This window comes from Salmo salar, chromosome ssa03, assembly GCF_905237065.1.
Source record: "Salmo salar chromosome ssa03, Ssal_v3.1, whole genome shotgun sequence".
Lineage (NCBI taxonomy): Eukaryota > Metazoa > Chordata > Actinopteri > Salmoniformes > Salmonidae > Salmo > Salmo salar.
In genome coordinates, this window is record NC_059444.1 from 25276167 (window position 1) to 25348255 (window position 72089).

General features: G+C 42.5%; 3 protein-coding genes, 1 long non-coding RNA gene and 1 pseudogene across 4 annotated transcripts; 3 read left to right on the plus strand and 2 right to left on the minus strand.

The window, feature by feature from the left end:
- Positions 1-18062: 18062 nt before the first annotated feature.
- On the minus strand, positions 18063-19707 carry LOC106599606 (transmembrane protein 53). The gene is made up of 3 exons (XM_014190900.2): positions 19408-19707; positions 19034-19137; positions 18063-18929 (listed from the first exon to the last, which is right to left on the minus strand). The coding sequence occupies exons 1-3, from the start codon at positions 19523-19525 to the stop codon at positions 18231-18233; spliced, it is 921 nt and encodes a 306-aa protein (XP_014046375.1). The 5' UTR covers positions 19526-19707; the 3' UTR covers positions 18063-18230.
- A 928-nt stretch (positions 19708-20635) lies between these two features.
- On the plus strand, positions 20636-43111 carry LOC106599373 (dual specificity testis-specific protein kinase 2). The gene is made up of 11 exons (XM_014190572.2): positions 20636-21143; positions 23204-23514; positions 28427-28548; positions 30237-30285; positions 34824-34970; positions 35311-35393; positions 39498-39582; positions 39725-39808; positions 40021-40107; positions 40277-40415; positions 41661-43111. Exons 2-11 carry the CDS (start codon positions 23287-23289, stop codon positions 42614-42616), a joined length of 1980 nt encoding a protein of 659 aa, XP_014046047.1. The 5' UTR covers positions 20636-21143; positions 23204-23286; the 3' UTR covers positions 42617-43111.
- A 2340-nt stretch (positions 43112-45451) lies between these two features.
- LOC106599369 (target of EGR1 protein 1) lies at positions 45452-49806 on the minus strand. Its single transcript, XM_014190568.2, has 7 exons — positions 49360-49806; positions 49165-49205; positions 48949-49045; positions 48710-48868; positions 48293-48552; positions 46462-46624; positions 45452-46293 (listed from the first exon to the last, which is right to left on the minus strand). Exons 1-7 carry the CDS (start codon positions 49471-49473, stop codon positions 45595-45597), a joined length of 1533 nt encoding a protein of 510 aa, XP_014046043.2. The 5' UTR covers positions 49474-49806; the 3' UTR covers positions 45452-45594.
- Positions 49807-51095: 1289 nt separating this feature from the next.
- On the plus strand, positions 51096-56004 carry LOC106599370 (selenoprotein Pb-like; annotated as a pseudogene).
- A 307-nt stretch (positions 56005-56311) lies between these two features.
- Positions 56312-59202, plus strand: LOC106599368 (uncharacterized). Its single transcript, XR_001327432.2, has 3 exons — positions 56312-56699; positions 57356-57422; positions 58857-59202. It is a non-coding gene; the product is annotated as an uncharacterized lncRNA (long non-coding RNA).
- The last annotated feature ends 12887 nt before the right edge of the window (positions 59203-72089 follow it).

The window sequence follows — 72089 nt, forward strand, 5'->3', positions numbered from 1 at the left end:
TTGTACAATTACTAATCAGGGGAGAATATGGAGACCAGGTGTGCGTAATGACACAGTTCAGTTCCTAGAGGCCGGTGACGTAGACCTCCGATACTGGTGCACGGAATGATCAACAGTACCGGAGGGATCCGTGACAATCAAGCTAATGTTTTTAAGAGCAGAACCCTGAAAACGTTTATACAAGGCTAAGATACACATCATTTTGTGTGGATCTCTTCTATAAAAATACCAGAGAAAAGGCTCTGTGGTAACTGACTCCCAGACCCCGAGAGCTTTCTGAATATGACTAATAATGTCTGACTGGAATATTTCCAACCATTCATCATGAGTGTTGTTAGAGAGATGTTACAGAGAATCAGAAAGGATAGACCTTCAACAAACATCAAATTCATACTGGAGAGAGACTGTCTCAGATTTAAGAAGCAAAATGTCAAGCTCGATATGGCCATGATCTTGGGGCAGATGTCAAGGCAGGAACTAATAATGGGCTTGTCATTTGAAATGTTGAGCCATCATCCAGCAGCTCATGACCTTTTGCTTTCATAGATACCGTATGTCAGATATCCTTGGCTCCAGTTCCACTGTATGTCAGATATCCTTGGCCCCAGTTCCACCGTATGTCAGACATCCTTGGCCCCAGTTCCACTGTATGTCAGATATCCTTGGCCCCAGTTCCACTGTATGTCAGATACCCTTGGCCCCAGTTCCACTGTATGTCAGATATCCTTGGCCCCAGTTCCACTGTATGTCAGATGTCCTTGGCCCCAGTCCCACTGTATGTCAGATATCCTTGGCCCCAGTTCCACCGTATGTCAGACATCCTTGGCCCCAGTTCCACCGTATGTCAGATATCCTTGGCCCCAGTTCCACTGTATGTCAGATATCCTTGGCCCCAGTTCCACCGTATGTCAGATATCCTTGGCCCCAGTTCCACTGTATGTCAGATATCCTTGGCCCCAGTTCCACTGTATGTCAGACATCCTTGGCCCCAGTTCCACTGTATGTCAGACATCCTTGGCCCCAGTTCCACCGTATGTCAGATATCCTTGGCCCCAGTTCCACTGTATATCAGATATCCTTGGCCCCAGTTCCACCGTATGTCAGATATCCTTGGCCCCAGTTCCACCGTATGTCAGATATCCTTGGCCCCAGTTCCACTGTATGTCAGATATCCTTGGCCCCAGTTCCACCGTATGTCAGATATCCTTGGCCCCAGTTCCACCGTATGTCAGATATCCTTGGCCCCAGTTCCACCGTATGTCAGATATCCTTGGCCCCAGTTCCACCGTATGTCAGATATCCTTGGCCCCAGTCCCACTGTATGTCAGATATCCTTGGCCCCAGTCCCACTGTATGTCAGATACCCTTGGCCCCAGTTCCACTGTATGTCAGATATCCTTGGCCCCAGTTCCACCGTATGTCAGATATCCTTGGCCCCAGTTCCACTGTATGTCAGATATCCTTGGCCCCAGTTGCACTGTATGTCAGATATCCTTGGCCCCAGTTCCACTGTATGTCAGATACCCTTGGCCCCAGTTCCACTGTATGTCAGATATCCTTGGCCCCAGTTCCACTGTATATCAGATATCCTTGGCCCCAGTTGCACAGTTCCCGCTCTGAGGAAGCACAGTTCCCGCTCAGCCCAGTCAAAACTGTTCGCTGCTCTGGCACCCCAATGGTGGAACAAGCTCCCTCACGACGCCAGGACAGCGGAGTCAATCACCACCTTCCGGAGACACCTGAAACCCCACCTCTTCAAGGAATACCTGGGATAGGATAAAGTAATCCTTCTAACCCCCCCCTTAAAAGATTTAGATGCACTATTGTAAAGTGGTTGTTCCACTGGATATTATAAGGTGAATGCACCAATTTGTAAGTCGCTCTGGATAAGAGCGTCTGCTAAATGACTAAAATGTAAATGTAAATGTTGCACTGTATGTCAGATATCCTTGGCCCCAGTTCCACTGTATGTCAGATACCCTTGGCCCCAGTTCCACTGTATGTCAGATATCCTTGGCCCCAGTTCCACTGTATGTCAGATATCCTTGGCCCCAGTTCCACCGTATGTCAGATATCCTTGGCCCCAGTTCCACTGTATGTCAGATATCCTTGGCCCCAGTTCCACTGTATGTCAGATATCCTTGGCCCCAGTTCCACTGTATGTCAGATATCCTTGGCCCCAGTTCCACTGTATGTCAGATATCCTTGGCCCCAGTTCCACTGTATATCAGATATCCTTGGCCCCAGTTCCACTGTATATCAGATATCCTTGGCCCCAGTTCCACTGTATGTCAGATATCCTTGGCCCCAGTTCCACTGTATGTCAGATATCCTTGGCCCCAGTTCCACTGTATGTCAGATATCCTTGGCCCCCAGTTCCACTTTATGCCACTAATGGACAACTGGATTACTGTCTTATTGGTGATATCATACTTTCTCTTGCTACCTATAGGATGGGGGAAAAGATAGAATGCATCTCAGACCTGCAGACATAGGTTAAGTCCCAAATGGCACCGTGTGCCTTATGCCCAGTACTAGTCAAAATTAGTGCACTATATAGGGAATTGGGTGCCATTTGGGACACAACCATATATATATGTTTTTTTAACTCAATTAACCCTAAATGTTCACTGTGGAGAATGTCCTGTACTGGATTAAGATTCCCGAAAATCTCTGTTGTTCCATCAATGGATAGTTTGTGCAATACTGTATATAAAAAAATACAAGTATCATACAAGTACATAGACACAGTTAGTCAACTAATGTTGAAATATGTTTAACATATAAGACATAGCAGCAAAGTAACACTTCTAACAGTCCAGAGTCTTAACAAAGAAAAAGTTGAATCATGGCCAAGAATGTAATTTCCAAAAAACCTCCTTTTGAAAGTGGGAGCATGCTTGTATTCAAGCAGATAGATTTATGAGCTGCACAACAGAACTTGTTATGAAAGGTCACATCAAAGCTTAATCCACTTTGTCCTTCATATCACCATGGTACTGGAGATATAAAAAGCCACATCTTTCTAATCTCTTTCCCTACGTTGTCCTCAAATGTTACCATGAAATAGAGAGGCTCTTTAACCCCCCCACCCCCACCCCCCGCCACCACACACACACACACACACACACACACACACACACACACACACACACACACACACACACACACACACACACACACACACACACACACACACACACTGTAGTCCAACATGGTCCTGAAAACAGTCCAAATGGAATTATTCATGTCTGTTTTGTCTAAATGGGAAAGCAAAGTTTTCTAATAGATTCATATGTCATCTGTACTAAAAGCCTCTCCTGGAGAACAATTAAAGATAACAAATGAATATTGCCTATTATTTCAAACAGATTTCATAGCCTATGCAGCATCCATAATTCTAAACCAATTGCAAAATTACTTCTAACGAAAGTGCTGCACCATGTACTGCAATGTTTCGGACTAAAACCATTTATTTCATTAATCAGACGTTAATGACAATGAAGTTAGAGTTGATGTGATGGTAGACCTGTGTACTCAGACTTGGGGCACTCAACTTTTAGAAAGCAAATGATGCTATACTATAGGATGGATAGGGACTGTAGGGAGATAAAACAAATGATGCTATACTATAGGATGGATAGGGACTGTAGGGAGATAAAGCAAATGATGCTATACTATAAGATGGATAGGGACTGTAGGGAGATAAAGCAAATGTTTAGAAAGGGTGTAAAATACTATTTTACAATCTGAAAAGCAAGCCTTAAAGTATTCATTAATGCTAACTCTATTCGTTACTAGGCTCAATGACTACTGCATAATCCCCCACTTAAGCATACATCATAAACAAGGCATTTTTGTGTTGCATCATTAAACATTTTAAGTGCATATAGTGCCCATGTGTAAACATGTTCTCTCTCAAAATCAAACTGCAGTACTAGTAATTACTTGTTAATTTACAATATCTAACAAAGGTTTCAGAAGAAAATAGAGAACAGTAGCTCCACAATATTCTCTTTCCACCAGTCCTTTGTTATGCTGCTGTAGGTGGAAATGCCTGATGAGAGATTCATATAATTATTGAAATGTTATTATGTGGTTTCCCTCAAATTGTAAGGGTTACGTTTCTCTCCTCCTGAGATAACTTGTAGGTTCAGAGAGGAAGTGGAGATAGTGTCAAAGTCCCCTGAATCGACTATTGGAGCCCGGGATTAAACTCCAGAAGAAAAGGTGTCACATATATTTCTATACACAAGACTGCAATCCAAACATTTAAGTAGGGTTGCAAAGCTACCAATAATTTATCAACGTTACCTGAATCTTCTGTAATTTTGGTAATTGACATGTAATCTATGGCAATCTATGGTAAGTTTGGTCATTTATACTTGAATTTATTTTTATTCATATACAGTCAAATCAAATCAAACTTTATTTGCCTCATGCACCGAATACAACAAGTGTAGACTTTACCGTGAAATGCTTACTTACAAGCCCTTAACCAACAGTGCAGTTCAAGAAGAAGAAAATATTTACCAAGTAGACAAAAATAAAAAGTAATAATAAAAAGTAACACAATAACAATAACGAGGCTATGTACAGGGGGCACCGGTACTGAGTCAGTGTGCAGGGGTACAGGCTAGTTGAGGTAATCTGTACATGTAGGTGGGGGCGAAGTGACTATGCATAGGTAACAAACAAACAGCGAGGAGCAGCAGTGTACAAGAGGGGGGGTAGAAGCCTTTTATGAATTGTTCAGCAGTCTCATGGCTTGGGGGTAGAAGCTGTTGAGGAGCCTTTTGGTCCTAGACTTGGCGCTCCGGTACTGCTTGCCGTGCGGTACCGAAGTAGCCTAATTAATGAAAAAAGGCTTTATTTCCAATTAACTCTGCAACTCTTCAAATTCATTGTACTTTTTCACAACTACAATGAGTTTGGCTTCAAAACTTTCACAACAAAGACGTATTGACATAGTCTAATAAATAAAAGTTTATAAAAATATATAAAGGATATTTCGTGCTGAAACCCTCATATTAAACATCCATTGGTATTCACTAAATTTATGGTTTGTATTTAAGATAATGTTTTGCAGCTTTGTCATTGTATTTTACAATGACATGTGATAAGGATGCACAGAGGGCCAGAGATCATTGTAGACACCTGTGATAATCTGAAGTGCCCAAAAACACACTAGATGTCATCTGATAATATTCCATATATTCCTTGAAAGTTACCAAAAAGTTGGTAGTTTACTGGTAAACCTTGAAATTGGCCAGTAATAAAACCCCCCTTCACAGTAATAAACCCCCCCTGCGCTTAAGTAAGGCCTTGTTGGATCCATAGAAATAGAGTCACTAGAACGGGAATCCCCATTCAAGTCAATGTGTCCGTAATGGGTGGACCAGCTAATTCTAACATTGGATCATGAACTGTAAGGTCCAGCAATGGCAATAGCAACACAGACTCTACTACAGTGTAGAGGGGTTGGCCAGGGATCAGGTAATGGAGCTGTAATATTTTCCAGATAAGATTTATATTATTTAAATGACATTGTAGCAGGAAGGAAGGAACCATGCTGGCCTAGCTGGCACGCACACAGCGGATAGTGAATAGGGAGGAACAATATGATTTAATGTAATGGGGAGAATAAAGCATCATTAGCGCAAATTAACTTTTGTCAGCTGAGCTGATCCTGTTGGGTGCTAATGCCACTGGCAACCGTGGAGATAGCAGTTTATGCTCGGGGGATAGGGTGAAGTGAAGTGCACTCCATGATGCATTTAGCCCTCAATGGCAGCCGTGGTCACCCGCATTCCACACTGTTTTGTCTCCCTGAGTTTGCGGTGCCAAGATGAAGGATGCACCATGTTTAATTCAAACCGTTGGTGTTTCATTCGGAGCCAGGAATGGGCCCTAGTCCATTAATTAGTACCAAACGACCATTCAAAACAAGATCTGCCTTGTATAGGTCGGCCATTTTGCAGGTTTGCAGCGCTTTAGTGTTGCCTTGCTCATTTGGCTGGAGTGGAGTGGACATCCAAGGCTCAGAGCAGGAGTCCTGCTGACTGCATGCCCGCTGTAGCTGGAATATGTCACATTACACTTTCAGATAGCTGCCTAAATTATGCATTGCAGCTGTAATTTATGAGAAAGCACTTATCTGAACAGTGTCATCATTAAAATTATTGAGCTGCAAATTCTGTTATGTAAGATTATGATTGTTTGATATTATCATGGTACAATAAGATGTCCTGTGCACTTGTGATTTGTCTCTTGGCTGCTGTGTAGCTACACCTGAGTATTTGCCTTACAAATGTTTCATTGGCTTTAGTTGATTCATTATTATAGTATTGTTCAAAAGGAACAACTGAAAATACTTAATAAAAGGCACTGACGATACAGGAATATAAGAAAGTAATGATGCTTAGAAAACTGCATGACATCATGGTTTTCTGTCCATTTTAAAGTGGTAGTTCACAGAAGAGGAAAAACTACCATAATCCACCTCTATTATCACTCATTTTGTAAGGTTCAATAATTGTAATGAACTTATTACAATTAAAAAGACAAAAGAACAGTGTTGACTAATTCAGATGGGCCCTTGTGACAGGATTCTCCTTTCCTGGGGAACAAAGCCAAATTGATCCACCCACAGTGCAATTTCCTCCCCAAAGATAGAGTACATATTTTTGTTCTGTATTTTTTCTCACCATCTCTTCATGCCAAGAACCCAGTTATTACTGTAAAGGCTGCAGACAACACCACCTATCTCCCTTCTGCAGTTTCTCTGTGTTACAATTCATTGTTCAATGTTATTTATTTGGCTGTGTTGCTATATTTTTTCTTAACCTGCATTTTCTCCATTCAATTATAATGATGAAAACATTAAAAATCTTTCTTCTATTTTATGTTGAGCTTTTTTTTCCAGAAAACAACGTCCTGTTTCAAAGGGAACTATATTACAATGTAATGAAAAAGAAAACATTCTACTTGTCAGGTCTATACGGGGAATACCAATGAACCGTATTAAATGTATTAGTAGTTACATTTAAGGATTCTTACAACCGGAAAAGAGGAGAGCAGCGGAGATTTAAAGCATGATCGGAATCCTTGGCGGAGTAACTGAGAGACTAGGAGGACCATGTTAGACGAAAGATAGATAAAGCCTTGTATGTTAATCAAGCCATGATGTATAGGTCATGCTCACACAAACACAGGCACATCAAGAGTCCCCTGTGCATTTTCCACACAACTGGTACAGGGGACGAGGAGAGAGAATTAATTATATGAAGTGAGCTTGTACTGTATGCAGATAAGTGGTGTGTGTCAGGGGAAATTGTGGGGGTGGGGGAAAGTTAAGTTCATGTACTGCACTTCAGAGGTGGGGCTATCATCGCCGTGTCATTTCTAAATCTGCTTAGTTAGTGGGGTCTAGCTAACGGATTATCAGCCACATTTGAGTAATAGACTCCTCATTTAGCTTTAATGTGTTTTGCATAGAGAGCAACCTCCCCTCATCACTCTTAAAGATGAATCGGCTTCTAGGCAAAATTCTAAAGATATTAGTCTGCCGGCAACTGCATAAATCATAACATTTTACTAATGAGAGCAAAGTTAAACACTCCTCCCACCTCCTAAAGCACATGGAGGATTATGATGATGTTGCCATGGACGTTGGTTCTCCAAGGAAAGCAAAGGTCCTCTTTATTTACACGGGCTGTATGCATCCCAAATGGCATCCTATCCCCTTTATAGTGCATTACTTTTGCCCAGAGCTCAATTGCCCCTGGTCAAAAGTAGTGCACAACAAAGGGAATAGGGTGCCATTTGGGACGCATGTATGGAGTTCCACCCAGCCCACAGGGAAACTGGCTTTACATAAGCATGAAGCCATTTATCATTGATATTTATTTCCATTAACTACTGCATTATCATAGTGTAATTTATAATGTTTGCTTCTGCATAGGACGAATACTAATGGTAGAGTGTTGACCTACCGTGTGTTTACCTCTCATGAGAAGATTATATAATAAGATAGAGAGAATAGTGTAAGTGCAAATGAGGTTTATTAAGATGACTATTCAAATAAACTTGAATGGGTTATATGATATGATTCTCAATTATTTTATTAACCTACAAATACTCTATGAAACTGCATGAAATTCCCATAGGGACTCAAATACCTCAGATTGTATTCATACTCTACAAAATAGAGGTTCATTACTCACCGGTGATAATTATCACATTCATTTAACAATGAGAATAACTGTATTTTGTGCCCCTGTATTTTAAAACGTATGAAACCTATAACCTAGAGGTTGCATGGAATAAAACAAAAACACACAAAGACAGTCCATGTCGACAGGAGGCTGGACGCCAAGGAGTGAGGCAGTATCAAAAGGCTGCTAGCTTGTGCCTGGGCCTGTGTGGCTTGTGGCTTTTGAGAGTCCCACACTGGTTGGCTGTCAGACACAGGCACTGCTCTCCCCCTCATTAGACACGCTTCCCCAGTGCCACTCCCCGTGTGCCTCTCTCCCGCTCCGAGCCAAATTAAACACACAAGCACACACACGTAAGTGTGAGCACACACACACATGGCCCAGTACACCGTCACCACCATCACACCAGCGACGCCTAGCTGACACACAGTTTGTTTTGTACATCTAATTTGACAGTGCTTTAACTAGAGAGCCTGCTGCTTGTCAAATGCGGCAGCAGCACACAGCTGAACTGGAGGTGTTCAGTTGAAGGGCATCTGTGAAGCAGCAGAGTCCCTTTGAACAGGCCGCGCTGGCTTCTGCTCACCCTGTGTGCTGGGAGGTGCTGCGCACACGCTGAGGGCTTCCGTGTCTGTCTCTTTCTTTATTTCCCTTCTTAAGTGGAGGGCTGATGGGAGATGGGGATTCTGATGATGACAGTTGGTTCCATGTCTAGTCCAGCTCACACACCCCCCTCCCCACTCTCTCTCTCTCCTCTCTCTCTCTCTCTCTCTCTCTACCCCTCTTCATTCTTCAATCCAAGCACCAGGGAAACCTTTTAAAGTGTCTCAAAGCAGAGCTGACTTTGGTCCCTATAGCTCCCTGGCTTTGAAACCGAGGGAGGGTGCCGTGCTGTCACCAGCATGTTCCACGGGACACTTTGCTCATTAGGGAAGAGGGGACTGGTTCGTGGTTCCCTGCTCAATTTCATAACAAGTCAGTCAGCCAAAACAGCTGCAGAGGAAAGGGTAGGACTAGGAAGTAGGAACAACCCTTAGTGTGTTTTCAGTAAACGTCAGTGTTCTGTGCCAGAGCAGTGTGAGGGCAGTAGAGACGGAAGGACAAACCAGGGATGATGTCTGGTGTCTGTTTCCTGACTCCAGACAGTCAAGGCTGGAAAACAAAAGCCTACGCGCTTACAAGAGCCAGATGGAAGAGGGAAAAGGTGACCAAACATATCTGTTCACATTCAACCTTTAAAACTGAATGTAGCGAGTTGAATAGGGAGGTTGGCCCTAAATGTGGGTAGAGGAGCAGTATTACTAAACTACCTTTATTATAACACTTTGCTGTATGCATGGTGTTGTTGTTATTTTGTTTGAAAAGAAGGAACTTGATTTGGTCAGAATTACAACGTATTTAACCTACTGAATGTTGAATAGAAATCAAATTCAGTGAACCTAAATCATGACTTCAATAATAAATCTAAATGTTATATTTTGCCTCATCATTTTTGCACGCATCATCTGAGGAGAACAGACATACGTGAACGATTCGATCTACATCATCCACTGATATAAAATTGGTTTATAGCAGTACTTGGGCAATGCATTGGCATACAGCTTGCAAAATGTAATAAATCAAAATACAGTGTTCCACCTCAAAAAGCCTCTGCTTAAATCAGACATATAGCCTGACATTAAACTCAGAGCAAAAGCAGCCTCTGAGAGACATAACTCTGGTGAAAGAGAGACCATTCTCTCTTGTAGGTTTAGTGCTACTGTACACGGTTGATGGTCTACACAGCAGGCAGTGTACAGGTCACACATCCATCTGTATTTAAGACGGCCATTGTACTGAGTCCTCCAACAAACTTTGGAAAACCCATTCGCTCCTGTGTCCAGCATTGATTCACATCATCCAATCTCATGTTGTTGAGCCAGCACAACACCCTGAAGAGCAAGACAAGAAATGCTTGAGACATATGGAAATGCTCGAGACCCCCTGAAACAATAATTTCAAGGGTGATGCCTATCTGTAATCCATTGCAGAAAATTCCCTGCATGCAACAGAAGAGATGTTCACGGTCACAAAAGAGGTCTTCAGCTTGCTTGGAACAGGTCGTCCTCCCCAACTCCTGATCCAACAAAACCTAGACAAGCTCTTGTTGACGCGACGATGGCTATATTCTCCACAGCAGGCGAATTCAGTTAAGTTTGATATATAGATGTTTAACAAGACTTTCTAGGAAGGTAAGTAAGATAAGCAACAGTTTTATTTGCTAAAAGCAATTTGTATCTTCACAGATTTAGAAGTTCCAGCTCAACAGATAGTGTCCATCTATCTTCTCCTCCTCACATCTCGAGCAACATCATGAGTCCGAGTGACCTGAATGTCAAATGAGCCACAAAATGATTAAATGGACAGCACATTAAAGAATTCAACTAAACAGTGACTCTTTAAAAGATTGACATGTGGTTTCTTTGACGTTCACATATTAAAGTAAGTGTTTGATGCAATGCAAACTAACATAGGCTCAAATGCAATGGCTGTAGTAAAACTTAGTTTTCAAATATACTGCTCAAAAAAATAAAGGGAACACTTAAACAACACATCCTAGATCTGAATGAAAGAAATAATCTTATTAAATACTTTTTTCTTTACATAGTTGAATGTGCTGACAACAAAATCACACAAAAATAATCAATGGAAATCCAATTTATCAACCCATGGAAGTCTGGATTTGGAGTCACACTCAAAATTAAAGTGGAAAACCACACTACAGGCTCATCCAACTTTGATGTAATGTCCTTAAAACAAGTAAAAATGAGGCTCAGTAGTGTGTGTGGCCTCCACGTGCCTGTATGACCTCCCTACAACGCCTGGGCATGCTGCTGATGAGGTGGCGGATGGTCTCCTGAGGGATCTCCTCCCAGACCTGGACTAAAGCATCCGCCAACTCCTGGACAGTCTGTGGTGCAACGTGGCGTTGGTGGATGGAGCGAGACATGATGTCCCAGATGTGCTCAATTGGATTCAGATCTGGGGAACGGGCGGGCCAGTCCATAGCATCAATGCCTTCCTCTTGCAGGAACTGCTGACACACTCCAGCCACATGAGGTCTAGCATTGTCTTGCATTAGGAGGAACCCAGGGCCAACCGCACCAGCATATGGTCTCACAAAGGGTCTGAGGATCTCATCTCGGTACCTAATGGCAGTCAGGCTACCTCTGGCGAGCACATGGAGGGCTGTGCGGCCCCCCAAAGAAATGCCACCCCACACCATGACTTACCCATCGCCAAACCGGTCATGCTGGAGGATGTTGCAGGCAGCAGAACGTTCTCCACGGCGTCTCCAGACTCTGTCACGTCTGTCACATGTGCTCAGTGTGAACCTGCTTCATCTGTGAAGAGCACAGGGCGCCAGTGGCGAATTTGCTCATCTTGGTGTTCTCTGGCAAATGCCAAACGTCCTGCACGGTGTTGGGCTGTAAGCACAACCCCCACCTGTGGATGTCGGGCCCTCATACCACCCTCATGGAGTCTGTTTCTGACCATTTGAGCAGACACATGCACATTTGTGGCCTGCTGGAGGTCATTTTGCAGGGATCTGGCAGTGCTCCTCCTGCTCCTCCTTGCACAAAGGCGGAGGTAGCGGTCCTGCTGCTGGGTTGTTGCCCTCCTACGGCCTCCTCCACGTCTCCTGATGTACTGGCCTGTCTCCTGGTAGCGCCTCCATGCTCTGGACACTACGCTGACAGACACAGCAAACCTTCTTGCCACAGCTCGCATTGATGTGCCATCCTGGATGAGCTGCACTACCTGAGCCACTCGTGTGGGTTGTAGACTCCGTCTCATGCTACCACTAGAGTGAAAGCACCACCAGCATTCAAAAGTGACCAAAACATCAGCCAGGAAGCATAAGAACTGAGAAGTGGTCTGTGGTCACCACCTGCCGAACCACTCCTTTATTGGGGGTGTCTTGCTAATTGCCTATAATTTCCACCTGTTGTCTATTCCATTTGCACAACAGCATGTGAAATTTATTGTCAATCAGTTTGACTTTGGTTAATTCATTGTTATATTATTGTTCAAAAGGAACAACGGGAACTAATTTTAGGTTTAGTTCTACTGTACATGGTTGATGGTCGAGACATACAGTACCAGTCAAAGGTTTGGACACACCTAGTCATTCAAGGGTTTTTCTTTATTTTTACTATTTTCTACATTGTAGAATAATAGTGACTACATCAAAACTATCAAATAACACATACGGAATCATGTGGTGACCAAAAAAGTGCTAAACAAATGAAAATATATTTTATATTTGAGATTCTTCAAAGTAAACATCCTTTGCCTTGATGACAGCTTTACACACCATTGGCATTCTCTCAACCAGCGTCATGAGGAATGCTTTACCAACAGTCTTGAAAGAGTTCCCACATATGCTGAGCACTTGTTGGCTGCTTTTTCTTCACTCTGCAGTCCAACTCATCCCAAACCATCTCAATTGGGTTGAGGTTGGGTGATTGTGGAGGCTAGGTCATCGGATGCAGCACCATCACTCTCCTTCTTGGTCAAATAGCCCTTACACAGCCTGGAGGTGTGTTGGGTCATTGTCCTGTTGAAAAACAAGCTCAAATCACAAACCAGATGGGATGGCGTATCGCTGCAGAATGCAGTGGTAGCCATGAAGGTTAAGTGTGCCTTGAATTCTAAATACATCACAGACAGTGTCATCAGCAAAGCACCTCCACACCATCACACCTCCTCCTACATGCTTCACGGTGGGAACCACACATGTGGAGATCATCCGTTCACTTTACTCTGCATCTCACAAAGACACGGCGGTTGGAACCAAAAATCTCAAATTTGGACTCATCAGACCAAAGGACAGATTTCCACCTCTCTAATGTCCATTGCTCGTGTTTCTTGGCCCAAGCAAGTCTCTTCTCCTTATTGGTGTCCTTTAGTAGTGATTTCTTTGCAATAATTTGACCATGAAGGCCTGACTCACGCAGTCTCCTCTGAACAGTGCATGTTGAGATGTGTCTGTTACTTGAACTCTGTGAAGCATTTATTTGGGCTCCAATCTGAAGCTGGTAACTCTAACTTATCCTCTGCACCAGAGGTAAGTCTGGGTCTTCCTTCCCTGTGGCGGTCCTCATGAGAACCAGTTTCATCATAGCGCTTCATGGTTTTTGCGACTGCACTTAAAAGAAACTTTGAAAGTTCTTGAAATATTCCATATTGACTGACCTTCATGTCTAAAAGTAATGATGGACTGTCATTTTTCTTTGCTTATTTGAGCTGTACTTGCAATAATATGGACTTGGTCTTTCACCAAGTAGGGCTATCTTCTGTATACCACCCTTAACTTGTCACAACACAACTGGTTGGTTCAAATGCATTAAGAACGACAGAAATTCCACAAATTGTGTCTAAACTTTTGACTGGTACTGTATATGAGACTAAACTGAGAAAATGTTGCTTTATTGCCCAATTCTACCACTTAGCACCATTCATCTTGGTGCTTGCCTTGCTTGCTGTAAGAACGCTGAGCATCTGCTAATGTAAGGAGCTTGACAGTGGCCATTTTCCATGGAATAAGAGGCTAAAGAGGCCCATTGACCCCTCTTCACCACAATTTTCACTCATTGTGACGAGAGACTTCATTAACTTCCGGGTCATTTTCAGTGCATTTTCAGATCAGAGCAACCTCCTTAGAGCTTCGACTGTCAGTAACAGCCTGACTAGTGTTACCTCAATGAAAGTCTATCATAAACGCTCTGTGGTTCTTTGAAGGCCATTGGATGGTAAAATTGTGTAAAATAATATACTGTAAAATACACAACTAAATGTGAACAATTGCCTTTTCTATATTTCAATAGTAATGACAAAGATTACAGTAATTATACACACTTAAATAAAAAATTATATGTTGTGTAGTCTTTGTATATATTGTGGTGAGATGCTGAATAAATACTGTTGTTGAAAATAATGGTTAAATGCTGCCCTCCACAGGCATGTTACTGTGGTTCAGTGTGGCCACAAAACAGCTCAACAACTACTATAGGCCTATGTGAACACATTGATTTGCCCTGCCTAGTTTTCCAGAATTTGACTCACAACAATGCTGCCATTATAGTGTCTATAGACCTTGCCTGTTAGTGAACAGATTGAATAGATTTATACTTGGATGAGTATATGAATAATTGTTTGATAGTTTTTGGGAGGTTTGTAACAGGTTTTTGTAAGATATTTGCCCATTTATTTTTGCTCATAGACAAATGTTGGTGAATCACCAAAATAGAATATTGACCAACAGAGAATCTCTGAGTAGTCCCTTTCATGTACTGCTAAAATCACAGAACAACGTCTTTGGTTATTGTTTACTCTTTTTTAAGTTAACAAAATAATGAATAAACTAGAAACAAAACACCAGATGAGGAGGGTTTCAATTACTGATGACTAGTGTATTTGTGACGACTTCAGCTGACATTTCAATTGTCACCTGACATTTTTTTTCTCCAATTTCAACCAATCCTACACTGTATCTCTATTTCAACTTTTTTTAAAGTGTCAACTTTACCTCATTCGTGTCAGCTGATTGAGGCTATATGCAAAACCATTTTAACAAAGCATGTCATCAACATTTTTTGGTGTAATTAGAACAAATCCCCCCATTTATGCCCCATATCAACATTTTGAGAAAATAAGGCAGGAATATTAAGGTCGTCCAAGTTAAAGATAATAAATGTATACAAAATGAATGAAACACACACACACACACACACACACACACACACACACACACACACACACAGACTTTCATTAATTGGGAACACAATCCAAATGGTTATTCATGCTTGCTCTTCATCTCATTATTTTCATCCAGACATGTTGTCCAGCATTCTAACAGTACATTTACATTTTTCTATCTGTTGAATGAAAAGTTCAAACCTTAGAGTCAGTTAGGTTTAAATCAGGTCAGCAGGAAGTGTCTGCATCACTGTCAAACATTTCCAAAACAACCATTTGGCAACAGCCATGCAGCCACCCAACCCAAGCCAAGGGAACAAAAAGGATAGGATGCACTCCAATAAGCGATGTTCATCTGTCTCTGCAGATATATAAACTTTTCCCTTCTCATTTTCCTTCGAGTGGCTCTAAATGATGTATGAAGTGCGAGGGTGAGCCTTCTGGAGAGACAAATGCCAATGACTCGCTCCAAAATGTCAAACATGACAGTCAGAGACATTCAATAATCATATCTGCCTGACCAACTCAGAGCCCTGCTCTTCAAACTATTGCTGATGTCTGGTGAGGCAAAAGCTGAGTATATCTGCCTTGAGGTAACATATCTCTCTTTAGACAAGGCCAAAGGTAGCCACGCACAATCTGCAGTGCTAGGTTGAGTGGAAGAGGATATAAATATAAAAATTAAAGTCAGAAATAATACCTACAAATGACCTTTTGTGTGATGCAAAATGTACTATTTCAGCATAAAGTAAATATGAATGCTACACTGCATTAGCACAACTGAGACATGTTATTTAATTGTAATCAAGTGTTTAAAGCGGCAATCAGCAGTTGAAACAATAACAAAGCGCCTCTCCACCCATTTTGATAAAAAGCAGAAGGATGAGGCTGGAAAAATGTAACCACTATCAAACTCATAGACAGAGCTAAGGATGCAAGGACTGACAATCCATGATGAACATAGTTTCAACCATGTTTTGAGGCTATACAGTTTTTTTGCATTTACTTTGTTTACAAACATTGGAGTAAAACAAGCTTACATTTTGGGTTCTGATGGGGTATGACAGTTCTTGAGTTCACAAGCTCATGAGGCATTTATAAGTTATATTCTTCAAGAATCAATAGGTGCATATCATTCATTTATAATTTGAAAAACAGATGTAGCAACTACTGATTTCCCCTTTAAACCTATCATTAAATAACAAAACAAAAAAATCATGTAAGGGCCAGGGCAAACTTTAATAGTCAATTTTCCAAAGTAATCTACGGTTCCACATTTTTAACCATGTTTAATACGCACATTCATTCGTAGTCAATCACATTCTCTTGAAAACATCAACAAGTGGATTAAAGATTTAAGATTCACAATAGTACCAATCAAACTTTCCCATGCTCGCAATTTGGTTATCACCTGTATAATTTTGATTTGTTGTCTTCAACTCCTAAAACTTAAGCATTTGAAATAAGGTGTCAAGTGGAGCTGCAGATTTCCTAGTACAGATTTATACACTACCGTTCAAAAGTTTGGGGGAACTTAGAAATGTCATTGTTTCTGAAAGAAAAGCACATTTTTTTGTCCAATAAAATATAAAATAGATCAGAAATATAGTGTAGACATTGTTAATGTTCTAAATGACTATTGTTGCTTGAAACGGCTTATTTTTAAAAACACAAACAGTGTAGCTATTCCCTCCACAAGGCAATCAAACAAGCTAAGCGTCAGTATAGAGACAAAGTAGTCGCAATTCAACGGCTCAGACACGAGAGGTATGTGGCAGGGTCTACAGTCAATCACGGACTACAAAAAGAAAACCAGCCCCGTCGCAGAACCCGATGTCTTGCTCCCAGACAAACTAAACAACTTCTTTGCTCGCTTTGAGGACAATACAGTGCCACCGTCATGGCCCGCTACCAAAACCTGCGGACTCTCCTTCACCGCAGCCAACGTGAGTAAAACATTTAAACGTGTTAACCCTCGCAAGGCTGCCAGCCCAGACGGCATCCCTAGCTACGTCCTCAGAGCATGCGCAGACCAGCTGGCTGGTGTGTTTACAGACATATTCAATCAATCCCTATTGTTCCTGTTCCCAAGAAAGCTAAGGTAACTGAGCTAAACAACTATCGCCCCGTAGCACTCACTTCCACCATCATGAAGTGCTTTGAGAGACTAGTCAAGGATCATATCACCTCCACCCTACCTGACACCCTAGACCCACTCCAATTTGCTTACCGCCCCAATAGGTCCACAGACGACGCAATTGCAATCACACTGCCCTAACCCATCTGGACAAGAGGAATACCTATGTAAGAATGCTGTTCATCGACTACAGCTCAGCATTTAACACCATAGTACCCTCCAAACTCGTCATTAAGCTTGAGACCCTGGGTCTCGACCCCGCCCTGTGCAACTGGGTTCTGGACTTTGACGGGCCGTCCCCAGGTGGTGATCTCCAACCCGCTGATCCTCAACACTGGGGCCCCACAAGGGTGCGTTCTCAGCCCTCTCCTGTACTCCCTGTTCACCCATGACTGCGTGGCCATGCACGCCTCCAACTCAATCATCAGGTTTGCAGACGACACTACAGTGGTAGGCTTGATTACCAACGACGAGACGGCCTACAGGGAGGAAGTGAGGGCCCTCGGAGTGTGGTGTCAGGAAAATAACCTCACACTCAACGTCAACAAAACAAAGGAGATGATCGTGGACTTCAGGAAACAGCAGAGGGAGCACCCCCCTATCCACGTCGACGAGACAGTAGTGGAGAAGGTGGAAGGTTTTAAATTCCTCTGCATACACATCACAGACAAACTGAAATGGTGCACCCACACAGACAGCGAATTATAAGTTAAATAATCTGTATGTAAACAATTGTTGGAAAAATTACTTGTGTCATGCACAGAGTAGATGTCCTAACTGACTTGCCAAAACTATAGTTTGTTAACAAGAAATTTGTGGAGTGGTTGAAAAACAAGTTTTAATGACTCCAACCTTAAGTGTATGTAAACTTCCGACTTTAACTGTATATAGTAATTCCATAAAATATTTGCCATTTCCAGCTACAATGGTAATTTACAACATTAACAATGTCTACACTGTGTTTCAGATCAATTTTATGTTATTTTAATGGCCTGAAAAAAATTGCTTTTCTTTCAAAAACGAGGACATTTCTATGTGACCCCAAACTTTTGAACAGTAGTGTACATGTGCAACACAGTATAATCACAAAAACATAAGTGCCATAGACTTTTGAGAAATGTTACGGTAGTGTGCTTTCAATGCTGGATCAAGTATCGCTTTTTTGTGTGGGTCCCTTCTGAATCCTTCATGCAGTTGGTCAGGAAAGCAAGGCATCGCTTGGAGTACTCCTCTGGAAAGTCACGGAAATGGCTCACATGGGCAGGGGTTTTGAAGTCAAAACTTTCAACAGACACACCTTTCTCCTTTAGAGCCTTGACCATGAGCTCAACATCACTGTACCGAATCACTCGATCAGCTCTGGAGTACAGGTACAGCTGTGGCCAGGTAGGAGGGCGCTCCCGGACGGCATCGTAGTGGTTCTTGTGGATATACTTGGTCACAGGGTATAGAACCACCCTAAGCAGGAAAACTGTTACAGCAAACAGTGCCAAGAGAACATACCTCAACATCACATTGATTTCAGGTCCCAGAGTGGCTGTAAGAGCCCGTAATGCCCCTCTCACATTTCCACTGCCTGGGGCACTGTCCACCACAGCCCCAACTATACAGAGGGTGCTGAACTGTTTATGACTGTGCAAGAGCTCAACAATGTAGCGGTAAAGCATGAATCCCCCGTTGCTGAACACATGGAAAAATATGGGACTGTTTTCCACCTCGTAATCATAGAGTATCTCAAGCAGTTTGTGGGCAGTGTTACTCAGCTCCTTGTAGCCAAAAGATTCAGAGACGAATACTGTCTTTAAGGGTGCTGTGTAGCAAATAGTGACACAACCCTGGAACAAAAAGTGGGGAAAGGTAAGTCACACATTAATGAAGTAGATTAATAATTTATTGAAATGACAGGAATCATTAACCACCACAATAGTTTAACTCCAACCTGTTCGTTATAAATTGACCTGTACTTGGCAAGATGTTTGTCTCTGCATCCAGCCCATCCCAGCAGTATGACAACTGGTTCTTTTGTTCCATGCCAGTGTCTATCTGAAAGGAGAGAAAGAAAAACTGTTATCTGATTAGTAAATTAGCTACCTACCTAACCAGGCCAACTAACTTAGCTAGCTAACGTTAGCAAGCAGCCTTTGAGTTTGTCCAATTCAACTGTCACTGAATTATGGACAAACGTGCCAGAGCCAACGTTGACTAAATAGCTCATGACATGGCTCTGGGTGAATCTCAGGTGACAGATAACTTAGCTAGATGCGTGTCGTTAGCTAGCTAGCATAGCAAGGCAATCGATAACAAATTGCTCACCCGAGACCAATGCATCTGGAAACACAATGTTGTAGTCCACGCCATCATTTGCCATTTTGTAGCCGGTTATAATCTCTCTTTCAGCTTTGCTATACGATTCAGGTTTACTCCCCGCCATTCACAACTCGCTACGTAAGTCAATGGGTTACAGTGTTGCCAACAAATTTTCAGCGTAAATTGCTACAGTCAGGTTGATTTGTTGCTAAAAGTTGCTAAATGACGTTGTGATGTCATTGCGTGATAACGTAAAACTGCGTCATTATGTAGAATACGCAATAACGTTACTCAAATTGACTGGCCATCTCGACAAAAAATATGATTTGACATTTGTTCATGTACAAACTCCCACTCTTTTCTGTACAATTTTGATTGAGACATGTTGATTGATGTTGTAAGTTCTGTTCAAGATCAAACATGTATTCACTGGGTTTGGCTCATCGAACCCGTACTACTGATGCAGCAGTCAGCCAACAATGATTTGTTATTTGCTGAAATTGCTGCTGGTGACGTCACTCACAATGCACTTTTGCAGCCAGGCACGTGTGTTGTGACTGTGTGTGACAGAGAAAATTGTTTTTGTTTCATTTAGAGGGAAAATGCGCGCATTTTAGCGTTTGAGTCACTTTTCAAAAGTTGCTAAAAGTTCAAAATACATTTTTAAATGTTGCTAGGTGCTGTTTGAAAATAAAAGTTGCCAGGGTAATCTGAAAAATTGATAAATCTAGCAACAAAATTGATAAATTGGCATCACTGATGGGTTGTAGTTCGTTCATTCGTTCTCGTTTCCTTCACGAGACATTCAGTTCCATGTTCCTCCATGAGATGGCGTACAATGTCCATATTAGAGTTGTCAAGCTTCTGTAGAAAAACAAATCTAATATTTCACTCAGAATAACATGGGAATTATTTGACATCATTACGCAGTCTGTGGAATAACAATTGATTATGTTATTACTTTATTTAATTGGAACAAAATCGATGTACCAAATTATGTGATTAGTGTTGTAGTAGAGTGACATGTGAAATAACTGTAGACTAGAGTCAATGCATAGTAGAGGTAAATTAGTATTCACAACTGGTAAAATGATTATATACTTTCAAACTTGTATCAATATTCGAGCTAACACAGTAGATAATAAAATACTGTACATTACACACCACCCCATCATAAAGAAAAACAGTGTCGCATGCTCGTCCGTGAATGGAAGCTTCAGCTGTCAATCTGGACGTAAAAGGCGGAGGAGGGCTGTTTAGTGGGAGTGTTGAAGGAGCCAGCCAACACTGCGCAGCAGAGCTGTCAAACGATTGAAATATCTGACCACGGCAGACGGCAATTGTGTCTTGCTAATGACAAAACAAAATGCCACATAAGGGGGACTGTGAGTTTACGTTTTGAGGTCAGCTATACTTCGTGTAGATAGCCAGAGTTACTTCGGCGTTGGCTGCATAACTTCTAGTTTGTTAGCAAACGGGAGTGGCTAACGTTTGCTAGCATCCCGTCTTGGACTGTTGACAAACTAAACCAGCTAACGTTATCTAGCTAGACCAGCGAGCTAGCCAACTAACCACAATAAAGTTAGCCAGCTAGATAACGTCACTCTACTAGCTCGTGCATGGTGAGTGTATCAAATAGCCTGCAAGCTATTATTGCAATGAGATGGAACTAAGTTTGGCCTGTTTCATCAAGTTGTTGTTGAAGAGTCCATCATCTCATCATTTTAATGACACACGGCAAGGTAAGAACTCTTGATAACTCTGCCACTGCTGCCAGCATGCGAGTTTGCTAGCTAGTTTAGCAAGTTCGTTAGTTAACGAAGCCAGCCATTCAAATTAACTAACAGTAATGTGACCATTTAGTAACTAACTAGACAATCATTTGGTTAGCATATTGTATCCAAGCTCAAGATGTCTTAGTTGCTAGGTTATAGGTTGCTGATTCCAGATCAGGAGAAATTGGGCCCTCCCCTATGAACAAGACAGGGTCATTATTTAAAATCTCAGGAATGTCAGGTATGCTGTTGCCGTCCCCAATACGCACCATTTACAACAGATAGGGCTCAGATAGTGAAACTAAGAATAACTCGTGTGGTGAATGCAATTCGTTGACTAGTTATTTCACAACAGAAACCTAACAAGATTTTCATTTATAGGCCAATGCATAATGCTTTCTGTTTTCTATCCTCATCCACTCATCCCTTTTTTTTCATGGGAATTATCAATCTTGCACTTCCTCATAACCAGCTGACCCTCCTGTTAGGATGATTTACAATATACACCTTTTATTGTAGCGCATTTACACAGATTATAGGGTTAAAAAAAAAACATTGCCTCAGGGGACCACAGGGATGTCCCGTCTGTTTTTGTTTTTTTAATATTGGCCCAGCCCTCTGTACAGATTCCTCTGTTAAAATTCCTCCACTTTTCCTTGCGGAGTCCCTTATAGTTGAGTCTGAGATGTATCACTTTGGATGCATGCATTATGTCCACACTGGCCTTATTGTTTTTCACCAGTTATAACGTTTATAGCGTGTAGGCTACTGCTGAGATGCTAGGGAAGGAGTGAGGGAAGTTAGGGTTTAGACTGGAGAAATCCCTCTTTGCCTGTATACAGTAGCCACAATGTGGCTGTGGGAGGGTTGAAATGACATCCGTTATTTATATTGTTTCTGCTTTGAATGAAGGGAAATGTATCTTTTTTTTTTTTTTTACCCATACAAGGCCTAGCAGCAATTGAAAAACGACCTCATATGTTCTACATTCATTCTGCTTCTGAAAAGCTGATTGTTTCAAGTGGCTATTTTACTCATTCTTGGCAGTGGGTGTTTGATCATTGTCATACAAATGCTAAATGGCAAAGATTCTTTTAGTAGTAGAGGATAACATCCTTTTAAGGATACGGCTCAAGCAGCAAAAAGATCCCTGAACTAGTCCAGTAACTTTGGACGATTTGATTTCAGTTGTTTTAGTTTGGGATTGGATGGGGGATGGGAATCTCGCAAGAGGCTGAATTAAAAATAAATATAATTATTTTCCCAGAGTTTAATAGATCCTCTCTAGTGAAGTCTCTAACTCAAGAAAAGGGAGGACAACCAGCCCTTTGAGTAAACTCAGTAGACCTGTGCATGCTGGGAAAATCAGGGGTCCTGAATAATTTAAATCAAAGGGCTGCTTCCTATGATCATTACTATGGGGTTCTTATGTCTCTTTTTGTTCCTGTTCGTGGCTCTGAGGTTTGTTTTTGATCCCGGTCTTGGACTTTAGCTTTATCTTGTCTTAATCTCATATAATTGGACAATCAATCCCTATTAGAGCCATTATTTGTGAACTTGTTGAGAGAGGTGGGGTTGTGTGTCTGCCTTGTGTGTCTAAGAAGATTGACCTTATCTAAAGTCATGCTTTTGTCTTCATTTTTTTTTGTCTTGTTTTTTTGTCTTGTTGAGGGAAAAAATGTAGGAAATGTCAGAGGAATGTGATAAATAGATTAGGCTCATTATCCCCCTCATGGCAACATGACGTGTTCTGTTTTAAAGTAACGACATGCGTATAAGATCACACCACACACGCTTATGAGTTACAATACTTCAGGGGTACATACATCACCATTTTTTTCCCATACAGATGCTATGGATAACAACTGAAAATTGTCATCTTTTTGTGTTTTCTGGCTGGTCTTCTGCAGCCTGTAAACCATATGCTTTGTATTGTGTATTATAAACTACAGAAACTAAACCACCCAAACACACCATTTCCTCAGTCTGCCTGCTGAGATAGGATTTTTGTGTTTCTTTCCCCTTAGGGCTGTAAAGTGTTGCAAAGGAGTTGTCGAAAATGTGAAACTTTCATCGAGGAGTCCCCCACAGAGTTCACAGTGAAGAGGCAATGATGGATCGGAACAAGCGCAACTCCATCGCCGGCTTCCCCTCCATGAGGTCTGACCGGCTCGATGACCTGGATGGTGGAGGAGGAGGGGAATGGGCCCCGTCTCAGGTGGGAAGAGTGTGCCCCTCATCCTACCGTGCCCTCATCAGTGCCTTCTCCTGCCTGACGCGCCTTGATGACTTCATTTGCGAGTGGATTGGCTCTGGCTTCTTCTCAGAGGTCTACAGGGTGAGTTTGTTATGCTTGACCTGAAATGCAAGAGGTTTCTGCCTTGTAGGTGTTGTCTGAGGACAGCTAATTAATATCAACACAGTCACCTCAAATTATTGGTACCCTTGATAAAGATGATAAAAACAGACAAATAAATAAAGAACACAAATACCAAGCTATCTTGTATGCTAAAAAATGGGAAATTATTTTATATGAATACAATTGCTCAGAGAAAGAGATTTTGTACCAAAACAAATCTCAGATTATTGGCATCCCTACTTTAAATGAGTCTAAGCTTAACCCTGTGAGACCTACAGTTGCAAAAATGCAACATGTCCTAATTTGCATCCTGTACCTAAAAAATGATGTCAAACAGTACATAGGCTGCGTTTCTACAGGCAGACACATTTTTATATATTTTTTTAACTTATTGGCCTTTTGAACATGATTGGTCAAAAGATGAATTAGTGGAAAAATAATTGGGCTGACATTTTGAAATTTGGTTGTGCATCAGCAGTTTTTCTCAGTCACTTAGCCCATGTCAGCAACAACAACAAAAAATCGATTGGTAAATTAGTCTAGCCAGCCATCTAAACTTGTAGTCATGGTCATAATCACGGTCAAATTATTGCCTGGGGGGGCAAATTGATTTTGTTAGTCACTCTCTCTCAGATATCATATTAAAAACTGCAAACATTTCTCTCTTATCCATTGGAAAATTTTGTAGAATTGCAGGAAATCAACTCTAAAACCGTGCAATAACATTTCCCTTCGGGCCCCCAAAAGGCTAGGGCTGGCTCTGACTGCATGTGTGGGTATGGATGTGGCTACACAGTCCCGTGAGCCATTGTTGCTCCTCATGATAAGTTCAGATATTTTTGTGGCCCCACCCCCCGCAAAGTTGCCCATCCCTACTGTAAAGCAATGGTGTGTCATTTCACTCCACCTATCCGGTGTGTGACAATAAGGACACACACCGGATTACTTAGAAACCTATTAGAACTCATACACTGAGTTCAGCCCTCATTCTATAATTAAACATGTTAGTGGTCCGCAATACAGTTAGCTAATACATTGATTTCTGTGCAGAGTAGGAAAACCCTGCACCTCCCTCCAAACCACCCAGAGATGTTAGGTTATGGACCAGCCCCCATTGAGGTCAGACAGGCCCTTAGAGCATGCAGATACTCATGTGGCCTCTCCCTATTACATTGATTGGTTCTCTCACAGTAGACTGATTTGGGACATGCAAAAAGCCCTTCTATATTTCCATGTCGGTGTGGTTACGACTCGGAGAGCTCCCTTAGTGATGGGACTGGTAGTTTGGCTGCAATGGCTCTTGGGTAAGTGCTGTATCGTAAATTACACTAACTCAACCTGACAGAGTTGGTACTCGCACAGAGATGGCTGTTGACGTCTGATAGGTCAAGTCCTTAACCTGACCTCAAAACATCAGTAAATTGCCTACATTCACTTTTGTTGTAACTCCCGTTTTCATTTTCTCCACCCTCAGCGCTCTTGAAAGTTAAGCCTATTTGCATTTTATTTTCAATACAATTAGGTGTAGACTATAGAATTCAGCCCTACCTACTGAAGTCAGTCTGAGTATTCTATTTTTGATTGCACAAGTACCACAATAATGTCAGCACCCACGTCCCATGTCTTGCATCTTAGTCATACATACAGATGGAACAGAAATAGAATGCTGAGCAGTTTACATATCTAATAGTAAATGATAACCTCAGTTTAATTGAAAGAAGGGAAGGTGTTGCTAGGTCTGGAGCCATGCGGCACAGTGTAGGCTAATGCCTGCCTCCGAGCATGGCTACAGCAGTCTGCCTTGGGACCGCTCATTCACTGATCATTGAATTCAAAGGGTTAATGCACACCACTCACACAGTACCGATCACTGACTTGGTGGGGGGAAGGGCACCGTGTAGGCTCCTGCCCCAGGCTGTCTGAGCGGAAGTAATTACACCATGTATTTTAGGGAGGGAATGCCCATCCAACTTCAACATGATTGGGGCCTGCTGCCCAACAAGTATTCCTCTTGTTGAACATATGCTAAATACATTTCTTCCTCCATTCACCTGAAAGCTCACCCATGTTATAAACGCTGTTTGATCCTTGGGGCCATTATAATGTTATAGCATCAGCTGTTTCTAGTGATGCACGGATATGACGTTTTTGACCGATATCTGATATTTTCCTTGCCAAAAAAAAACTGATACCGATATTTAACATTTTAGCGGCCTTTTAAGCATTCTAGTACAGTTCAATAGTTAACACACACACATGGACGCAGCGGTCTAAGGCACTGCATCTCAGTGCAAGAGGTGTCACTACAGTCCCTGGTTCGAATCCAGGCTGTATCACATCCGGCCGTGATTGGGACTCCCATAGGGCGGCGCACAATTGGCCCAGCGTCGTTCGGGGTAGGCCATCATTGGAAATAAGAATTTGTTCTTAACTGACTTGCCTAGTTAAATAAAGGTTACACACACCACACTGACCAAAAGTTATTTTGTTGTCATTTACGTATGTCCCCATTACCAGTAAAACATAATCAAAACATATTTCTTTCACTGACTTGCTGTGCTGTTTCGTTGTTCAGTCGTTTCATTCTCACATTCTCAACAGGATTTCATCAAACATGTCAAGCAGTGAAGTTTCAGCTCTGTCTGTCCGTGGCCTCTCTTCCTCGGTGCGCACTGTCACTGTGTCTGTTTCCATCTTGTCCAGCTGTGTATGTAACATTTCATGTAAACCCTGTTTCTTGTCTGCATCGAAGTAGCGGTCCTTGTACATAGCATCGAGCATGGCGGTGACCCAGTAAAGAGAGAATGCCACCGAATCGCTTGTTCACAGCCTGTGTCGGCAGTTTTGTTGAGCAGGCGTTTCAATGCCATGACAGAGGGGAATCACGTCTGCTGCAGGAGCAGTTGATAAGCTTATTTCTCCAGTCAGTTGTTCGAATGGAGCTAGCTAGTGTGTTCAAGTTTCAAACATGTTCTCAAATGCCATTGAAATGGCAGCAGCAGTATGACAACCAGTGCATTCATGAGCATACAATATGACTTTCCTCAGTACAAAATCCTCGATGACCCACTGTGCTGTCAGACTCAGCATGCTCATGGGGCTGATATCGCTGGTCCAAATGTCAGTCGTGAAGCTAATAGCAGTGACGCGATTACTGTGTAACTCCGGTAGGGCAACATCTGAAAAATAGCGCACTTGGTAGTGTGTACCGGTGCTCGACCAGTCGTGAAAGCCAACATCACCCACGACAGAGAATTGTTGACTGTCAAGGGCAATGAATTCCATTATCTTGGCGTTAACGGATTTTGCCTTTGAATTGTCTCGCTGAAATGTTCTTACTCTTTCAAATGACTGCTTGACTTGTTGACTGCTCGATCCACACAGCAGACATTGTGGGCTAGGTTAGGAATGCTGTGTAGCGCAAAATTTTACGTGGCGTCATTACGTCATGTACCTACATTATATAGGTATGCACGTCAGCTTTGACATCGGTTTTGCACATCGGCGTTAAACTAGACATCGGGACAATACTGATCTATCGTGCATCCCTAGCTGTTTCCAGTCTTTTCCACTCGAGATACAATGCAGACAGGAACTATGGTTCTGGCTCATGTGATGACTTCGGCTTTATGAGTGCAACGATATTTACCTTCGTTGCTTGTCAGTTTGATTTGTCGTCTCATTGACAACATTGAATACTTGCATCTGTAAGTGCATAATGGCCCCAAATATCTACTGTGTATTGAGGTTTCCATTTGTCTAAGCAAGTGGACAATAGATCTACATTGCTTTGAAAATGCATGAAATCAATAGAATGATTTTGTTTCTTAGACTGTGTCGTGTTAACATGGCTAGGTATTGACTAGCTGGAGAGACAGATTGGAGGTGCAGGGTCTTGCTGGAGCAGCCTATGGGTCTTTGTTTGAGCCAGACTCTTCTCTTTTCTCTCCTGGTGGGGAACGAGTGTGAGTGGGGGGGGGGTCTAGAGGAGGCCATCTGCTGCCTGCTCCTCTCCTCCAGGGAAGAGGAAGACTAGCTCCTCCTTTGAACTTGAACTTCAACAGTGGCTAAAGAAGCATTAGTCACTGGAGAGACTCATCCAAATGCTATATATATATAAGGCCTAGATTGGTCTGCTTCCTTTTTCTGTACCTCAAACTTCCTTTTATCTCCTCTCTCCAACAGTGTTGATATACCACTCATATCTGTAGGAAAGGGATCATAGTGATTTATGAAAAATGTAACATGCACAGTACATAACCATTTATATGCATTGTATCTATTATTGTACCTGCAGACTTTGACCTGAGTGGAGCGATTTAGTATTTTCTTAGTGACTGTTGGTTTCAATGTCTTAATATTTCAGCTGGAGGAAGTGAGCCGTAGCAGATCAAGCTCACCATTTTCTCACCCTAATGTATAACTTCCTGTGGTTATGGCCCTCTGAGAAAGCATATCAATCCGACTTAAGCTTAGGGATATACAGCGAGAGTTCTGTATTGTTGTAGGTGTTCGGCTATGTATTCTCTACCAAAGCATAGCCTACATTTTCTTAGCCTCGGCTCACTGTTCTAGTGCACAACTGTGGATGACAGTCAGCCACTTATCTTTGATCACATCAGAGATAATGCTGCAAGGAAGGCCAGTAACTGACCTAGTTCACAATAGAAATAGGCCTGCAGACTCCATATTGCTATGGTTTCTGGATTTGGAATAAAAGGTTAGAGCAAGCCATGCTCCATGATCTTGGAATATTGATCATGTTTTGAGAATAGTGTCCTCATTAGAAGGGAATATTGATAAGGGAGCTGTATGGTTATAGAGAGAAGTGTTCATTTTCAGTGTAACCTCCTAGATATCGCCTAAATGACCGGATTGTTGTTTGTTGCAGGTGCGCCACAGAGTGTCGGGCCAGGTGATGGCTCTGAAGATGAACAAACTGAGCAGTAATCGAGCCAACATGCTGAGAGAAGTCCAACTGATGAACAGACTGTCCCATCCCAATATCCTCCGGTGAGTTCCAGGAAACAAAATGATGTCTACCACTAACTATATTCGGCATAATTTTTCTTCGGCACACCACCATCAATATTTTGTATAGTTTGTATATCGATCTGTCCATTTGAAGAAACATAAAATTCCTTCTGCAATATTATGCAATGGTGTTGAATTAATTATATCTCAAGGGGATATAAAAAATTGGGTAAAATACAGGGCTAGTAAAATTGAGTTATGGTGCCATATTCATAAATAGGCTTATTTTCTTATGGACTTATAGCCTAATTCTCTCTTTTTTTTTTCTTTCAGAATGTGACTAAATATCAGTTATTTTTTTAACCCTTCTTCCTTTTAAAGAGACTTGGATCTGTAGCTTTTTGTCAAAATGACGTTCGCCTTTGTAATGGAATCAGTTGGGTGACCTTGATCTCCCTGATTCCGCAGAAAGCAGGTCAGAAACCTATTAACAATGGATTTTCTGGAACGACATCCTGAGTTTGGATTTCATTGACATGCACGCCCTTTCCTTTTTCACTTTCTTCTCACCAAGGCTGTTTTATTTTTGTATAGCGTTGTGAGCCTGCAAAATGGGCATAAATATTTGACCAAACCCATCATGATGGGACATATTGTTTTGGATACATAATTGTATGACCATGTTTTATGTTTTCATGGACAATAATATTGAACTATTTCTAATCTGTGAATTTGATAACCTCATGGATTAGGCTGACCGAGGCTTTGCATGATCCTTGAGGTTGTTCATGTTTCTCTGTGATTTCTGCCATTCTCAACACCCAATGTGTCTCTGTGCTGGATGATGTTCTACAGAGCTCACATTGTGCGGTAGGTTCTGGGTGGGAAAGAGAGAGAGTCTGTATGTGCTGTGCTACAATCACAGCTTTGTTGCAGCTAGTTCTGTGGGGGTGGGCAGACGAGCATGAGGGGGTCTTTGTCTGAGGAACCCTTCGAGGACCCACAAAGTCTCACGTTTATTGGGTCATAACTCTAGCGGCTCCAACACTCGCTGTGCATACGGCCTGGCCCGCGTGTTAGGATATTGATACAGGCAATTTGTGTCATTTAGAAAAAATAGACTTGACTGTGACTCCGGATGGTTAAGATTTGTAAGCAGTACCTCAAGAAAAGAGAGGAAAAAGAGATTGAATGCAGGTCAAGAGTGAACTGTGTTTTCCCCTGAAAATAACATTCTTGTTCGCACCTCTTGTTGGGTCTTGTCTTGCAGCCCACCAGTGCAGAAATATTTAACCATTTCCACACCAAGAGCGTTATAATTTTTCTCTCAAAGGGACTATGTTGTCCTTCGGCCAGATTGACATTTTGTACTACCGAGGCTGCATTTAGACAGGCAGCCCAAGCAGATATTTTTTCCACTAATTGGTCTTTTGACCAATCAGATCTTTTTCAGACCTGATCTGATTGGTCCAAAGACCAATTAGTTTTAAAAAAAAGATTGGAATGGGCTGCCTGTGCAAACACAGATATATATATAGATATATGCCCACTCAAATGTTTTATTCTGGACCCCCATAGCTTAGTCATGTCAATATAGATCAAGATTCTAAAAGAAATTGGCAATGTGAGAGAAGCGCAACAGGAAATATGTCTCCACCACATGTACCACTGTGGTTGGTCATGTTTCCATGTAACTATCTTTTTTTCTTTGTTTTGTCTTCCTCTAGGTTCATGGGTGTGTGTGTTCAGGAAGGCCAGCTCCATGCTCTGACTGAGGTAAGAGGAAGCACTGTTCTCCTTTGTGTCTTAGAGCCTCCTATAGATGGGTATCTCAGGTGTAGGCTGACTGTGTCGCTGGCTGTCACGTTTCAGGTTGGAACGTTGAGACACTCTGTTGTCTTATTCAGTTTTCTGTCCACTCGATAATGGAATGTGATTCTAGAAACGTGATGGGTCCTCTAGCATCAGTATAGACCGAGACGTGTTTTACTTTTAATGTAGCTAATACTGTCATAATCCTCTCTGAGTCATGTTGCAGTACAGTCAGTTTGATGTTACCTTGCATGAGTAAGTCTCAGATAAGTAGAACACCTCTAAAAGGTGGCCTCCTAGCAGTGTGAATATAATGAAAAGGTGTTTGACTGTGTGCCCAGGGGTTTTTCTCAGGTGAACATTGACACATCACCTAGTACAGGGACCTGTAATTGAAAGGACCTTGTGTTCGCCTGAAGGCACAGTTTACATGTGCACAAATAAAGCTGTGTGTGTTGATCTCAATGAGCAGCCAGGGGATGGGTTCCATTAGGGCTAAGGTTTGTTTTCAAGCTTATTTTTAACCCCCGTGTGTGTGTGTGTGTGTGTGTGTGTGTGTGTGTGTGTGTGTGTGTGTGTGTGTGTGTGTGTGTGTGTGTGTGTGTGTGTGTGTGTGTGTGTGTGTGTGTGTGTGTGTGTGTGTGTGTGTGTGTGTCCGTGTGTCCGTGTGTCCGTGTCCATGCTCTCTTGTTGCTAATGATTAGCGTTGATTATTTGGGGAAAAAGCTTTACGACTCTCTGCCACATCACATTCACCCAAGCACTCGTGTCAAGTGAGCGATAGCAGGAAGTTATCCAATATGTGGATCCATGGAGGGAGAGAGGGAAACGTCTCTGATGCCGCTCTCGCAGTTTATCGGTTCTGCTCACCCCACCCCCAGTCTCTTGGGCTTTGATGTCGGCAGCATAAAGCCACAGGCTGTGAATACTGAAAACACTGCATCATGTGGTTATGTTGTGCAGCTACTGCTGTGTTATCAGAACTAGCTGCTAGCTACCAGTGCTGTTTACTCTGACTGGATCCTGAATTTAGCAATGGGCCTGACGGACCTCCATGGTAGGAAATGAAGAGTCAAGTTACTGTGCAGCCACAGGCTTATATACAATCACTCCTCCGTATAAAGCTCCTTGGGCCCATTGGGTTGGCACAGTAACCTCTGCACTGCTTTCCCACTGCTTGATAGATCTAGGCTACACATTAGGCAAATACCGATTAGGAGCATTATAATCTAGGTAATCCTTCACCCACTTGGGGATTACAACATTATTTGAAGATGCTTTCAGTGGTCACGAGACAATTAATTCCCATTTTCTTTCCATCTTTCTTAGCTTTTTTCCCCCATAGTACCCCGGCTTTTCTTTAGTTTGAGGAAACTTTCCTCAGCTGGTCAATAATATCAGTTGACAAATTCTAAGAATAGCATCCGTGTAGATTTCTTACTCCATCATGTTAAGACATTTCAACTTCCTGGGTTTTGCCCCTCTTCTCCTATTGTCCACTACTCCTGCTGTATCTGATCTGTGATCACGTGTCAATGGCCTCACACTCCCTTCTCTGGGTGACAGTGTCAGGGTTTGGGGTGGAGGTGAGGTGATGTGGCCTTATAACCTAAAACGGGCCTCCCTGTGTGCCTAGCTTTGGCCTACGCTGCTTCGCTCACTCCTCTGATCTGGAGAGTCTTGTCTATAAACCTACTGGATGCATGGAGTGGATCATATTCACACTGACCGACTGGCAGCAGGATTTGTCTGGGCTTCACCCATTTAGGGGAGGCTCCTAGTGGAGCATTAGGCATGCAGACGACAGATGCAGGGGGGCTACAGAGGAATTTGTAAGGTAAAGCCGACGTAATCCTCTCCTGCGTCTGGGATTGGTTTGGGAATGGTCTGCAGGGCAGGGGGAGGGAAGATAGAGGAGGTAGTGTAGAGAGCCTTACAGCGTGGGGGGCTTTTAGTGCTTAAGCTTAGACCCATGGACATGCATATTCAACACACTTGAAGTTAATTTGTTTCACTGGTATCGCATGCATATCCTGTGGTAAACTATAGGCCTACCTGGACAGTATATTGTCTAGGTTGACTTATTATCAGGCCTACTTCAAACATTCTACCTGAACAAAGGTAGACTGAAGCACAAGTCAAAAGTGAGTGATGTTGTAACCTCTTCACTTTGGGCAGACCCAATTCTGCTCACTAATCCCATTTAAAAGGTATAGGCTGTGTTCATATATTGTGATATTTACAGTTCCAGCTGTGCGAAGACAGACACTTTTGAGTAATGTTAACTTTCCTAAGCCATCAATGAAGTCATTGTGACAGTTTGCCAAGAAAACGAAAACACAACAGTCTAGAACCACTGGGGAGGCCCAGAGAAATTAGGTCAGTCAAGGGACCTGTCTTACTCTCTTCGTTACTCTTGTCAACTTTCATTTCTCTCTGTAATTAATTGTCCCATAGTAGTTCTGTGTATGGGACAGCCAAGCCTGTCACGATTAAAGCTGACATGCACAAAGTAAAAGAGAGAGCTACTTTCTAGCAGATTCCCACTTCACTTGGCTTTCCCTGCACACAGTCCCGTCTGTGTCTGTCACTGTCATTGTCCCCAAATGTGCCAGGCATTAGATTGATGCTATGTTTAGAGCGCTCAGAGTAACTCAATTGAGTTCGTTGACCTGTCTTTCGGAATGGAATGGAGTGGTGTGTAGAGTAGCCCCAAATGACCGACAGGATGATGTAACAATGACTTGACTTATAGTGCAGTACCTTATCTCTACCTTAGATAGGGTACACACAGTAGGCCTATACAGTGAAGGGAAGAAAGTATTTGATCCCCTGCTGATTTTGTACGTTTGCCCACTGACAAAGAAATGATCAGTCTATAATTTTAATGGTAGGTTTATTTGAACAGTGAGAAACAGAATAATAACAAAAAATCTAGAAAAACGCATGTCAAAAATGTTATAAATTGATTAGCATTTTAATGAGGGAAATAAGTATTTGACCCCCTCAATCAGAAAGATTTCTGGCTCCCAGGTGTCTTTTATACAGGTAACGAGCTGAGATTAGGAGCACACTCTTAAAGGGAGTGCTCCTAATCACAGTTTGTTACCTGTATAAAAGACACCTGTCCACAGAAGCAATCAATCAATCAGATTCCAAACTCTCCACCATGGCCAAGACCAAAGAGCTCTCCAAGGATGTCAGGGACAAGATTGTAGACCTACACAAGGCTGGAATGGGCTACAAGACCATCGCCAAGCTGCTTGGTGAGAAGGTAACAACAGTTGGTGCGATTGGAAGAAACACAAAAGAACTGTCAATCTCCCTCGGCCTGGGGCTCCATGCAAGATCTCACCTCGTGGAGTTGCAATGATCATGAGAACGGTGAGGAATCAGCCCAGAACTACACGGGAGGATCTTGTCAATGATCTCAAGGCAGCTGGGACCATAGTCACCAGGAAAACAATTGGTAACACACTACGCCGTGAAGAACTGAAATCCTGCAGCGCCCGTAAGGTCCCCCTGCTCAAGAAAGCACATATACATGCCCGTCTGAAGTTTGCCAATGAACATCTGAATGATTCAGAGGACAACTGGGTGAAAGTGTTGTGGTCAGATGAGACCAAAATGGAGCTCTTTGGCATCAACTCAACTCGCCGTGTTTGGAGGGGGAGGAATGCTGCCTATGACCCCAAGAACACCATCCCCACCGTCAAACATGGAGGTGGAAACATTATGCTTTGGGGGTGTTTTTCTGCTAAGGGGACAGGACAACTTCACCGCATCAAAGGGACGATGGACGGGCCATGTAGCGTCAAAGCTTGGGTGAGAACCTCCTTCCCTCAGCCAGGGCATTGAAAATTGGTTGTGGATGGGTATTCCAGCATGACAATGACCCAAAACACACGGCCAAGACAACAAAGGAGTGGCTCAAGAATAAGCACATTAAGGTCCTGGAGTGGCCTAGCCAGTCTCCAGACCTTAATCCCATAGAAAATCTGTGGAGGGAGCTGAAGGTTCGAGTTGCCAAACGTCAGCCTTGAAACCTTAATGACTTGGAGAAGATCTGCAAAGAGGAGTGGGACAAAATCCCTCCTGAGATGTGTGCAAACCTGGTGGCCAAATACAAGAAACGTCTGACCTCTGTGATTGCCAACAAGGGTTTTGCCACCAAGTACTAAGTCATGTTTTGCAGAAGGGTCAAATACTTATTTCCCTCATTAAAATGCAAATCATTTTATAACATATTTTTCTGGATTTTTTTGTTATTCTGTCTCTCACTGTTCAAATAAACCTACCATTAAAATTATAGACTGATAATTTCTTTGTCAGTGGGCAAACGTACAAAATCAGCAGGGGATCAAATACTTTTTTCCCTCACTGTATATGGGAATTGAATTCAAGATAATGTGCATTTAGGCCTACTCGTAATGTGTACTTTTGAACTGAAGCCTAATTGTAATAATGGGAGCATTGTGTTTTCTCTCTCGACCTTTCTGCAGTACATCAACGGTGGGAACCTGGAGCAGCTGTTGGACAGCAACAAGCCTCTGAGCTGGGCTACCAGGCTTAAGCTGGCCTGTGAGATTGCCAATGGCCTGGGCTACCTGCACTCCAAAGGCATTTTCCACCGGGACCTCACCTCCAAAGTGGGTGGCTGTTAACTGTGGATGGATGTGTCCAAAATGGCAACCTATTCCCTACATAGTGCACTACTTTTCTGGTGCACTATATAGGGAATAGGTTGCAATTTCAGATGCACCTGTCTCCTTTCTACAACCGAGATAAGAATCATCGATCTAGTCAGCCTTTATATACAGCAACACGCGCTTCAGTTTCTGTTCTTCAAACCTTGGGAGTTGGAAACTGGTTTTCTGCAGAATACATAATGTTATTGTGAGATGTGATTATCTGGCTAAATCGGCTTCTTGTGAATGGGGGCTTTGATGGAAGCTAATGATGGAATTTATGCTCACTGTTTATCCTCAGAACTGCCTGATCAAGTCTGACGAGAATGGCTACACGGCAGTGGTAGGGGACTTTGGTCTTGCTGAGAAGATTCCCAACCAAGAGTAAGTCATTTCCACGGAAACACTTATTTAAGACTCAAATTGAATCCCAAAGTTAAAAAAAAATATATATATATATATATCTTACATACACCTTAGCCAAATACATTTCAACTCAGTTTTGTACAATTCCTGACATTTTAATTCTAGTAAAAATTCCCTGTCTTAGGTCAGTTAGGATCACCACTTTATTTTAAGAATGGGAAATGTCAGAGTAATAGTAGACCGATTTTATTTCAGCTTTTATTTCTTTCATCACATTCCCAGTGGGTCAGAAGTTTACATACACTCAATTAGTATTTGGTCGCATTGCCTTTAAATTGTTTAACTTGGGTCAAACATTTCAGGTAGCCTTCCACAAGCTTCCCACAATAAACTGGGTGAATTTTGGCCCATTTCTCCTGACAGAGCTGGTGCAACTGAGTCAGCTTTGTAGGCCTCCTTGCTCGCACATGCTTTTTCAGTTCTGCCCACAAATGTTCTATAGGATTGAGGTCAGGGCTTTGTGATGGCCACTCCAATACCTTGCCTTTGTTGTCCTGAAGACATTTTGCCACAACTTTGGGAGCATGCTTGGGGTCATTGTCCATTTGGAAGACCCATTTGCGACCAAGCTTTAACTTCCTGACTGATATCTTGAGATGTTGCTTCAATATATCCACATAATTGTCCTCCCTCATGATGCCATCTATTTTGTGAGTGCACCAGTCCCTCCTGCAGCAAAGCACCCCCACAACATGATGCTACCACCACCGTGCTTCACGGTTGGGATGGTGTTCTTTGGCTTGCAAGCCTCCCCCTTTTTCCTCCAAACATAACGATGGTCATTATGGCCAAACAGTTCTATTTTTGTTTCATCAAACCAGAGGACATTTCTCCAAAAGGTATGATCTTTGTCCCCATGTGCAGTTGCAAACCGTAGTCTGGCTTTTTTTATGGCGGTTTTGGAGCAGTGGCTTCTTCCTTGCTGAGCGGCCTTTCAGGTTATGTCGATATAGGACTCGTTTTACTGTGGATATAGATACTTTTGTACCTGTTTCCTCCAGCATCTTCACAAGGTCCTTTGCTGTTGTTCTGGGATTGATTTGCACTTTTTGCACCAAAGTACGTTGATCTCTAGGAGACGGAACGCGTCTCCTTCCTGAGCGGTATGACTGCTGCGTGGTTCCATGCTGTTTATACTTGTGTAGTATTGTTTGTACAGATGAATGTGGTGCCTTTAGGTGTTTGGAAATTGGTCCCAAGGATGAACCAGACTTGTGGAGGTCTACAATTTTTTTTCCTGGGGTCTTGGTTGATTTCTTTTGATTTTTCCCATGATGTCAAGCAAAGAGGCACTGAGTTTGGGGGTAGGCCTTGAAATACATCCACAGGCACACCTCCAATTGACTCAAATGATGTCAATCAGCCTATCAGAAGCTTCTAAAGCCATGACATAATTTTCTGGAATTTTCCAAGTTGTTTAAAGGCACAGTCAACTTAGTGTATGTAAACTTCTGACTCATTGGAATTGTGATACAGTGAATTATACGGAAATAATTTGTCAGGTAACAATTGTTGGAAAAAGTACTTGTGTCATGCACAAAGTAGATGTCCTAACCGACTTGCCAAAACTATAGTTTGTTAACAAGAAATTTGTGGAGTGGTTGAAAACGAGTTTTAATGACTCCAACCTAAGTGTATGTCAACTTCTGACTATATATATGTGTGTATGTATATTTTTTTATTTCAGATTTGCTCCTTTGAGTCAGTCCAGTTAAATCTTTCTGTACTAAATTAATGTGGGACTGGGAGGTAAAGGGATGGACAAGTGCCAGTAGGAGGGGGCCATTTGATTAGGAAGGAACATGAAGTACTGTTCAGGTCAGGAATAAACTGGAGTGCTAGGCTAATAATACCAGAGCAGGTTAAGAAGGCCCCGCTCTCTCCTGGCTAGGACTTATTACATATGCCTTGCAAAAGTATTCAGACCCCTTGGATTTTTTCACATTTTATTGTGTTATAAAGTAGGATGATTTCTGTCAATTGTTTTTCACCAATATACACAATTCTCTGTCAAAGTGGAAGATTTTATTAATACAAAATTAAACAACTACAATATAGCCTTTCTATAAGTATTCAGTCCTTTTGTTTAGGCAAGCATAAATTAGTTTAGGAGTAAAATTTGGCTTAACAAATCACCCCCCCAAAAAATCCTGGACACACTCTGTGTGAAATAATAGGGGTTGACATAAAAAAAAATTATGACTACCCCTTCCTCTGTCCCCCATGCATACATCTGTAAGGTCCCTCAGTCAAGTATTGAATTTCAAACACAGATTATTTCAAAATCCTTATAAAGTAGGGCAGTGATTGGTAGATGGGTAACAATAACAAATCAGACATTGACTCTCTTTAAGCATGTTCTAGTTACTAATTATGCTGTGCATTATGTATTAAACCACCTAGACAGCTCAAATATAGTCATCATTCTGAGCTGCAGTACAGGAATGAAACTGCTTAGGGATGTTACCATGATATGCTGACACCGCTCGCGTTACTTGCACGAGCGTTGCAAAATATATTTACACATACATGTTATTCAATCATTTCATCCAAACTGCTCGTCTGCATTAAGGTGGCAATGCACTTTAAAGTTGGTTGCCAAACGCCATATAAATTCCAAAGAAGAAGACTGAAGGAGGAGAGATTACTAGAAACTAACTTGGTTTACCCTTTTATCTGTGGATTAAATGTCCGAGTAGAGGACCTTGTGCATTTCAGGTAAAATAACAACCCAATGTTTATATCCTAGGACAAATTGGCTAGCAACAGCAAGCTAGCTAGCTAAATGGCCATGAATGTTTCATGGGTTTCGACCTGTCCCCAAATGAATATAGGTGGTTCAGAGCTCATTTTGATATTTCAACCTGCGCGTCCTGATCGCGTCTGGTGTGGCTGGACAAAATCAATATGCACGCGCATGCCCGGTCTACTCCGCATGTGAGGCCATTTGATGATTTTGAAATGGCTAGAGTTCATTGGCTGTGATGAGAGAGAACTGAGGATGGATCAACAACATTGTAGTGACTCCACAATAATAAGAGTGAAAAGAATAGATTCCAAAACCTGCATCTTGTATGCAACTAGGCACTAAAGTAATAATGCAAAAACACATGGCAAATTAATATATTTTTTGTCTTAAATGCAAAGCCCTATGTTTGGGGAAAATCCAACACATTACTGAGTAACTGCCTCCTTATTTTCAAGCATGGTGGTGGCTGCATCATGGTATGGGTATGCTTGACATCGGAAAATACTGGGGAGTTTTTCAGGATAAAAATAAACTGGATAGGGCTAAGCACTGACAGCATCCTAGAGGAAAACCTGCTTCAGTTTGCTTTACACCAGAGACTGGGAGAGGAATTCATCTTTCAGCAGGACAATAACCTAAAAAACAAGGCCAAATCTACACTGGAGTTGCTTACCAAGAAGACAGTGACGGTTCCTAAGTGGCCAAGTAACAGTATTGACTTAAATCAGCTTGAAATACTATGGCAAGCTAAGACTTGAAAATTGCTGGCTAAGCATGATCCCCAACATCATGACAGAGCTTGAAGAATTCTGAAAAGAATAATAGGCAAATATTGCACAATCAAGGTGTGCAAATCTCTTGGAGACTTACCCAAAAAGACTCTTAGCTGGAATTGCTGCCAAAGGTGATTCTAACATGTATGGACTAAGGGAGCTGAATACTTATGCAATGACTATTTTAGTTATTAAATTTTTATTAGTCTTTAAAAAACACTTTGACATTACCAAATTTTGTCTGGATTGTTGTCAAAAATGACAATTAAATCCATTTTAATCCTGCTTTGTAACACAATAAAATGTGAAGAAATCCAATGGGGTCGAGATCATTTTTTGCAAGGCACTTTACCTGATCATGAATCAACTTGTTCCTCAAAACAGTCGTGGAGAAGGAACATCAAATGTTTGGTTTGTCTGATAATTGGTGTGATTAAAAATTGTCAAATTGAGTGAAGTAATTAATTGCATTATTCTCTCACCCAAAGACATAGCCTCCAGTCTAACATCTTTCTTCCTGTACTTGTGTTGTGCCTGCAGTGGTGAGGGGGAGAAGCTGGCGGTGGTGGGCTCTCCCTTCTGGATGGCTCCCGAGGTGCTGAGAGATGAACCCTACAATGAGAAGGTAGGTCCCTGACTTCTGAACTCTAAACCTTGACCTCTCCCTGAACTAAACCGGACCACTTGTCTCCTACACATCAACCCCCCCAACCCCCAGCTAAGAACTCACCTTAAATGTCTGTCTCGCTGTTTTCTTCCATTTCCAGGCGGATGTGTTCTCCTACGGTATTGTCCTCTGTGAGATCATCGCCCGAATACAGGCCGACCCCGATTATCTTCCTCGCACTGAAGTGAGGATTGCTTCGTTTCCTCTGTCCTCTATCGCCTTGACATTAATAAGACTAACACTCATTACACTCATGTCTGGTCTAGTCGACATTATGTTGGTTTAGAAGAGCACAGCTCTTTCAATATGTTGGGTTAGATGCCAAAAATAGATGAACATGGATAACATCCCAAAGTATGGATTTCCTGTCTGACATCTCCTCTCCCTCCCTGATAGAACTTTGGCCTGGATTATCATGCCTTCCAGCACATGGTAGGAGACTGTCCTCATGACTTCCTACAGCTGGCCTTCAACTGCTGCAACGTGAGTCGGCCCTCAATCTCTTAATTATTCCAAAACACACAACTGCTTCCAAAATGTGTATTTGGTTGTGTGGAATAGAAACTAGTAACATAATCTGATTTAGAATGAATCTGATTTAGTCATACCCCCTTATCTTGTTTGACCTGGCTACTCTATCCCCTCTCTCCAGATGGACCCCAAGCTGCGGCCCTCGTTCCCTGAGCTCGTCAAGAGGCTGGAGGAGATCCTGTGTCGGCTGAAGGCAGAAGAGTCTGGACGAGAGAGGATCCCCCTCAGTGGGGAAAATGACAAGAAGACCATCCCCAAAGGTGATGTTTCCAATCACCTCATATCTGAAGCCCCTTCAGAAGCCTGACTTGCCAAGGCAGTGGGACTGTTTTATTAATTCTCGAGTTGAATTTTATGAGGATAGCATAACATTAGCATTATCAAAACCATAAACATCACCACCAGATGAACTCCCTAAAACAGTTACAACAGTGTAAAGATGCCCCTCAGTTACCACTTTCCCTTCAATGTCCACTACACATGGTTTTGAATCTCCAAGTCTGTGATCTAGTGTTGCAGATGCACTTGTACAGGCATTAAAACCTCACCTGACATTATTGGTTTTCATGGCAGCAATTCCCCCTGACTGCCATGTGTTCGCCTGCAGTCCTGCACCACTTGACACCCAGTTTCTTGCACAGTGTCAAGACTGCACAGTGCAGACAAATGGTTTCTTGGAACCAGGAAGAGGCTGTAAACCAAGCAGCAGTGAGGCTGCCAGTAGCTGCTCCACATTGTAATCTGCCTATTGCATATCCTCTAGGGTTGCCTCCCAAATTACACCCTATTCCCTTTATAGTGTACTACTTTTGACCAGGGCTCACACTATATAGGGAATAGGCTGCCATTTTGGATGTACCTCAGGTCTACTCTAAATAGGTCCAGTGGCAAGCCAGGGCTGTCCTTTCCCTCCCAGCTCTGTCCCAAAGAGTAATTTACTTTCCCCAGTCCTTTCCTCTACGGTTATGATAGTGTTTGCTTGCAGGTTCAAATAGCCTTACTACAATTTAACATGACGTAAACTTCTAAGCATTTCTCAAACACCCGATTCTGTGACACAAAGAATAAGCTTCAGTAATGTTGCTAAGTGGGAACCACCATGAATACACAGAGTATGTTGGAAGTCATTTGTCTTTTCTCAGATTCTATTTCATTTCTAATTTGGTTCAAGGGAGTATTGGGTCTGGACTTTGCTTTTGTTTAGCTAGTTTTCCTTCCTCGGCCAGTCACTCCCTCTTCACTGTTTGTTTACCTTTGGCTTCCCAGTCCATTTTAGTATTTCTACATTATATCTTATAAACGATTTGCATATGTTTCCTATAATGTTTCCACCTATGCAATTTACTTCAATGTAAAAATTTGACTGTGCTTTGTTTGTTTATCTCTTGCCTGTACTGTCGTTCTTGGCTTATACTGCCCCCTGGTGGTTACATTGGGAACTTACACTTCATAACAATCCCATGTGTTGTGAGGAAGAGATGTTTGACTGTTACTTCTCTCTCCAGGTCCAGGTGAAAAGGTCCAGGGGATTAAGAGGTTAAACTCATTGGGTCTGCAGGACGACAAGATCCCTCCCAAATCGCCGCGTCCTCGTCGCAACATCTGGCTCTCCCGCAGCCAGTCAGACATCTTCTCCCGCAAGCCAGGCAGGAAGGTCAATGTCCATGACCCTTACTACAACCCGGGCCCCAGAGCCGTGCCAGGGGCCCGCAAGATCAACCCCTTCAATGCCCGTGAGGACCTGTGCGGAGGCAAGATCAAGTTCTTTGACGTGCCAAGCAAGTCAGTGTTCTCCCTGATGTTCGACTTGCACTCTCTCCAGGACAGCGTGTTCTCCTCTGGGACTCACACCCACTCTGGAGCCCCTGTCCACCCGGGCATGTGGCAGGAGACCTGGTTCACCGGCAGGCAGTGCCACTCTCTGCCCGCCTCCCCCCAGCTGGCCCTCTCAGATGGCTCCTGCCCCCCGGCCTCCTGTCCCCTCTCTGCCACTGTCTCTAAGTGTGACCCGGCCCAGCTGGGCCAAGAGGTCAGGCAGAAGGTGCTCAGCGCCTGGGCCAGGAAATATGCTGTGATAGAGATCCCTCCGTACCATGGAGGTCAAGAAATGGTAAAGAAAGAGGAGGAGAACAGAGTAGATGAGAGCTGGCTTCCCTCTCCTATGCCCAGTGACAGTGCAGAGGCTATGGACTGCTCCAGCAGCCAAGGGAGCCCAGTGGAGGACAAGGAAAAACACTTATTCTACCCCATGCAGGCCCCGAATGGAGGCCCAGTGGAGGACAGTAGGGGCGTGGTGTCTATGTGTGAGGAGATGGAGGCTGAGGACCAGGAGGGCATGCAGCAGCAACAGACCTCCTGTCCCACTGTCACCCTCAGCCCAGCCACAAACAGAGGCCATCTGAGTCCCATCGTACTGGTGCCGTGTACGGCCATACACGCCTCCACAGAACTGCCATCTTAAGTGTGACATCTAGGACTAAAACGGGTAATGGAGAAAAGGCGCTTTGAGAGACCCTCAGATCATCTTAATCGATGCTTTGCAGATACAGATTATTTTTTCAAGATTGTTTTTATTTAATATACTGAAATTGTTTTTTTTTGTTTTTTAAAGGTGTCCCTAAACCAGGGGTCTTCCAATTCCTTGAGGTTATTTGTGTATGCTGGTTTTAAATCACTGCCTACTCCTTGATGTTTTATTGTGACTATACTCTGCCCCATAGGGAAATGCATGGGAGTACATGTAGTTGAAGTCGGAAGTTTACATACACCTTAGCCAAATACATTTAAACTCAGTCTTTCACAATTCCTGACGTTTAATCCTTGTAAAATTCCCTGTCTTAGGTCAGTTAGGATCACCACTTTATTTTAAGAATATGAAATGTCAGAATAAAAGCAGAGAATTATTTATTTCAGCTTTTATTTCTTTCATCACATTCCCAGTGGGTCAGAAGTTTACATACACTCAATTAGTATTTGGCAGCATTGCCTTTAAATTGTTTAACTTGGGTCAAACATTTCAGGTAGCCTTCCACAAGCTTCCCACAATAAGTTGGGTGAATTTTGGCCCATTCGTCCTGACAGAGCTGGTGTAACTGAGTCAGGTTGTATGCCTCCTTGCTCACACATGCTTTTTCAGTTCTGCCCACAAATTTTCTATAGGATTGAGGTCAGGGCTTTGTGATGGCCACTTCAATGCCTTGACATTGTTGTCCTTAAGCCATTTTGCCACAACTTTGAAAGCATGCTTGGGGTCATTGTCCATTTGGAAGACCCATTTGCGACCAAGCTTTAACTTCCTGACTGATGTCTTGAGATATTGCTTCAATATATCCACATAATTTTCCGTCCTCATGATGCCATCTATTTTGTGAGTGCACCAGTCCGTCCTGCAGCAAAGCACCCCCACAACATGATGCTGTTTTACTATGGATAGTGATACTTTTGTACCTGTTTCCTCCAGCATCTTCACAAGGTCCTTTGCTGTTGTTCCGGGATTGATTTGCACTTTTCGCATCAAAGTACGTTCATCTCTAGGAGACAGAACGCATCTCCTTCCTGAGCGGTATGACGGCTGCGTGGTCCCATGGTGTTTATACTTGCGTACTATTGTTTGTACAAATGAATGTGGTCCCTTCGGGCGTTTTGGAAATTGCTCCAAGGATGAACCAGACTTGTGGAGGTCTACAAAAAAATTCTGAGGTCTTGGTTGATTTCTTTTGATTTTCCCATGATGTCAAGCAAAGAGGCACTGAGTTTGAAGGTAGGCCTTGAAATACATCCACAGGTACACCTCCAATTGACTCAAATGATGTCAATTAGCCTATCAAAAGCCATGCCATCATTTTCTGGAATTTTCCAAGTTGTTTAAAGGCACAGTCAATTTAGTGTATGTAAACTTCTGACCCATTGAAATTGTGATTAAGTGAAATAATCTGTCTGTAAACAATTGTTGGGAAAAGTACTTGTCATGCACAAAGTAGATATCCTAACTGACTTGCCAAAACTATAGTTTGTTAACAAGAAATTTGTTAAGTGGTTAAAAAATTCGTTTTTTAATTACTACAACCTAAGTGTATGAAAACTTCCGACTTCAATTGTACATGATATGAAAGTAACAAATCTAACACTCTTAACATGGAGAAAGGGTTGTGGTCTGAATGGAAAAACGGCATACTCACTGCCTTCCCAACATTGAGATCCCTGCCTTAACATTCATTGTGACTGGTAGTATTTTTGTACTGGATGATTGTGCGTTTCAGAAGAACAAGTCCAAACCAAGGTGTAGGGAATCGATCCTTACCTTTTTTTTAAAGGGCTAGTTAATGAGTGGTTTACAAGACTACTGAGGTCTCTTATGGAGACTAATAAAAATGTGCATTACAGAGCACTTAAACAGTAAACTTACCAGTAAAACAATAGTTTGTTTAAATGTACACCCCCACGAGCACTGGAAATGTGATCGTTTGTACGTACCTTTAACAATTTTAAATGTTTGGCAGGCCTATATTTTGGTGTGCACATTTTAAGGGTTGTTTTTCAGATGACCCTGCTTAGAAACTGCTTCAGAATCTACCAAAGTATCACATTTGTTTTCACTGGTATGTCTTTCCTCCATAATGAAAAATGTATACCTCTATGTATAGAGGAATGTGTTGAATATTTCGAGTGTGGCTTGAATATGTGATCCACCACACTTTTGTTAGTGGGTCTTATTTTGGTCAGCAGCTCTGTTGGGTATAAGCTGTACAAACAGCACTAGTTGGTGTGGATGGCTCACTCACTCGTGCTTTGGTTCATGACTCCCTTGGCACCTGTTTTGATATACTCCAGTCAGTAATTACTTTAATAAGAAATTGCACTTGAAAAGAACAATGTTAATGCATTAACCTTCTCTTGTTTATCACTACATTTCTATGCAATAAATGTAAACTGTGTCAGGATTGTTTTGCAGAGGATATATTTTGATATTTATAAAGATCAATATGACGTCTTACTGCTTTGTATGCAGTTTTTCTGGATGCGATATTGATTGTTCAATTTCTTTGTATTTTGTTATCTCCCCCCCCAGTCTTGGCTGATTTATGAACATGTATTAGCAAAAAGCTTGTTTTAATCCAAATCTGGTTTGAGTTGAACTTTGTTGAAGGAACATGTTCCCAATCGCTTAAATAAATGTTTAACTTTTGCTTCTTTCGGTGACCCTATAAACGTAGTCATACACTTTACTCATCGTTAGAAATAAGGGCTTGCCTGCCTAACCTCAGATCAAGTGGTTTTCAGGACACAAATCACCATGTTTGTCATAACCAAGGAAAAGCCTTTATTGAAACAATACTGCAATCAACAAATACTGAATGAAATTAAACTAAAATGTACAACAAAGTACATTAACTAAAAAGGCTTTTATAAACAAGGAATAGGTTTGGTTCCATTTAATGTTTACACTGTTCCCTCTACTTTGCTAACCACACCCTTCCCCCACACGACATCCATCTTGTGCAAGTGAGCCTTGAAGGACTTGGAGAATGTGCTCTTGACGATATGCATGGGGACAGACTTGCCACTGAGGTAAACCTTGTTCAGGCACTCAGGGAGCCAGGGCTCTGAGCTCGGTGGCTTACCTACTCTCTCTGTCAAAGTGGTAGCATAGGAGAAAATGTAGCCCGTCATGAATGCGTCAAACCCTGCCCGGTGGGTACCTCCCTCCAGCTTCTTCCTCTGGGACTCTTCTTTCTTTGCATCCGGTGTGGCCAGAGGCTGTGGCTCTGACACTCCATTTCTTTCCACCTCTTCTTTGTCAGTCTTCATTTCCTCATCTATAGACACAGCCTGTGGCTCTCTGACTCCGTTGCCTTCCTCCACCTTAGTCTTCATTTTCTCATCGCTCTCTGGCCCCTGTGCCTGAGCCCCATCTACCAGCTCTGTGACAGGGGGAGGTTTGGTGTCTTTGTCAGGGATCATCTGGTCCTGCTTTAACTCCATATGGGGCTGCTTGCTCTCGGGGGCACCTTCAACTTTGCCCTGAGAAGTGGTCTTTCTTTTCCTCTTCCGTTTCTTTTTCTTTTCATCGTGCTGGATTATAAGGTCAGTGTCATGTGACAAGGGACACTGTGACCCATTGGGGCACCAACCATAAGCCTGGCAAATACAGAAAACACAAGCTAAGTGGTAAACATGGTACTGATTACTGCATTACCATTAGAAAAATAGTCCATGAAATACCCCAGTGCTGATTATCCCGGCAGACATTTTAGGGATCCTTTGAAACAGAACCTAGTTTATGAGAAGTGATGTACTACTACTTACAGAAAAGCGCTGGCAGACATTGAGCAGTCCATCCGGGCTAAACCCAGCAAGACAGGGCCTATAGTCCACATAGTTACTCAGGGGGCCTGAGTAGTTGCAGAACTCCAGGAACAGATGGCGTCCACCACCACCAGCCTCAATCGACTTGCTGTTGTCCAGTTTGCTGTGAAAAAAATGACCACAAATAACTTAAACTAGCTCTTGAAATGTGGTGCATATATAGTGCAGTGGGAAAGTATTCAGACCCCTTGACTTTTTCCACATTTTGTTAGGTTATTCTGTTCATTTTACCCTTGATCCTGACTAGTCTCCCAGTCCCTGCTGCTGAAAAACATTCCCACAGCAGGATGCTGCCACCACCATGCTTCACCATAGGGATGGTGCCTGGTTTCCTCCAGATGTGACACTTGGCATTCAGGCCAGAGTTCAATCTTGGTTTCATCAGACCAGAGAATCTTTTTTCTCATGGTCAGAGTCCTTTAGGTGCCTTTTTGCAAACTAAGCGGGCTGTCATGTGCCTTTTACTGAGGAGTGGCTTCCATCTGGCCAGTCAACCATAAAGGCCTGATTGGTGGAGTGCTGTAGAAATGGTTGTCCTTCTGGAAGGTTCTCCCATCTCCACAGAGGAACTCTGTCTGAGTGGTAATCGGGTTCTTGGTCACCTCTCGGAACAAGGCCCTTCTACTCGATTGCTCAGTTTGGCCGGGCGGCCAGCTCTAGGAAGAGTCTTGGCGTTTCCAAACTTCTTCCATTTAAGAATGATGGAGGCCAGTGTTCTTGGGGACCTTCAATGCTGCAGAAATGTTTTGGTACCCTTCCCCAGATCTGTGCCTCGACACAATCCTGTCTCGGAGCTCTATGGACAATTGCTTTGACATCATGGCTTGGTTTTTGCTCTGACATGCACTGTCAAATCAAATTCTATTTTGTCACATGCACCGAATACAACCAGTGTAGACCTTACCGTGGGACCTTATAGTCAGGTGTGTGCCTTTCCATATCATGTCCAATCAATTGAATTTACCAAAAGGTGTACTCCAAGTTGTAGAAACGTCTCAAGGATGATCAATGGAAACACACCTGAGCTCAATTTCGAGTCTCATAGCAAAGGATCTGAATGTTTATGGAAATAAGATACCTGTTTTTAATACATTTGCAAACATTTCTAAAAACTTGTTTTCACTTTGTCATTATGGCATAGTGTGAGATTGATCAGGAAAACATTTAATTTAATCCATTCTAGAATAAGGCTGTAACGTAACAAAATGTGGAAGAAGTCAAGGGGTCAGGAATACTTTCAGAATGCACTGTACTAATCAAAATGTAGTGGCAAACAGCACTGATATACTACCACAGCTTTATGGTCAGATTGAATTTAGGCCTTAGTCTATCAGATCAAGCGTTAACTGGCAATAGCAGACACCTGCATAGTGGATGTTTTGGCTCAGTCAAAATCCGTGAGCAGCTGCTCTTGCAGTCATTGTCTCAAAGCCACTCCCGTTAGAAGTTCAGAACGAGAAAGTATAGGATATATAGAAATAATTACAATCAAATTGAAAAATCAGTAAATAATGCAGATTTCTATCAGCCTAATCTAGGTGTACATTACATATCAAGTCCCAGCATTCAAACTTGTAAACAAGGCTGCATGGGGATTTTTGTTAATGCGACTACGTGCAGCCAATGGCAATGTCCGCTTTAGGTATAATGCCGAGAGCCACTTGTGGATTTGTGCGCTCTAACGCATTTTCACTTCCGACATGTCAAAACAATCGCTATGCGGATGTGATTGAATAAGAGCCCTGAATATATTAGTATTTACTATACTAACCACTTCTTGTAGGCATACTCCAGGTAAGAGGCAGCAAAGCGCAGCTGATACTCTGTAGCATACTTGGTGTCATAGATCCCAGCAGGGAACATCTGGGACAAATCAGCAGTGAAAGTGCCTAGTTTATCAGGCAGTTGGGCATAGAAGCACTGATAAAGGAACACCATGTCAATCAAGCCATTGTGCAGCACCAAAGGCTTGCGAGCCCGTAGGAGTTCCACAAACAGCATCCTTATGTTCATTCCATGGGCATCCACTCCCTGGATACAAGAAAGGAATAGAACACTGGATCACTTCACCACTTAAAGGTAACAATTAGGAATAGTCCACAAAATAAAAGCTGCGGCCTAGTAGCGTTTAAATGTGTGCATTTGTCTCTGTGGATCTCAGGGATTAACAACAAAATCTTGATCTCACCCTGTCATTGCCCCTGAGATAAGGGACACCTTCAGCATATTGTTTGTTGAAGTCAAATCCATGTTGCACCAGGAACTGCACGGACTGTGGCTCAATTACGTACTCCTCACTGCAGAGCAATGTCAGGTTGTACACCTGCACAAGGTACGTATCATCATCCTGGAAATAGATAAGACATCAATTAATGTCAAACTGTATATTTAGCTTTCTGAATGTCAATGTGCAAAGGAGACCTTTACCTTGTTTTCAAGTTTCTTATAACAAGCAAACCCAAGGGAGAGAACGGAGCGTGTGCGAGCTGCATTGCATATGGCTTTGTAACGGTCCTCTATGCATCTTTAAATTAAAACAGAGACAGATCCAATGTAGCACTTGAGATTGAGATACAATAGTGAAAGTACATTACATAATGAGAAATCCAGATTAAACTTCAATTAATAAACAGCCATACTCACTCTGCCAGCAAAGCTTTTCTATTTCCAAGGCCACTCAATTCCTGAAACAAAACATGCAGACAGACATAATTACATTATTAGTGTCAATGGACCTACATAAAGGTTGTTGGGCCCATATAATTACTTATAGAAGACCATGTGCGTAGCTAGTTACTTCGGTCTACTAAACTCGCTCTAATTTGATGCGACACTTACCGTATCCAGTGCAATGAAGGAGGCCGTCTTGATGGCAAGGACCATAGTAGGCCACAGTTCTTTGAAATTATCATTCTGCACATCAATAACAGGGACTACCATGGAGGATGTCATAGCTACCTGGTTAATATTTGAGCACAACCAAAATGTTCAACGTCTGTAGCCTACCGTTAGCTAGATAGCTAAGCTAATGTTAACTAGCTAGCTGAAGACAGTGGGATCGAGTGACTAGACTTATTGAATGGCCGGGGAGCTCATTGCATGGTGTTTTCGGTTGTCCAATGAAAGCGTTCTGTTTACTAGTATACGATATTCTTCACGATGTCCCAGTTGGGAAGATCCAAATTCACGGAGAAAATGAAGCGTAGCTTAAACTGCAAATATTCTAACGTGGTCTGAATAGGCCCTCTCAGATTCCGTCAACACACAAAGGACCACAGTAGGCGTGGACCGTTTTTGTTGTTGAAAATATTTGTTTTATCTTTCTGTAATCACTTAATTTTCAATATGGGGACAATTTCGACTAAATATATATGGTGTCTTTTCTTAGTCACCATAATTCGAATTTTAATGCGTGAGATGTTGTATTTACTTCTCTTGAATAAATATTTGAAGCAGGCAGTTACTTGGATAGCGCATACCGGTGACGTCAGCAAACAACCGTTGGGGCAGGTGCGCCATTTTGGCTCAAACAGTCGGAATTTACTTTCTTTGCAATTTAATATTTTTTGGCATGCTGCGAACATCGCTTAATCTTTTTGTTAATGGTTGGGATGAGATCATGTTTCACCACATTCTGTATTTGGTGTTTTGTTTCCTATGAGAACAAGTGTAACGTTCTGGTAGCATTAGCCTCACCAAGCTACATGCTAGTTAGCTGTGTCGTTCGAATGCATTGCCAACAACACTTGCTGATGGTTAGCTTGCTAACTACATTTAGCTGTTTTGACTTGTTAGCTTGCTAGATATGGGTGGGTGCTCCGCTCCAAATTGCTCAAACTCAACAAGCATTGGGAAGCAACTGTTTCGTTTTCCAAAAGAGCCTATACGTAAGAAGAAATGGCTTGTAAACTGCAGGCGTAATTTTCTACCAACTCCACATTCCAGACTGTCAGGCAAGTTTTTAATGGGTGGCTAACATTACTGGCTAGCTAACTAGGTCCATCAGTGAACAGTTTCCTAACTCCAAATTAGGACAAAACATGTTGACAAGTTTGCCTACACATTTAATATCATAACGTTATTAGTTGATTTTTAGTGCAATTTAATGCACCAAGAGAAAATACATCGATATGTAGCCAGCCAACGTTAATCATACAGCTATGTCTTCTTGCAGGACCATTTTGAGCTGAGTCAGTTTGAAGAAATCGCCAGGTCGCCAGCAGGGGGAAAGAAGCTGAAACCAAATGCCATCCCCACTCTTTTCAATGTGCGAGATCCACCTTATCCCGTAACCCCACAGATAGTGCTACCACTCAAGCCAGAGCCAGGTAACTTAACTTTTTATTTATTTCTCAATCACATTAACATATGTGAAATTAAATATTGATAGATTACCAGATAGCACACAATTGTCAGATAGAAGCCTAATGCAAATGTTGGTCCTGTTGATCTAACACGGAACTGTTCATTCCTGATCGTAACAGTGGATCAAATGACTGAGTCAAATGTGTTGTTAATGCTCTGTCTATCTAGTGGAGAGGGATCTCAATGTGGGGGATCATGGCTACGCACGACGGCAAACAACTCTGGGCACGGAGGAAGATGATGCTGATGAACTACACAAGGCAGAGGAACGTCCCTGCATCCATTGTCAACATTACAGAACACTGCTGGAACAACAAATGCAACACACAGCCAGATTACAGAAAGAGGTGTGGTGCTAGCTATTTTTTTTTCTCAACAATTTCAAACTATTGCCTCATATTAGATAAAACAACTTTCTCCATTCAAACTTTTTCAGTGGAAGTTATTGTTATGCGCAATTATGCAATGGACCCTTCAATCTTTGTCATTAGAAGGATTTTACAGGTAAGAACAACAACATTTTGTGAAAATCTTGTAAAAGACAACACTTCAACGTGTATGTTCTCTTTTGTGTAGGTAGAGGAAATGAAAAAGCGGATGTTCAGACTGGACAGAATAGAGAGGGGCCTTCAGACATTTCTGTATGAAGACCAGATCCGCGCCCTGACACTGACCAAGCGTTCCCGGAGAGCTGTGTGGTCCCACGAGACAGTGCTGAAGGCCCGTAAGATCCGATGTGCGGTCGGTGGCAAGGGTTATGAATTCCTCCGGGAGTTAGGCTACCCCCTGCCCTCTTATAGAACTTTATGCAACCGCCTGGATAACAAAATCATGGTGACGACAGCCATGGGGTGTGATGAGCTGGCAGATCTAGGTCTAGGAATCATATCCACATGTGATAGTCCAGAGGGAGATGGGGACGATGAGGCTTTCATTGGAGTGATCTCATGAAAGAGAGATTTTAAATTAATTTATTTCAATGTGTTTCATTTTGGAAGAATGCAATGCAAAATTGCAGGACAATGTAGCAAAGACTGACTGTATGACAGCTAGTAGGCATATGTGGTGAAGAAAATGTGGAAGCATATGCACAATGGGAGATGTGTGTGTTAATGCAGGGGTGTCAAACATACAGCCCGGGGGGTTTGAGGGGGAAAAAAGTATATTTAAAAAAAATTGTTGGGGGGAACAAACTCACTATACTTTAAAATGACTACAACCAATTTTAAATTATTATAAAGGACCTTTACATTCATACAGTTTTATGACTGTCTAACTCGCTAATAAAAAAACAAACAAATGAAAGCTCGGTAGTTAGGGAGCATTGAAAATTCCAAAAATGATGGATTGAGGACTATGTTAGCAAATTTTGACGCTATATCAAATTTTCAGTGCGGCCCACCAGGCCATGATGAAGACCGGCTGTGGCTCCCAGGACAATATGAGAAACCAAGTCCAAAACCAAGAACACGTCTTGAAGGGATACTTCGGGACACAGAGACATACAAATGGTATCCACAAGTTCATCAGACTATGGGGAAGTAGATAAAGGGCATCATTGCTTTAAAGGGATACTTTAGAATTTGGCATTCTTGGTTTTGGACTTGGTTTCACATAAGTGGTTTTCAGAATGGTTTACTTATGCTAAAGAATTAGGTGTTTATTTTGGGAAGGAAACATTAGCTCCATCAAAACAATAAAGAGCAGCAGTCATCTGCCTAATGCTTTTAAGCTGCAATATCAAGCCACCTTTTTTGTGCTCAATATGGGGCCATAATTCAGAAGCTAATCATTTGCTGTATTGCAGATGGCCTTTTATTTTTATTGCTGAGAATGTTTGACAAATACTAAGGAAGAGCAGAATTCTAACCACTGTTTGCAGAGTTTTTATTTGCCCCCCCCCCCCCAATTGTCACTTATGTTAAGTGGACAAAATAGAGGAGTAGGTTGTATTTTGTCATGGGAATCAGTTTAGCTGCATTTGGAAACTGCAGTGCAGTATACAGCCTTTGGAGAACAGTGGTACCTGCATTGTATACTGGCTGCGTCCCCTGAACTCAGGCTAAATAACCTAAGGCTTATTTTGTTACAATCACTAATGGGATATTTGCTAGAAAGCAGAACCTCTTGGTGAGAGGGGGTTTGTAGACAACATACTAAAGGGGCAGGCGAGCATACCCTGATTGATCAAAACAACGGTACTGTAGAAGAACAATAAATACATATTTTAATTAGGCTGCTTGTGGCTTTATTTTTTGGGGTGTTGAAGTATTCACATTTATCACTCCAATAAAGGGTGAAACATTATTTTGCACAGGAGGCAATACCTTACTCATAGTACTGTAATGACTAGATTCTATGAAACTGATTCATGTTACAGGAACTATAGTGCATTTGGAAAGTATTCATACTCCTTCACTTTTACCACATTATGTTACGTTACAGCCTTGTTTTAAAATGGATAAAATAAAACATTTTCCTCATCAATACCCCATAATGACAAAGCGAAAACAGGTTTTTAGAAATGTTTGCAAATCTATAAAAAATTAAACAAAATACCTTATTTACAACTATTCAGACCCTTTGCTATGAGACTCGAAAGCTTAAAAACAGCAGTGTAACACTATTGGTTAGTTGTGTCAGGCAGAAGAGAGCCTCAACGAGGTCAGTCCAGTTATGTCATCCAGTCGTTTATTTTAATTGCATACTGTATTTAGCAGAGACTATAGCTATTTTCCTTGCTAGAGATGCATTCGAAGATTTGCAATGAGAATCAAATCTGAAAATGAACTTCTGACATTGCCCTCTCTCTCCTGGAACTCTTTTTAGGTGAGGTTGGGAGAAGATGATGCAGGGTCTCTTTACTCTGAGACTGTGTGCTGCTCTGCCAGGGCTCCTATGGGCATCGCCTCTGTTAGTAGAAGGGGACACTGATGCCTCCAAGATCTGCAAGCCGGCACCGCGCTGGGAGATCAAGGGCCATGGGGCCCCCATGAAGGGGCTGCTGGGAAATGTAGTCGTTCTGGCTCTACTGAAAGCCAGCTGACACTTCTGCCTCACACAGGCCTCCAAGTAAGAGAGAAGTCTTCAGAATCTGCCTGGCATAATTACCGTGGACCTACTGTAACATACTGTTATTATACCACTGTGGAAAAATCATAATGATGTGGTAATGTATTTTCAAACAAATTGATGTTGATGAAATGCTGCCCGTGATCCATTTCAGAAAGTTGTTAAGAGCAGCCTACCCAAATATACAATATCCAAATGATGATAGAATGGGGAGGAGTAAATATCGGCATCTGTATCACGTTTGCCCAATCTTTGTCCTGCTGAATAGACTAGAAGGCCTGCATGACAACCTGACAGACGCGTCTTTCCTCATTGTGAATGAGCAGGAGGTCCAGTCCTGAGCCATGTATTGTGAACTGAAGAGGAGCCCCCCCCCCCGGGCATCCCTGTCTACCAACAGGCCCAGCTATATGGAAACAAGGACGACTTCCTGGTATATGACAGGTAAGGGAATGAAACACTGCCACTACATCGCTCTCCAACCAAGGTGCAGGGATTGAGGAGCAAAAACCCTGATGAAGGCTTAGGGCCGAAATGCCTTGGTTTTACTTCAAACAATAAAGAAGCACTTTTATAAACTTCCACTGTCCTCCAAGAGTTGCTGAATAACCTCTTCACTTCAATACGACAGGTAAGAGCCATCACAGAGGGGTCCTTCTGTGGGACAGCCCAAGTCCAAATACTGTCATGTCATTTCTCAGAATTATAAATGTTCCATGAATAAGGAATGGGCTTGTATTGATTGAAGGCAACATGTCAGCACTAATCTAAAGCTTACCACTGCTCTTTGACTTTAATGGTATGAAGTGTCTGTCAGGTTTAAATGAGATATTTTCTATCTACAGAGATCTTTGTAATTGGTGTGACACCTCATTCATGTGGCCGTGGATCTCTCTCCTCTCGCTGATAGATGTGGGAGACTGACGTGCCACATAGTCCTGCCCTACAGCTTCCTCCACTACCCCAATATAGATGCAGCTGTCAGAGCCACTTACCACAAGGACATCTATGGCAACTGCACCATGAGTGAAAGCACACTTCTAAAGGGAATTACAGACATTTTCATTTCTGTCTGGCTCGTCATTAGAAAACACTGTCTGTCTGCTGTAGTGGCCCCATTGGAATAGAATGTCTAGAACAGGAACACCCCTACCTATAATGGGAACTGATTCTGAATAATAATGAGATCGCTCTGCTGCTCTCCCAGGTGATGTCTTTTTAGCTCGTACCTATTTTGTTAACTTTAGTGTGTTCTACTGTTACGCAGGAATCCAAATGGAGTTACTCAGCTGGGTGGAACAGCAGACAGCGGAACGAGTCTCTGAGCAGCGTAGGAATGGCTGTTAACGAGACAAACACTACAGTGAGGCAGATTGAAGTCGCTACTGTCAGCAACCCAGTTCCAGATGTTGTCTGAGGGGGGTGGTAACATGCCAAACATACATCACCAGCAGCATCGTCAGCACCACCACCACCATGGGTCAGACACCGATAAACAGGACTCCTATTGACATCATCTGTGTAGTTGCTGAGACGAGTAATAGTTAGCATGGTGGTGGGGGCTTGTGTCAGTGACTTGACTGTCTGATAAATAGTTTTGTGTGAATTCAGTTCGATTTTGTCTGTGCCTGTCAATTGTATCTGATAAAGCAAACCTGTACAGTAAACTGGAGTCATTTGGCCCTTGGAATACAGTCCCTACATGTGGTCGGGTGACATGTTCTACTCTCTGCTATGAAGTCTGCAGGGCAAACCTTACTGAGGTGTCTGTAGACTGATGCTGTGCTGAGGAAAACGGGACTGACAGTCACTGAACCCATGCAGGGCAGTGTGCTGGACTTCAGGGTATACTTAGGCATCCAAAATGTAGGTTCCAGGTTGTTCCATGGTCAGATACGGGTTATTCACAAGCATGTAGCCTAAGCCTACTATGTTCTATATAACTCATCTAAATGCACAATTAAAAGTATGATTATGATGATGTATGAATGTTATCAAAATAAGTTGAATATGTTCTGTTCCTATGTTCATAAAGGGTGGACTTATTTTGCTTGTCTTCAGTTACTGTCAGTGGATACAGTGAGGAAACCTAATATGAATACATCACCAGCATAAAGTGACATAAAACAGGCACCAAGGACAGACAGTGGGGAGGGGGCAGCCAGAAGTAGGGAATTCCAAATGCTGTTTGAGAAAATGGGTCTAGTCTGACCTCAAACTGAGGAACAACTCAGCTGCTCTATTACTGATGTCCCAGAGAAGAGAGGTTGGTGACCTGCATTCCCAGTTGAATGAGTCTTACCTTGCTCCTAATGATCTGTGAGCCATAGATTATAAATTAGCAGCAGGGCTACATCTCAGTGTCAGTAGTTTCACCTTTATGTCAACTAATGAATTTCCCAAATAATAGGACAATATTACTGTTCATGTTTGGGCTTTGGCCAATATCTAATCTATTCACCATTCTTTAAAACCCTTAATTTTTTTCAAGTTAAATAACCGCTCACAAGTGTGCAAGGCATTAAATAGATAGGCTAAAACACCATGCGCGGCAGATGGATGACTTTATTGCCCCGCGGGGTGATGGTACGCGATAACTCAGGTCAGATATCATCGTCATCACTGGGAGAATGGCGCGCTGGACGGCAGACAAATTCAACAATGTCCATGCCATGGTTCGGTGGTCTGCGACCTTCAGATCAGCAATTTGTGCAAACCGGTCGATGAGTGCAGGCTACGAAGTAAGTTCTATTCAGTTTGCACCGGAATATAGAGTATTAGAGCCTATAAGAAATGACTGTCGTATGACAAAATAATTTGTCATTTCTAAAGCTGTGTTAATTTTAAAATGAATGCCCCTCTAGTCTAGACTCCAGAGGTATAGCCAAGGGAAATGCCTTCATCATCACCACTATTTATGCCAACAACACCTTGTTATTTGATATAGGGCTGTGTTACTCTTCTGTGAAAGAAATCTTCATAGAAAGTGTATGTTAAATCTTTTGTAGGCGACAGGGAATTAAAACGAAAGGTTAGAGGTTGAATAAGTGGTTGTGTAAGGGATTTTCTAAATCCTCCTGAAGCAAGAAGCTAAACCTACTTTAGTTTATCCAGCCGGCCAACTGACTTGAGTAGACTATCAACAAAACGGCTGCCATGCTTCAGTGGATCTTTTATAAGTAGCTGTCAGATATTTCTGTGCAGGTTTTACAATTGTGTCCCATTCCATAATTTACCAATCTGACGTTAGATGGCAGTACTGTCTTGTGCATAGACATTTCCATACGGTATATGAGTGGTGAAATGAGGAGTCATTGAAGTTTCATTAGTCAGGATTGAGTTTATATAATGTAAATTGGTAACTGAATATAACTAATCACATAATGCATTTTTGCAGCGTTTAGGTATGGCCACAACATGGCAGAAAATCCAACTGTTCTACCAATGAGTGCTAGAGAATGGAGGTAACTAAGTCTTCTTCTGTGCTTCTAAGACCAGACACGGTGCTCACTGAAGTTCTCAGTACAATACCAATTTCTTAGACTATAGTATTGCTGTCTCTATGTCCTTCACCTGTGCCAATCACCTGCATCCTCATGTGCTACTTGCTCCTCAAATCCCCGAGCTGACAAGGTACAATCTGTCGTTCTGCCCCTGAACAGGCAGTGAACCCACGGTTCCCAGGCCGTCATTGAACATAAGAATTTGTTCTTAACTGACTTGCCTAGTTAAATAAAGGTAAAATAAAAAACTACTAGTGGGCCCCAAGCTGATGGCACAGACAGCCAGTCAACCTCAGCCTGTGCTCATCGTTTCCAACTTTGCCATGGTCTGCCTGTCTGCCTGCATGTTCTATGAGGTATGGAAACAAGGGAACGCATGGACAACTTGTAGCTATTTTACCCATCTTGGATGCTTTAGATCTATTGTACACAGTACCTATCTATATACTTGTTATATACTCTATGTGTAAATATGTGATGATGATGATTAGCTATTTTTCTACCTGTAAACGTATGGTATTGTAACATATTTTTCTTCCTTTTTTTATTTTATAATTGGATTGTTTATTTATTCACAGGTTCACAAATAATATTATAAATCAAATATAATTTTAATGGTCACATACACGTGGTTAGCAGATGTTTTTGCGAGTGTAGCGAAATGCTTGGGCTTCTAGTTCCGACTAGAAGTGCATTAATATCTAACAAGTAATCTAACAATTCCACAACAACTACCTAATACACACAAATCTAAGTAAAGGGATGGAATAAGAATATATACATATAAATATATGGATGAGCAATGACAGAGCGGCATAGGCAAGATGCAATAGATGGTATAAAATACAGTATATACATATGAGATAAGTAATGCAAGATATGTAAACATTATTAAAGTGACTAGTGATCCATTTATTAAAGTGGCCAATGATTTCAAGTCTATGTAGGCAGCAGCCTGTCTGTGTTAGTGATGGCTGTTTAACAGTCATATTATAGCTTCTTGTTCAACAGTTGCAACAAGGTTACTTAATATTGCTGCCTACAGCATGGTGTTTAAAGGTTTTGGCAATGTTTTCCACGGAAACTGCGCAGAAAAGTAGCCTATAATTAGATTTGTACTGTGCCCTTCGCCAATGAATCGCGTAATTGAAATCATACCTGTGCTATGGATCGTACATTTCTCACCCTCTTCCCAGGGAACAGTCTAAACTGGATGCTCAGGACATAAAAGTTTTCTTTATTTTTGTTGTTGTTGAGCAAATATGTATTTGTTCAGTAATTTTTGGGGTTGGGGGGGTTACAGGTACATTATCCAATTAAAACGATACGTTTATAAACATGTACTTTAACTTTAACTCAAAAGAAAAATAAAAACACTTTTTCTTTCTTCCTCAGTTCACAGCGTCATCCTGGTTGGCAAACTAGGTTATTATGTCAGCCTGTGGACTACAGCACCAGCAGCTGGTTCTCAACTACCTGGTTAAATAAAGGTGAAATAAAACATTTGCTGGTGGTTTTACTCCTCCAAAGTCATCGAGCTCAGTGATATTGTAAGTACACTTACAATAAGCAAAAAACGGTGTAAGCCGCACCACTTGGACTATATTTACATCTCTTCATTTTATGTGCTGTCTATGTGACTAATGTCTGTAAATGTAGCTAACTCCTGAGGATTTGTTTTCGGTATTTCTTGTCATATTCTTGTATAACTGTCATGATAATTAAACAAATATGACATGTCTCTTCCTGGTGTTCTTCATCCTGAGGAAGAAGAACAGTCACTTGACCTTCCTACATGTCTACCGCCACGGCACCATGATCTTGAACTGGTGGGCTGGGGTCAAGTGCGTGGCAGGAGTACGTCCCATTCACATCACTACAGCAGAGGCAGAGTTTCATTTACCCGGTGTTAGACACAGACAATAATCTCCTTTCTGTAACAGTATGACACTGCACCATCTATTTCTTGTATCTGCTTCCTGCTCGGTCTTGGTTTGAAAGAATGATTATGCTTTTCATACTTGTTCTTCTGGAGATATACAGTGCACACACCCACGCACTGAAATGCACCTGACATTTCAATGAGTCTGGAACACATGCAACGATACCCACAGTGTCCTTGGAACTGTTTCACACCCCTGCTATTTGAAAAAGACATTTGCCACGGTGAAAGCAGCGGTGATCAAACTAAACTAGCAAGGATTGGAACAGAATGGCAAAGATTAAGACAAGCTTTTGGCACTGAGATGCTCTATAATTTGTTTAAAATGGCGGTGAGTTTGCAGAAAACAGCTGGCAGTGCATCTTAGTGCAGCATTTGCCCTCTTGATTTAAAGATAGTAAACACAGCCTGGCTATTTTATTTTACATCGCGTGTCCTGACAGACAGATGGGCGGTTAGTCACACTTTGAGATTAAATCAAGACGTTGCTATTCAATTAAAGAACCCAGCTTTAGAAACAAGTTAAACAACTGACCTTGTATTAAAACAGTGAATAACTATAAACATACCACGGAATGAATAGCAAATTCTCTGGGTATTTTGTGTCTTCCTCCCTCCAGGAGGAGGGACTACATGGCCAAAAGTATGTGGACACCTGCTCGTCGAACTTCTCATTCTAAAATCATGGGCATTAATATGGAGTTGGTCCGCCCTTTGCTGCAATAACAGCCTCCACTCTTCTGGGAAGGCTGCTGTGGGGACTTGCTTCCATTCAGCCACAAGAGCATTAGTGAGATTGGGCACTGATGTTGGGCCTGGCTCACAGTCGCCGTTCCAATTCATCCCAAAGGGGTTCGATTGGGTTGAGGTCAGGCTCTATTCAGGCCAGTCAGGTTCTTCCACACTGATCTCGACAAACCATTTCTGTATGGACCTCACTTTGTCATGCTGTTTGGGGAAAGGCCCTTCCCCAAACTGTTGCCACAAAGTTGAAAGCACAGAATCGTCTAGAATGTCATTGTATGCTGTAGCGTTAAGATTTCCCTTCACTGGAACTAAGGGGCCTCGCCCAAACCATGAAAATCAGCCCCAGACTATTATTCCTCCTCCACCAAACTTTACTGTTGGCAGGTAGAGTTCTCCTGGAATCCGCCAAACCCAGATTTATCTGTCGGACTGCCAGATAGTGAAGCATGATTCATCACTCCAGAGAACGTGTTTCCACTGCTCCAGAGTCCAATGACAGTGAGCTTTACACCACTCCAGCCAACGTTTGCCATTGCGCATGGTGATCTTAGGCTTGTGTGCGGCTGCTCGGCCATCAAAACCCATTTCATGAAGCTCCAGACGAACAGTTCTTGTGCTGACGTTGCTTCCAGAGGCAGTTTGCAACTCGGTAGTGAGTGTTGCAACCGAGGAGAGGCGATTTTTACTCGCTACGCACTTCAGCACTTGGCGGTCCTGTTTTGTGAGCTTGTGTGGCCTACCACTTCGCAGCTGAGCCGTTGTTGCTCGTAGACGTTTCCACTTCACAATAACAGTGGCAGCTCTAGCAGGGCAATAATTTGATGAACTGGCTTGTTGGAAAGGTGGCATCCTATTAAGGTGCCACATTGAAAGTCACTGAGCTCTTCAGTACATGCCATTCTACTGCCAGTGTTTGTCTATGGAGATTGCATGGCGGTGTGCTCAATTTTATAGACCTGTTAGCAACGGGTGTGGCTGAAATAGCCAAATCCACTAATTTGAAGAGGTGTCCACATACACTACATGGCCAAAAGTATCTGTACTACGGGCTAGCAGCTCTAGGGCCTCACATGCAGAGATATCTTTGGTGGAAGCGCCAACTCACCTTCCTGCAGCTGGTGAGTAGAGTGGCCTTGATGCAGAGCCTCTGCTACAGTATGTCTGCCTCCCAAATGGCACCCTGTAACCTATTTTAGAGCACAAATTGTGCCCTAGGGGAATAGTGTACTATTTGTAAAAGCAGGGTTACCCAACCCTCTCCTCGTGCCTTAAAGTGCATTAACCTTCAGTGTTGTCAGGATGCTAGGCTAATTAGCCTGTGGATGATCTGGTCATTGGAAGAAGCCTTGTTAAAGGTCCAATGCAGCCATTTTTATCTCAATATCAAATAATTTCTGGGCAACAATTAAGTACCTACCTGTGATTGTTTTCAATTAAAATGGTAAAAAAATTAATAAATAATTGCTTCTTAGCAAAGAGCAATTTCTCAAGCAAGAGTTTTGCTAGGACTGTCAGTGGTTTGAGTTGGGTGGGGAACACTGAACATGAGGTTTTGAACTCTTTCTTATTGGTCTATTAACTAATTTTACAGCATGTTGATGTCACCATGGAAGGCCAAAACTCACTCCCACCAAAACAGGCTGAAATCTAGAGGCCAGTGTATTATTGATGTGCTAAGACAATAGGATAATATGTATTGAGCGTTAGTGCCAACTCATACTTTGCTTGTTAGTTTCCTGATTTGATCCTGATGTGGTTTATTGTACTCTTTCTATGGGCTCTACAACTGTATAGTTTCAATGTAGTCACACTAGAAGCCCACAGCTAAGCTTTCTTCTTATTGACACTGGTTATGTTGACACTCTATGACCCCAGCTCCACTTCCTCATAGTGACCATCTACACCAGCGCCAACCTGTTTGTTCACTGACTGTGAAACCTCTACCAGAGCTAGCTCACTAAGAACAGCAAACAGACATGAAAAGAATGCAGAGGCAAATGTTACACATTTTATGTCATTAATATTGTATTTTGTAAAAATATTGATCTATTTATTGACCAATCATGTTCAAGTAAAGCAGATCTCTATCTGCTGGACAAAAGCCTATGTTTCTGTTCCAACCTTCCCTCCCACCTGTGGGATAACAAACAAACACAGACACCCAGAGCAAGCCCTGTCCCGTTCCCTCCCAGCCCCCTTTTGGTCATCAGGGATGAAATCTCACTGGTGACTCTGCCAAATTGAAATAAACCCGAGCAGGCCTCCTGTGGCACTTAATTTGTTTTAGGAGTCGTTGGCTGGGAGGTTAGCCAATCGCCAGTCAGCAGGCAGCCTGAAACTGCCACCCTGAGCCACTCCCTCCTGGTCTCTGTTCTGTTAGGATTCCCAGTAACCCCCCTTCCTCACCCGTCACCCCCTGTCCCATCCGCCCCCCCGTTCCCCCAACATTCACGACAGTACACCAGGGGCCCAATATTAGATGCTCTATCATGACACATGGCGAGACCCAGATGCAGACACAGGAGGCAGATAGTTGGAGTCTAACAATATTTAATAATCCAATAGAGTAAGGCAAGAGAATGGTCTTGGACAGGCAAAAGGGTCAAAACCAGTTCAGAGTTCAAAAGGTACTGAAGGGCAAGCAGAATCAAGGGCAGGCAGGATGATCAGGCAGGCGGAAAAGTAGTCCATAGTCAGGCAGGGGTCAAAACCAGGAAGACTATCAAAAAGAGAATAGCAAAGGAGAATGAGAATAGCAAAGGAGAATGAGAAAAACACACTGGTTGACTTGACAAACATACAAGACGAACTGGCACAGAGAGACAGGAAACACAGGGATAAATACACTGGGGAAAATAAGCGACACTTGGAGGGGGTGGAGACAATCACAAGGACAGGTGAAACAGATCAGGGTGTGACATGCTCATCAATTGGCTTCACCGTCTTGTTGTCTTAGTTCTCTCTTTATGTAGTGTTGTGGTGTCTCTCTTGTCGTGATGTGTGTTTTGTCCTATATTTTTATTTTTAATCCCATCCCCGTCCCCGCAGGTGGCCTTTTGCCTTTTGTTAGAATTTGTTCTTAACTGACATGCCTAGTTAAATAAATGTACAAAACAAAATCAGCCCACCAATTTAAGGGGACTCACAGTCAGATGATTGGCCTACTCTTCGTCTAGAAGGCATGTTGTCGTTGCTTCTCAGCTGTTCCTGTTTCCAATGTCTATTTTAACCATTCTAATGTGGATGGCTCTGAGGGAGGTTTCCATCTTTTAAACTACTTGTGAACAGTTGCCCAGGGTTGGAAACTGATAGTGTCTGTCAGTGTAGGATCATCAATGACTGACTGTTCTAGTCTTCCATCCTGGTTAGGGCCAGTCCTAGCCTTTTGGGGTCCTTAAGCGAGATTTGGTTGGGGGGCAAAACATTTTAGTTGCACCCCTTTTGATGGCGGAGAGAAAACATTAACATTTTAAAGTACATTTTCTGCAATTCTACACACTTTGCCATGGGGCGTAGAGAAAATGTTGCCATTTTAAAGATTCAGAAGGTAAACAGGATAGTGGGTAAAAGCACAAGGCTGAACTTCTTCTCTGTCAGCATGAAACGAACCCATGTACATGCGCAGAACAGTGTGTCACTTTGTGAGAGCGATGTCTTGCATCTCGCTCATCTCAATATCTGTGGTGCTGCTCGTGGCAACGACATTTTTCTTAGTCTACCTTTAAGGCAAGTTTTCTGCAATTCTACACGTAAAAGAAAAACTAGCAAATTCATTGCTAATTTACTGCAATTCTACACATTTTCCTATGGGGTGGAGATCATTTTCTGCTGTTTTAAATCCAATTTCCTGAAATTCTACACATTTTGCCATGGCATGCCATGTTGATATTATATGTGAGTGAGAGTGAGTAACAAAATCAATGGGGGCCCCCTGGAGGTCAGGGCCCCTGGGCACGTCTCCTTTGTGCCCGGTCAGTAATTTGGCCATGATTACTACAAGTTTAGATAGTTGGCTAGACCAGTGTTTCCCAGCTCTGGTCCTCCAGTACCTCCAACAGTACATATTTTTGTTGTGTCCCTGGACAAGCACACCTGATTCTACTTGTCAACTAATCAAATAAACACCACTGCGAGGGGCGGCAGGTAGCCTAGTCGTTAGAGCGTTGGGCAAGCAACCGAAAGGTTGGTGGATCGAATCCCCGAGCTGACAAGGTAAAAATCAGTCGTTCTGCCCTTGAACAAGGCAGTTAACCCACTGTTCCCCGGTAGGCCATCATTGTAAATAAGAATCTGTTCTTAACTGACTTGCCTAGTTAAATAAAATAATATAATTAAAATCAAGCCCTAGACAAGTGATATCAGGTGTTTTTGTCCAGGGCTACAACAAAAATTTGTGCTGTTGGGGGTACTGGAGGACCGGAGTTGGGAAACACTAGACTATAATCTAAAAAATGTTAGCTGAAATGGGCTAATTGACTGTCAGTGACTGACACAACAAGAGTAAAACTGCTAATGCACAACCACATATTGAAACTGCACCTTGTGTATGTATTCTACTATTCTAACTCTCAACAGTAAGCTGAGACCCAGACTGAACCCCCACCCACCCAAAACCTCCCGGGGCCGTCCCTGAACTTGGGAGTGTAACTCTCATTCTATCACCATTCATGGATGCTGGAAAACGACGTAGCTCAGTGCTCAGTCTGTTGTGTTGAATTGCATGCCAGATGTCTTAAAAAGCAGCTCAACAGAATTCACTGCGAGGACAATCGCACAGGCACTGTGACGTCTTTGGGACACGTGTCACGACCAAGGACAGAGGGGCTTTGTGGCCCCATGTAAAGTAACCAGTTGTAAATGTCTCTCATAGATACAGCTGTGTAGATTTACAGACCATATGCTGCTGGTGAGATGACCGTTGTTTTCCCCGCAAGTATGAGTGTCACATCTCATACCCCACAGCTGATTGCCAGAAGCACATTTGGACATGTTTTGTCACTGGAATCAGCTCTGTAGTATTGCTCTGGGGGCATGTGTCCTCTCCCAGAGATATTTGAGAGGAGCAATATATTGCTGTCGGTCTTCAATACCAGCCATCCAACACCACATGCCCATGGCTGTGCTGGTGCCACTGAGTTTACAGTCTGAAACAAACCCTTGAGTCTCCTTACACATTGTCTGTCTGTGCATTGTGTTGACGCAAATGGTAGATACATGATAGCTAGTACTTTCCACCACTCTCCTTTTAATCAGTTTGACACAGCTGACACTCCTCCTTGGCTCCCTAAGCCTGTTACATATTATCTGACAAGATGTCCTCTTGGAACTTGTCTTTTAATGTGACTTGTCTGGGAGAAGGCAGTGGTCTACAGCCGCAGTGATTTACAGCAGAGGCCACCCCTCCTTAACGTTCATCCACTGGCTGTCTTGTGCAATAAACAAGTGACAGGTTCCTGGGTGTGCAGTTAAATGTCACTTTCCCCGTGAGACGGGAGATGAAGGCCATCCTTTAATGCCACTGTCACTTTAAGTATCGACGGCTTCCTCTCCTGCTGCCGATTGATAAGGGGAATTGAAAGCGGATGAAAGCACATTACTTTGTGATGGAGAGAGCTTGGACGGAATGAGAATCTCTCCCCTAACTCCCTCCTCTGTTTCTCCCTCTCTTTGTTTGGCCCTTTCTTTAGTTTAGCATGTGACGGTTGTGACATATTAAGGGAGACATCTTACCTTCAGTGGCTGGTGCCAAATGACTTGTGATTGAGAAGGGGGTCATTTGAAAAATGTGTGTGCTGTCCTCAGCTGCTCTATGCTGGTCTACATTTACAGTGCCTTCGGAAAGTATTCATACCCCTTGACATATTCCACATTTTGTTGTGTTACAGTCTGAGTTCAAAATGCATTAAATACAATTTTTAAATGTCTCACCCATCTACACACAATACCCCATAATGACAAAGTGAACACGTTTCTAGAAGTTATTTTGCATATTTATTGAAAATGAAATGAAATACAGAAATATCTCATTTACATAAGTATTCACACCCCTTTTGCTATGACACTCCAAAATATGTATTTAATACATTTTGAATTCAGACTGTAACACAATGAAATGTGAAATAAGTCAAGGGGTATGAATACTTTCTGAAGGCACTGTAGGTATACTGTAAAACACACATAACTACGCTTCACATTTCAAAAACAACATTCATTATATTTGCTCAAATATGTTTGTTTACTAAAAATGCATCCGCTATGCACCGAAAAAGTCATATTTGTTGTACAAGCTAAAAGCCTAAATCTCAAACAAGATAAGAACTCGTATTCACAAGTCTCTCTCGCATCTAGACATGGCGACATTATCTTTTGAATAAAATTACTCACAGATCAACAAACGTACACCACTTACGGCGATGAGAGGGGGGAAAAACAACCACTGACAGCAAGGAAAAGTGATGATGTAGAGGCACTTGTAAGTTAGTTTGGTAGTCTCCCCAGTAACACCAAGTAGCATCTTGTCTGTACACTGTAATTAGTAATCACTTAAAGTGGGGGTGAGCCCTCCTTAGCCGGGCCAGCCAGTAATCACAAAGTCAGTGAGAGGGGCTGGAGAACGAGCGGCTGATGATGGTGCTTGAGGTGAGCGACTGGTTTCAGACAAAGAGGGTTAACAAGAGGGTGAGAAATCTTAGCTAGTGCATTCATTTCAACTTCCTGTTTCAGCTAGCCAACCAGCTAGCACTCGTAAAAGGGGTCAGTACAGGGTATAAGGTATGTATGAGCGTGCTGAAGAGTTCCATATAGACATGGAAGGAAAGGATGGAAATTGTTTTGTTGAAACAAGATTTTTTGGTTCCCAATGGAAGTGGCTTAAGATGAATATCCCTACACACACAAATACGCGCGTGTGCACGCACACACACTAGACCTGGTTAACATCTCATTAATGTGTGTGCGGATGAGTCAGTCTCTCTGTATGTGAAAGCTGAAAGGCACACACTGGGGATGCTGCAGTCATCGTTTAAGGCATGTTTCATGTGTCTGGGAGAGGAGAGCACCAGTCTGAATACAACATCCCACACACTCAGACAGACTTGGCAGACCTGAGAGGCATATTCGCTACATCTTAACTCTTTCCTGTTTGTAATCACAACACTGAATTTAAAACAGGTGCGGATCATTCTCACTACTCTGGCTTGGGTCGATGTGACCGTGATAGAACATTTTACTCACAAACTTCCCCCCTGCTATTAAAGGGTTGGGAATTGAATGTTCTGCTACGTCAGGCTCAAGCTGATATGGTGGGACATTTGGAAGCTTATCACTCATTCATTGCTTGCATTATATCTCACTGGACATGCACTTGAATTGTGTTTGGGGTTGACCCTTTGTTTGTAAAAAGAGAAGCATCATCTGTTTCAAGCACCCCTCGCCCCGCCCCGCCCCATTATAAACCGAGGAAGTACCAACAAGCTTGATTTATGGGTTTTGTTTTTTCCTTATCAACATTTGTGTCAATACACTATGTAGGTGTCAGGTTGTACCTTTTATGGGGGGGGGGGGATGGACAATTAGAGATGAGTTGACCTTTATCAGTTGTGCTCTAACGCTGTCCACAGCCTGGCATCCCTCTGTGTTCAAATTTTCATCAGCAGCTGTGCTGTCAGGTTCAATTCCAATGTGCAGACAGCTTGCCTGCTACATACACTCCCCCAAACACACACACTCACATACACACCCACACACAAACATAGCAAACAGGAACACACATACACAGGCGCACATGTACTGTATAACACACGCCACATACATACACACACACACGTAGTTGTTAAAGTGGTCCTTTATGTACCCTGTAGCCTTCACCAAATCACCATCAAACAGACACAGCTCCTTTGTGGTGTTATTGTCACACCCACCGTGATGCAGAGCCTCACGCCACAGACACAGTGGGCCCTATTTGATATAAACACTTTACGTGGTTCAGATATGTTCGACAACTGCATCTCGTCACTGCCCTCTAGTGAGATCAGCCCATACCAAGCTCATTTGAACGGCACTAGTGGTCTATACCTACTTATAAACTAGTCCTTTAAACTCACCCATAACATTGTGATTGTACATCAAATCATTATTTTACAACATACTCTGAGGGGAATACTATCTCCGTGTCCTTCATCACAAGGTAATTCTAAGGTCAGTCTGAAGGCTTGATAGCCTAACATGACATATCCAAAGGACTAAGTTCTGTGCCTGGTCCCTGTGACCTTCATTTTCAGTGGGATCACACAGTCAGCTAGTGGAGGTCCCGGTCCCTCTTATGTGTGATAGATCTGAGAAGACTTAACTGACACTGACCGCTTGACATTCGTTGTGATTGGACGTCTGAAATAGGCACTTATATTTCCACTATCCAGTAACCATTTAACCATCAAATGATCTGTTGATTACCTGCTAATATGTTTCAAGTGATACTAAGAATAGATATAAGGATTTCATTCATGGACAGAGAAAGTGACTGTAACTTCCTATTTGTACTTACACATGAACATAGCCTACTTTGCTTTTGCAAATTCACCCCTTGATGTAGTCACGTCAATCCATGCCAAAGGTTATTGCATATTTCATCATACATAAACAGTGAGTGTTCAGTTGGCCTCTGTGGTTGTAGGGCAGATTGTTAAACTGGCCCTCTTTGTCTACCTCCTCACCCCATCGCCCAGCTCCGGCTGGCCTTCTCTCTGCATTATTCAGAGACACAACACCAAGGTGCAGCTCATTTCCCATGTCTTCCATTTCAAATGATTTTCGGCCTGCATCCAAGCACATTTCATTGACACAAAGACAAAGGATCTGGCACATGTTTCTCCCCAGCCCCTCGTAATATTAAATATTAATGCCAGCATAATTTCGCAGGCTCTCGAGTCCCAAGGAGCACGAGAGTACAACCGTGTAGTCATCAGTGACTTCAGTATTTTTCCCAAAGGCAAGGAGATTGTCAAAATCAATTCTGAGACGGCGCAGCAACAGCAGAATTTTTGGAATTACATTTCACAAATGCACTTTTGCTCATATGTGGGGGGATTATTAAATATGATGCTACAGTCTGTTGTGTTTTTGTTTAAGTTTCTTTGTTTATGTGTGTGTTTATGTTGTATTACCAGTTCCATCCCCAGGCCAAAACAGAACAGAAAGATGGCGGCAGAGTCTGCTGGTGCGTGAGTGCAGTCAGAGTGTACTGCAGTGGCAACATTTATACAAACCATTATTCATGCGGTGTGGGGACCCCACTCCCCACAACACGGCAAGACACTTTATCATCAAAGCCAGCACACATGGTCGCCTGGCTCCCGTAGGAGCGCGTTCTTTTGATTCTCTTCCCCCCTCTCCCTCTACTCTCTGCTGAGTGGTTCCCCCCCAGCCCCCTGCTTGCTCTAGCCCCCTGTTCCACTGCTCCCCGGGTCACCTAGCACTTAAAATAACTCCGCCAAGGACCCGTTATGCGCAATGTGTTCTCCTCAGCCCGCTCCTCAGCCTGCCATGCCAGTGAATTACACAGCCGTTCCACGTTATTAAACATGACACTCAACCAAGATAATGAGCCTTTTTTCATCTCAATTTGGAATCCTAATCTCGTTTCCTTGATTAATAGGCGCTGATCTGCATATCAAGGGCTTTCTTTAATTTTTCCAGCAAATCCCTTTTTTATGATGCGCTCGCAAGAAAATCAAATCTGTCTTGAGAATCTTTCTTCCATCTCCAGCTACTTTTTCACAAGAAAATGTTCTTCTTAGGACAGGGAGCGGCTTAAAGGGGAAAGGGAAGCGGGCCGGGTAGCAGGCTGATTGGATGAAGGCTCCAACCTCCATCCCCTCCACTCACACAAGACAAGACAGGAGAAGGAAGACAGAACCTGCTGTGTGTTTTGGTCAACCAAGACCAGTCTCCTCATTTGTCCTCACATACACTGTGGGGTACGTACTGCTCTGCTGCATGACCATCACAGACACACTATCAGCTGACCATTACTGTCTACTTCCCAAATGGCTCCCTATTCCCTATATAGTGCACTACTTTTGACCGTAGCCCTATGGGCATTGGTCAAAAGCAGTGCACTATAAAGGGAATAAGGTGCCATTTGGGACGTAAATACTGCATCACAGCCTGACCTTTCCCCACTAGACACCAGCAGAGAGACCCAGGATACAGGAAGCACAGGGTTTCTTCATGGGGAGGAGGAGCGATGGAAAACGATCTGGCCTGAGCCATTAATAACAGTCTCCAGTCAAAGGAAAAAGACTGTAATGCATTGCCGCAGCACAAGCCTCCCTCTGTGTCTCATTGCTGCCCATACAACCATGTCGATGTCCCAAATGGCACCCTGTTCCCTATATGGTGTACTACTTTTGACCATGGTCCATACAGTACCAGTTAAAAGTTTGGACATACCTACTTATTCAAGGGTTTTTCTTTATTTTTACTATTTTCTACATTGTAGAATAATAGTAAATACATCAAAACTATGAAATAACACATATGGAATCATGTAGTTATCAAAAAAGTGTTAAACAAATCTAAATATATTTTAGATTTTAGATTATTCAAAATAGCCTCCCTTTGCCTTGATGACAGCTTGGCACACTCTTGGCATTCTCTCAACCAGCTTTACCTGGAATGCTTTTCCAACAGTCTTGCAGGAGTTCCCACATATGCTGAGCACTTGTTGGCTGCTTATCCTTCACTCTGCGATCCAACTCATCCCAAACCATCTCAATTGGGTTGAGGTTGGGTGATTGTGGAGGCCAGGTCATCTGATGCAGCACTCCATCCCTCTCCTTCTTGGTCAAATAGCCCTTAAACAGCCTGGAGGTGTGTTGGGTCATCCTGGCGAAAAACAAATGATAGTCCCACTAAGTGCAAACCAGATGGGATGTCGTATCGCTGCTGAATGCTGTGGTAGCCATGCTGGTTAAGTGTGCCATGAATTCTAAATAAATCACAGACTGTGTCACCAGCAAGCACCACACCTCCTCTCCCATGCTTCACGGTGGGAACTACACATGCGGAGATCATCCATTCACCTACTCTGTGTCTCACAAAGACACGGTGGTTTGAACCAAAATTTGGACTCATCAGACCAAAGGACAAATTTCCTCCGGTCTAATGTCCATTGCTCGTGTTTCTTGGCCCAAGCAAGTCCCTTCTTATTATTGGTGTCCTTTAGTAGTGGGTACTTTGCAGCAATTAGACCCTGAAGGCCTGATTCACACAGTCTCCTCTGAGCATTTGATGTTGAGATGTGTCTGTTACTTGAACTCTGTGAAGCGTTTATTTGGGCTGCAAATTTCTAAGGCTTGGTCTTTTACCAAATAAGGCTATCTTCTGTATACCACCCCTACCTTGTCACAACACAACAATTGTCTCAAACGCATTAAGAAGGAAATAAATTCCACAAATTCACTTTTATCAAGACACACCTGTTAATTGAAATGCATTCCAGGTGACTACCTCATGAAGCTGGTTGAGAGAATGCCAAGTTTGTCATCAAGGCAAAGGGTGGCTACTTTGAATAATCTCAAATACTACATGATTCCATATGTGTTATTTCATAGTTTTGATATTCTACAATGTAGAAAATAGTAAAAAATAAAGAAAAACCCTGTAATGAGTAGGTGTGTCCAAACTTTTGACTGGTACTGTATGTGGTGCCATTTAGGACGCACTCCATGCTTCTCAAATTGCTGTTTTTCTCAAAGCTACCTATACACGTCTGTCTCTGTGTCATGCATTACTGTGGGCTTGGAAGAAATGTCAGGAATGGTTTCGGGAACGGCACAGTGATGTTATCATGTTGCTACAGTGTCACAACTTCTACATGGTGCAACAGCAATGCTGGGAGCTACGGTGGATCTGTAATCTGGAGGCCTCTGAAGAATGTA

What these genes read in the sequence shown, in the direction of transcription:
- LOC106599369 (XM_014190568.2), bottom strand. Translation starts at nt 49,473, where the DNA reads ATGACATCCTCCATGGTAGTCCCTGTTATTGATGTGCAGAATGATAAT. An exon ending in ATCTCAGGGGCAATGACAGG is followed by an intron (nt 48,553 to 48,709) that starts GTGAGATCAAGA and finishes TCTTGTATCCAG; the next exon opens with GGAGTGGATGCCCATGGAAT. An exon ending in ATGTCTGCCAGCGCTTTTCT is followed by an intron (nt 46,294 to 46,461) that starts GTAAGTAGTAGT and finishes TGTATTTGCCAG; the next exon opens with GCTTATGGTTGGTGCCCCAA.
- LOC106599373 (XM_014190572.2), top strand. Translation starts at nt 23,287, where the DNA reads ATGATGGATCGGAACAAGCGCAACTCCATCGCCGGCTTCCCCTCCATG. An exon ending in GAGAAGATTCCCAACCAAGA is followed by an intron (nt 35,394 to 39,497) that starts GTAAGTCATTTC and finishes TTGTGCCTGCAG; the next exon opens with TGGTGAGGGGGAGAAGCTGG. An exon ending in CAAGAAGACCATCCCCAAAG is followed by an intron (nt 40,416 to 41,660) that starts GTGATGTTTCCA and finishes TTCTCTCTCCAG; the next exon opens with GTCCAGGTGAAAAGGTCCAG.
- LOC106599606 (XM_014190900.2), bottom strand. Translation starts at nt 19,525, where the DNA reads ATGGCGGGGAGTAAACCTGAATCGTATAGCAAAGCTGAAAGAGAGATT. An exon ending in TCCAGATGCATTGGTCTCGG is followed by an intron (nt 19,138 to 19,407) that starts GTGAGCAATTTG and finishes CTCTCCTTTCAG; the next exon opens with ATAGACACTGGCATGGAACA. An exon ending in GGTCAATTTATAACGAACAG is followed by an intron (nt 18,930 to 19,033) that starts GTTGGAGTTAAA and finishes TTTTTGTTCCAG; the next exon opens with GGTTGTGTCACTATTTGCTA.